This window comes from Dermacentor albipictus, chromosome 6, assembly GCF_038994185.2.
Source record: "Dermacentor albipictus isolate Rhodes 1998 colony chromosome 6, USDA_Dalb.pri_finalv2, whole genome shotgun sequence".
Taxonomy (NCBI): domain Eukaryota; kingdom Metazoa; phylum Arthropoda; class Arachnida; order Ixodida; family Ixodidae; genus Dermacentor; species Dermacentor albipictus.
Genome location: NC_091826.1, coordinates 71,020,065 through 71,092,153, shown reverse-complemented (window position 1 = coordinate 71,092,153; position 72,089 = coordinate 71,020,065).

The window sequence follows — 72,089 nt, the reverse complement described above, 5'->3', positions numbered from 1 at the left end:
TGGTGGTAGCAGCCGTCTGGGCGCTCTCAACTAGGGTCTTTTGTGCCCGTAGCTCTGAGCAGCCAAGCGGGGCAGCCCCCGAGTCCTCCCAAGAAGGTATTTGGGTCAGAGCGGGGAAAGTATGGACAGCTGGGCCAGTCGGTTGTGATTGGAACTATGAAACATCATAATGAAACAGAAGGTTGGCGACAGGTGCGGGGTGAGTGTTGTGTTTTCAGCACCGGAAAAGCTGGGACAAATGCGTCGCCTAGTAAACGAATCCAAGACGAAGCCAGCCTGCAAAATAAAACACAACAAAGCCCTTGTGGAATGTGACGTTGGTGTCGTGTATAGTATTCCCATCGCCTCTGGGAAATGATAGTATACTGGCCAAACCGGGCGCTGTGTGAGTGACCGCCTGTTAGTGCATCGCAGGAATGCTCATTCACCAAGTGGCGCTGGTCATTTAGCCGACCACATTCGCCTTCGCTCGCACAACTCAGCATGCGAGGCGTTTTACTAACGAACCCGTGTGTTGCGCAAATTCAGCAATCAGAGAAACCGGGAAATTTTTTCAAGCGTTTTGTACTGTAGTAAAACAACTACTGCGTCAGCACTCCTTCTGTTATGCACGGGAAAATAGAACTTGGTTATCTCAGGGCAAACGTGTGTGTAGATTCAGCTAGGTAAGGCGGGAGATGAACGAGATTGTACTTGAGTGACGGGTAAAAAGGTTTTGTCGCCTGTTTTCATCGTTTCACTTTTATTTTCATTCTTTTCACTTTTTCTTTTGGTTTCGACACCTGTGATGAGTGTCGCCTGTACCAAAGAAAAATTTTTGGGTGGTCCGGTGCACTAACCGGGCCCCCACTCTCCCCCCTACCCCTGTGTACATAAAACCCTGTTTTCTGTGAATAATATTTAGTTGGAGCCGGCATTTGTGCTGTCCGTCTCTTCTGTTCCGTGTTCAATTGTGCGCTGGAACGATGTTTAATAGAAGTGGAAAAGAGGGTTGGATGGGCAAGGCCCACACCATGTGGGAGGAAGTCCGAGGACTTCTCCACTCAATGCGGACAAGCTCCGGCAAAAGCCGGATAGAAATGCTTGACAGCTGCCGAGCACAGCATAGTGTTGGTAAAGAGGCGTCGCAGGAGGAAATCCTCCTCCTTTTTTGAGGCTTCAACACTGGCAGGGGTAGAATTCGTGGCCGGATTGATAATAGGCTGTAATTTCTGGTAACAAGTAGATTGGGTTGGGGGTCGAGTCCTGCTGATCAACGGGGTCAGAGAAGAAAGGAGCACGGTGGAAAAGCGCTGGGGCGGCAGCGTCCGCTGCCTCCTTTCCCTCTAATCCCACGTGGGCCCGAGCCCAAACGATGCATCCGTGCTGGGGTCTCCGGTTTGGCAGCTTGATTGAAGGATGCGATAGGCCAGCAATGGAATGTGACCCATTGCGTAGTCAGTCACCAAAAATTTAGTGGCATGGCATTCTCACTTGTGTCGCGTGAGAGCTACACGTGAAACTAGTTCCACTATTTTTTTTCTGTCAATATTACTTAAGAGGAAGCGTTAGTTCGGGTGCTCCTATCTAAATACATGTAAAAGGAGAATTCGCTTTTCTCGGCAACCACTGCACCGAATTTGACTAGGTTTGTTGTATTTAAACGAAAAACTTAAAATCTAGTCACTGTTGGTTTCAAATGTTTGAGCTAGGTTGTTAATGTTTTATTAAAATTGACAAAAATCAAAAATGTTCAAAAAACGAAACTATCACGTTTATAACTCTGTAACTCAACAACGAAAAGCGAAAATACAATTCTGTGAAGTGCATCGAATAGTACATCTAAAGCGGACAAAATTGATATGTCACACATGAATATAAAAAAACAATAATAGGGAAATACAACTTTTGCAAAACCCTTGTAACCAACGTAACAAAATAACGTAAGATATAAAATGACATATTGAATTTGCCCGCTTTGAGTGATCAAATGGATGCCGTTTACAGAACTGCGATATCTATTCTTGATGCAGAGCTATGAATTTGTAAACTTCGTTCTTCTATATTTTTTTTTCAAACGGTCAAATATTTGAAAATAGTTTTAAGATAACTGAAGCCCTAAATCGAAATTCCGCTTCCAACAGTCACTAGAATTTAACTGTCTTTTTCAACAAGGTTCATTAAAATCGGTCCAGGGGTTGTCTCATAAAAACGTTTTTTCGTAATAGGCTGCATCAGGGTTCGGCGCGCGCTAAAGCTTCCTTTTAACCTTGACGAACATAGTTGCGTTATTGCTTCGTTGGAGCCAAATTCTCCAATGCAGTTCTGCCTCAATGCCTTGACGCACAACCCCAGCAGTCGCTCGGGGTTGCCATGGGTAATCGGAGAACGTATTTGTTTGGGGCTACTACACTCAGCCGTAAAAAAGAGAAAGGAAAAAGTAATACGCTATGCAGAGCACGTGTTTTACCCAAGTATATATAACCAGTTAAACTAAACTGTGGTGTTTATCACAATTACAGATTTCTGAATTCATTACCCCATTGTTCGGAGAAAGAAAAGATCGAGAACGTGGAAAAGACTGTAAAGTGATGTAGGATTTCTTAAAATCGGTCCAATTTTCGGCCAATCACCGCGAGTCGGTGGACACCAGTGTCATTGCGATCATCATCATCGTGTACACTGAACCCTTGCCCAGGGGTTTCTGAGAGGGCTAAAAATAGAGATGAGAGACTGTGACAACATTATCAATAATTTGCGCGTAACATGGTGGCCGACATCGTGGCGACTGCGAGGCGACGACGATAGAGACGTTGACGACGCGGCGATGACGTCAGCAAGACCAAGGCGACATGACGACGAAGCGATGCCGAGCAAGTTGACGGTCGACGACGAACGCGCCCTGCGACTCGGTTTCGAGAGCGCACGCACCCTTTGCATCGACGGAGGGTGTTTATTTTTTCATAGTGGGAAAGAAGCCCGAGAAAGAATACGCGCAACGAAAGCGCCTCGTGTGGCCAGTGGCGCGGCAATGGGGCGTGCATCTGAGGTCTTCTTTGACGCTCGGAGAAACACCCTTACGTAGCACATATTGAGCAACTGAAAGCGGTGTTGGGCGTTTTTCATGTCGCTCTACAATTTTCTCACTGACCTTATCATCTACTTATAACATCTGAGTATTTGAATAATAATTAAAACTAATTGTCTAAAGATTATCATCTTCAGCTGCGACAGCCTGTTTTATGTTTACTGCAGGACGAAGGCCTCTCCCTGCGATTACCAGTTACCCTTTACCTGCGCCATCCGATTCCAACTAGCGCCCGCGAATTTCCTAGTTTCATCGCTCAACCTACTTTTATGCCATCCTCGATTGCGTTTCCCTTCACTCGGTACCCATTCTGTAACCCTAATGTTATAACGGTTTCCTAACCGGCGCATTACGTAACCTGCCCAGCTCCATTTCTTTCTCTTTATGTCGATTAGAATATTGTCTATACCCGTTTGCTGTCTGTTCTAAACCGCTTTCTTTCTGTCTCCTAATGTTATGCCTAGCAATCTTCGTTCCATCGTTCTTTGCGAGGTCCTTAACTTTTTCTCAAGCTTCTTTGTCAGCCTCCAAGTCTCTAACCCATATGTCAGCTCTGGTAATATGCACTGATTGTACACCTTGCTTTTCAATCCTAATGGTATACTTCTAGTCAGGAGCTGACAATGTCTGCCGTGTGCGATCGAACCCATTTTTATTCATCTCTCAATTTCCTTCTCATGACCAGGGTTCAGTATGATTAACTGGCCTAGGTAAACGCACTCATTCACAGACTGTAGAGACTGACTGGCATTCTTGAACTCTTGTTCCTTTGCCCGGCTATTCCTCATTATCTTTATCTTCTGCATGTTAACCTCCCACTCCACTCTTACACTCTCTCTGTTAAGGTACTCAATCATTAAGGTACCCAATCATAGAACAATATCATTGGCAAACCAAAGGTTGCTGAGATATTCGCCGTCGATCCTTACTCCTAAGCCTTCCGAGTTTAATACATTGAATACTTCTTTCAATGAAGCACGCAGTGAATGGCATTGGAGAGATTGTGTCTACCTGTATGACCCGTTTCTTTATAGGTACCGTCCTGCTTTTTTCTTGCGTAGAATTATGGTAACTGTAGAACCGCTGTAGATATTTTCCAACGTGTTTACGTAAGCGTTCTGTACTCCTTGATTACGTAATGCCTCTATGACTGCTGGTATCTCTACTGAGTCAAATGGCTTTCCTAATCTATGAAAACCATATAGAGGCTTATTCTACTATGCGTATTTCTCGATAACGTGATTAACGACGTGGATGTGATCCATTGTAGAGTATGCCTCCCTGAAGGCAGCCTGTGCGCTTGGTTGTCTAAAGTCCGGTGTTGCCCATATTCTAGTGGAGAATATTTTGGTAGATATTTTATAATAATACTGGGCGCAAGCTAATGCGCCTATTTTTTTTTAATTCTTTAACGTCTCCATTTTCGTGGATTAGTTTATTGCTCGCATTCTTCAAGTTTTCTGGGACCTTTGCAGTCAATAGACCCTTCGTATAGAGAGCCGCCAGTTTTCCAAGCACCTCCTCCATCTTTGATTAAATCGACTCTTAATCCATTTTCGCCTGACGCCCTTTCTCGTTTCATATCTTGCAACGCCCTTTCGAGCTCATCGCTAGTTATGGGAGTAGTTTCTGTATCCTGTTCATTAATCTTTCTAATGGAGGTAGCCTGGTTCCTCTGGGTATTCCACAGGCCACGCGGAATGAAAAACATAATTTGGGTATCTCCAAGCGAAAGAAAACAACATTACATTCGTTCTGTCAAGCTACGTAGCATTCGCATGTATATTAAGCTATGGCTAAAATTAGCTGGGACACCTTGTAAATATTTGTAATACCGGGGGTTACTGCGCCAAGACACACGGACAACAGAAGAAGAAAAGCACAGGAAGTCACAATGGAGATGTGACTCACAACTCGGACTCAGTTGTAAGTCTTCGAGTGTCCTGTCAGTTCCTTCTTCTGTTGTCCGTGTGTCTTGAAGCAGTAACCCCATTATTAGACAATGAACTTCCACCAACTAGCCCTACTTGCCGCTATACCACCTTGTATATAGGTCATTAGCTAGTATATACACGACTGGCACCCAATTTGTGTACGGGCGTCATTCATGCTTCCTTGCATGCGCTAGGAAACGCACTAGACTTTACGACACTGTTGACGATGCTAGGGAGATAAAGGGCAAGTATGCTTCCGTACGTTTGCGCAGTGCGGGAAGGATACCATCAGCGCCACAAGAAAGCTAAGGTTTGAGGCGCTTCGTGCACATAAACACAAGGTCCTTTATTGACTGAGAGCATATGCACCACAACAGACTGAGAAGGAAGGTTATGGGAGGTAGATGCGCCCTTTACACCAGAAAATGTACCGAAATGTCCTGCAATGGTATAAGCAGCGTTCGAAATAACATCACCATTTTCATCAACAAGGCATACATATTCGGCGCTGTTTTAAGCGGAGTGAATATTTTAAACACGTACAATGTGGTTGTAGTGATCATTCTTATAATAACATTTGCACAGACAATGACAGCGACTAAATTAAGTTTTCCACTTATCTAGCCTTGTTAATCTGCTTTTCTGTTTGCAGCATGTTTCCCTTTTATTGTAGTCTTCAGTTCTTCAGAAAACCAATGAGGACACTTTGACTTCTTGAGCGGTTTCGTAGGTATGAATATGAGTTTCGTAAAGAGATTAACCTGTTCATCAATATCAGCTGTCCCATTTGTTAATGTCCATTCACAGTTCTCAAGATAATGTTACAAGCCAACAAAATCTCCCAGCGAAAAGCTGAAGCTGCGCATGGTGTTCTTTACGGATGCTGCGTTTCTGTGCTACCAGAGTTAAGGAAACAAGGGAGGGTGGAACTTATATGGCACCAACAAATGAACGTTGCTACGCTACCACCTTGCTAGCACGGGCGCAGATGTTTACGTATTCTGCTACAGCCCACTCAAAATGAAGTCTCGAATGGCCAGCGTCGGGCAAAGCCTCTCAGCTTTCCGTTGTCGGGGAGGCCTGTGCAGCGGGGCTACAATGAGGAGTAAGTTAATAGTAGAAGCATCTTGAGCTGCATATGGCAAGTCTAGTATTGTGTGCATATTTCGCCGCTTGTGTCAAATGCATCTCTGTCCAAAAAATACTAACAGCGTTAAAATCTTGCAATGTAATGCAATAAAATGTAACCATGTAATGTCCCCCGCGCTAATAGCACCAGTAGTGGAGCAAGCATCATCGCCTCAGGTAAATCATGGTTGTTAAAAATGTTTCCATTAAAATATATCTCCCGGTACACATGCGTGTGTTCATATATATATATATATATATATATATATATATATATATATATATATATATGTGTGTGTGTGTGTGTGTGTGTGTGTGTGTGTGTGTGTGTGTGTGTGTGTGTGTGTGTGTGTGTGTGTGTGTGTCTACACATACGTCGGGGGCCATTGCGATAGTCATGCATCCAAGCCCCGTACTTTGTCAGCAATCGGCTAAATATCGTAAACTTTATAATTAGTGCACTGATGTTTATGCTATGGCATGTGAAGTGCCTCGCTTTCCTATGTCTCCTCCTTCAAGAGTAATCAAGCAACCCATGGTGGACATCCCGTTGAAAGAGCGCGCTGTAATTGAATTTCTGACTACGCCACATTATGTGCCCATCAATTTTAATCACCGTATGACTGCAGTTTATGGGGATGCCTGTGTTGCTGTCAGCACGCGGCGGAAGTGGGCAAGGACTGTGAAAGTCCACAGTCGAGCCGCATCAGATCTCCAGGATCAGGACCAATGTGGACGGCCTGGAAGAGCCTCAGGGTCATCAACATAAGGTGGACTAGGTGATTCGGAGAAATCTCAGGATCAGGCAACACGAGATCGAAACAACACTCGCCATCTGCATTGGTTCAGTGAAGCACATCAGAAAGGACCTCCTGCGTTACAATAAGATTTGCGCTCGGTGGGTACCACGACCACAGAGTGCTGACACGAAAGAGTCGAGGAAGCTAGAATCCGTCAGCAGCTGCTCCTGCGATACGATTGGGATGGTGACGACTTCGCAGAATTGTTTCTGGTGATGAGTCATGGACGCACCATCACGTGCTCCACTAAGTGCAGGTCCGGTGTTCTCGCCGCTTACTTAGCGTTGAGGGGAGACGCGTGGGTGCGTATCTCGAAAGCGATCAGTGAGAGTGGCAGAGTGAGACGTGTGTTGAGAGTTCGGTGAGCGCTGTGTTCGCGCCGCTTCGTTGGCGTTGAAGCGATAGGCAGCCCGAAGGCGAATTCGCTCGATGCTGCGGGCACTATCTCGAAAGCGGTAGTCGTACGGGATGGACGGAGCAACGGTTTTCTCGTTGGGTAAGCATGGAAATGCTTACGCATTTACGAGGTCGCCCGCGCGTCTTCTACTTTACTATGAAGAAAGTGCATAAGGGACACATCGTACTGCGGCGCTAAGGCGCGTGCCTGTATAAAATCCGGCCTGCAAGCCAAGTCTAGACATCCGTAGGTCAGGAATAACTTCCGGATGCGCTTTAATTTGCAGTGGACGGACGCATAAACCTGTCAGCAGTCCAGAGAAGTTAGAGGTCTAGGGTGTTGGCAACAAAAAACAACACAGAAGAAATTGATACCGCCGGATCCATTACAGGATTAGGTAGTGGTATTAATTAGATTGAGAAGTTTTGAGGAAGAGGAAAAATTTCGTTAAATGTAAGGAAATGCTAGAATTAAAATCATGCATACTATAACTAATTAACTCAAGCAGGTTAGATGACTCTTTGTCGCTGCCCCGTTTCAAAGGAGTGGGGAAGGGGGGGGGGGGCAATAAGTTATAATCGTCATCACAAGGTCAAGGACGTCGCGTCTTGTGATTTAGTGTGTCTTAAAGTAGACTAAACGCTCCACGTTTTTGTGCAAGCTATGTAATATTGTCGAAGGGGTGTATTTTCGGAGGAGCGTATTTTCCCTTCCCTGTAGCGAGAGAACATCGAATTGAAGTATTTATGTTGCACTTTCTTTTTTCAACTTCAGTTTTCAGTTTCCTTTTAGAAAGGTTTATAATTATTTTACGTCATGTGCTTAGCGTTTTCTGTAGACTGCTGTTCTGCGGGCTACTGTTCATTATATATTTTACAGTGGCACGCTATAACCGAGCAGTCGGTACAGATTTTTGAATATTTTATATGGTGTGCTTTGTGCCTTTTTTGTGACTTTTTACGTGACCATTTGAAATCTGGAAATATTTTTTTTTTCACCCAAATGTATTCTTCTGTCTCTTGTCTCTGCCAAGTAATTGGGCAAGCACCAAGTCAAGCTGCAGGTTAGCAGCTTTTTGTGCTTGTCCTAGCATTTTTCTGTTTCTGTAAGCTGACTTGAAAAAAAAGAAAGGTAGATGTGCACCGAGTTCCACTACTTTCCTTCGTTTCATACTAACGAAGTTGGCACATAGAGAAAGAGCCAGACTAAGAGCGGACACTCCGAGAACTCTGGCCTCAGGAACTACGTCACAGTACGTAACGAACTAGGGCTCTCACCAAGCGCCAGAGGACGCAGGCGCAAAAAAGAGAAAATGTAATGAATTCCGCTCAATCGTTTTACAAGATAATAATTATACGCCCAAATTTGGCGTGCTTCTTATACATAAAAACAGAATTTATCGAAGACACCTTCCATGCTTTTGTTCTTCATTCGTACTGTCATCAACACCAATGACCATTCGTCCATCGAGAATAAATCAACGATTCGTGTACAAGCGGAGTGCCAGTGGAAAGGTATCGTGAACGCCGGCTGTGGCGGTGTTTTCGTGTGTGAGACAGGTGAGTCACGTTTGTAAGCGAAGCTTGGAGTAACTGACTTGTCAGGGCGATAAGGTTCGCTAAAAAAAAAACAATTTGCGGCTCTACATGAGGCGGCTAGACGCGAACAATGCGAAAAGCATGCCGCCTCAAGAAACGCGTAGCGATGGGGCTGTACCATGTGCGTTCTTGCCACCCCCGCCGCAAACAGAATAATCTTTGTTGGTTGCGTTCCATGAAAATCGTCAAACAACGCGAAGCTGCCATTAATTTGCACCGGTTTACGGCTGTGCACTGCAGTGCGACTCACAGCTTGTCAGACGTCATCGAGACGCTGCGTCTCGGTTTGCGAGGGTAAACCGTTCTTGCCCAGCGCTGCTTGCAATAACCATGGTAACGGCGCTCCATCGAAATAGTTTGTGCTGGCGGACTAAAAACGATCTGCAGGATAACGCTTAAGGTCAATATGAGGAATTGCACATTTCAGGAAAATTCCGGTTTCCAAAAAATTTAATTCCTAACCCGCGTTTTCATGATCGCATGATGGTTGACGGTCCTTTCATAGAGAAAGAAAATCTATGGTCCTTTCGTTGGCCCGTTCTAAAGGCTGACGAACGCTGGAAAGAACATAAAAGACGCCACGACGATTCAGACCGAGAACGGCGTTCCGGGGACAGGCGCGACCTAAATAAAAATGGCTGTGGCTTAGGTAAGGTTAAGCACAGGATGCGAAGCATACTAGCCTTTATTTTAGTTGTTGAACCACTGTTTAGCCGGGTGAACTGCTGTTGCTTGGCGATATTTGGTTCGGCTAGACGAAGAAACAACTCATGCATTACTGCTTCGCCTTCAAGAGTGGAACGCGACAGCGTTCCCGTCGACCCGCCAAGGGGTGTAAGACAATGGGCTACAGGGCAGCGACTACGCGCCCCGCATTGGACGCGGTGAGCGTCGAGCAAAGCAGCGTTCGGCGCGGCAACGAAATGTGCGCCTGAGGAAGAGACGCACGCCTTAGAAACAGCTCGTTTCTAAGGCAACACCGCATTCACTAGAGGCGCTTTTGTACCGCTTTGAAGCATCGTACTCGTGGCTCAGTGGTAGCGTCTCCGTCCCACACTCCGGAGACCCTGGTTCGATTCCCACCCAGCCCGTCTTGCAAGAGTTGAGCCAAAGCCACTTCTCCTCTGTCGTGACGTCACGGTGTCACGTGGTTTCATGGCGACACCGCCGCGCCTGAGGAGCTGGGTTGAGCTCTCGTAATATGCTTCGCATAAAAGAAAAGCAGGACGTTAGGCACGCTGTAGCCAAGCTTTGCTTGCTCGTTTCCCCTATAGAGTAAGGGCTGTGAATATTTTAATAATATTGCTTGCAAACAGTGGCATGTGACATAAACAGCTAGCGTAGCTTATTACGTATATCTACGGCGCACGGACGGACGGTGGTGTATACGTCCGTGCGGTTTGTTTTTACAGAAAAGTAACGGTGGGGAAAAGTCCCCAATGGCTACTGCATGTACTTATTGCGGCGGCCGTGTTGGGAAGTACTGCGCATTTTAGTAACTTTCAGTTCCTTACAATTTTTTCGTGGCGGAATACACTGCACAACGTATTGTCGCGTAGGCTTGGCATGGCGTCGTATTTGGACGTTTCGAATTTACCTTTACGACGCTTATGTGAACTGCTATTTTGCCTACCAATGTTCTCCTTATACTGAGTACGCACAGGGGTGTCCAAAAGTTCACAGGCCGCGATGCCATTGGATTACATATGATGGCGACCTGGGAACTCTTGAACGCCCCTGTACGGGGTCCTAACATTTATCCTTGTAAGTCCGAGTTTTATGGGTCAGAGGTCAGAATGTGTCGGTGGTTTTGGATTGTGCATTGGTTCGCAATTCATTCAAAGCGGTTTCCGGGGTTTCCTGGTACAGTTGTGACGTGTACATATGTTGTTGGTAATTCACGAAGCGTGAACTTATTGACATTTCCAGACCGTGCTGAGGCCATGTCATCTGGCGGTCTAAGCTACGGCAGCTACTGCTGTGTGTCGTGGTGCTTTAACAACGGCAGAACCCAGACGAAGTCTATCTTGCCTTGGAATAAAAAAATTGCGGAAACTCTGTCTCTTTGATACATATGACCGCTTGTACCAAAACACAGAAGACAAGCGCGATGGATAAAGGCGTAGTGAATTATGATTACCTCTATCTCCATCTGTTATAATTTAATCGAAATAAAAATTGCGTGACGACCTCAAATTACACCAAATATTGAACTCGACAAAATATGGAATCGCTAAACCAAAACGACAAATAAAATTGTTGCCATTTGGGCGACGAAAGGTGGTCGGAAATGACAAGATTCCGCTACAGCCTAACGTCGGTTACGCGGGGTAATCCAAATTTCGCGCCAGCGAAACCGAAACAGGAAGTGCCGGCCAGTTGCTCTCACCAACCGCCAGGACCGCTAGGGTCGATTGGGCAGCTGGGGTGTATGGGAGTGTCCACTCTTCACTTTCTTTTTTTTCTTTCTCTATGGTTGGCATTCTTCAGCGCTTCCTTGCAGCCAACTTTTCTAGCGTCATTCTACCTCCGTGGTTTCAGGCACAACCGCAGCAGTCGCTCTGGCTAGCCTTCTATTATAAGAGATTGTACTTGTATAAGGCTACTGCAGTTGTTGCTAACAAGGCGAAAAGAAAAATCATACTTTTTTATAGAACACGTGTTTTATCCAAGCACACCTAAAGCAAGAAAAAAAATGAAAGTAAACTGTGGTACTTATCGCAATTACAAATTTTAATATTCCCACTCCATCGTTCGGGCAAACGAAAGAGAAGATACAATGGAATGAAGAATGATGTAGGAGATTTCTCAAATCCGTTCAGCTTTCGGCAAATTGCCGCGGGTCAGTAGACAAACACTGCCTTTAAGGTCACCATCTTCATCATCCTTAGGCACACCGACCCCTGCCCAGTGGTGTCTAGCACTCTACTGTAATTTTATATTTGATCGCCGTTGAGCAAAGCGCGGGTTCAGACATGGTTTTTGTGTACGCTTTTATAAGGGCGAAAAATGTGCAGGCTTAAGCGTTGCTTGTTTGTATTCTGCGCTTTTGCATGCCAAGGAAAAGGGCGATAGGGGCGTTGTGAAGCTGCTAACTCAGGAGCTTCTTGCTCCTATCTTAGCATTTTCCTTTTCCCTCCGATATTTCTATACAAAAGGGGGGGGGGGAAGGAGAAGGGAAATACACAACACAAAATCAAATTTGATCTGATTTGAATTGAAGTCGGACAAAAAATAGTAATTGTAGATAATGACCCTCCGCCTCAAAGCCACAAATCCATCAACAGTATCAAGAATGTGTGAGTAACATGGCGGCCAACCACGTGACGAGTGCGGCGCAACGACGACAGAGACGACGACTAGACGACGAGGATGGCAGCATGACGGAGACTGCACGACAACCTTGGGATCACGACGCCTTCACGTCGACGACAAAACGATAGCCGAACGATGGCACCACCACGGCGATTGCACGACAACGGCTGCGCACTGACGCATTGTTATGTGATCGCGTGCTTCACGAAGGCCACGTGCTAATCCTTGAAACTGATTTAAGGGCATAGCAACCCCAAGGGGGCACTGTGGTTGTCAGTGTAGAGGGGAAGCCATGGTGAGCGGACAAGAATAAGTGGCACCTCTGGAGAAAAGTGACGCTGCGGTACTCGACGACGAACGAGCCGCGCAGCCGTCAACCCATACCAACGCCATACCAGCGCCGTACCAGCGCCACAAATGATTCTAGCATCCAAGCCTTCTGACGTCACAAAGCTCGAGCGCGATAACACGTACGTCTTAAAGAGTCAGTTGACGGTGGACGACGAACGCGCCTTGCAACTCGGTTTCCCGCGGTTTCCCACCGACCACGACGAAAGCGGGTGATAAAGTCAAATAAGACTATTCGATTAAATAGATACACACGGGACCGAAGGCTCTTCAGACCATCCACGTGATCCCACGCCACACGAGAGGCAACGTGGTCGAGACAGAGGCGTTTCCGGCAGTAGTTCACAACTCGAACGACGGCTCAGCGGCGTTCGCCATTAGACGCCATTGTTTTCGCATTCAAAACTCATGAGGAGTGCTTAACTGTGGTTGAATTTTTATATGTCTTTATAGAAACACACCGTATAAGGAAATCACGCTTCGGGTGGTTGATCTGGAATTTGGCTGCCTCAGCACAGAAACCCAATGCTCTCACCCTTAGGACATGGACGCGTGAGTGAAGATGCGAAATAAATTTCCCTTACGAATTTCTGCCGTGCAGGGCAGCGGACGCCTGGCGTGTGACGATCGTCGCATATAAGCCATTTTACTATAAGAAAAAGGTAGCCCGTGCATTTCTTAGATTAGGATGAAAATAGTAGTTACAGCTCACATCGTACTGGGGCGCCGTGGCGCCTTCCTATAAGTCAAATGAAAACTTCCCTAGGGTGAAGTACACCTTCCAGATGCGCTTCAAATATAAGTGCACGGGTTCATCCACCGGTCATGTGTGAAGGTAGGTTAGAAATGTTTAGAGTATTGGTTGGATAAAATATAATGGGGGAAGGAATTGATACGACCGGATCCGTTACAGGCATAGGTACTGGTACACAAGGTAGATGGGGATGGGTTGAGGAAGAAGAATATATGAACATTTGTGTGAAAAAATTAGAATGAGAACTTGCAAAGGATAACTCATTAACTCGAGCAATCTAGGTCATTACGTGTTGCCGTCCCGTTAAAAAGACGGAGAGGGGGTATTAATAAGTTGTCATCATCATCACAACGTGACGCACTTCTAGCAGTCGTACAAAATAATTACAAGGAGCTACGCCCAAGAGCCCATTGCAAACACTAGGTCGAGTGCCTATATTTCGGGACCCCAGTGGTGGTAGCAGCCGTCTGGGCGCTCTGAACTAGAGCCTTCGTGCCCGTAGCTCTGACCAGCCAAGCGGGGCAGCCCTCGAATCCTCCCGGGAAGGTATTTGGGTCAGAGGGGGGAAAGTATGGACAGCTAGGCCAGTTGGTTGTGATTGGCATTATGCAACATCAAACTGAAACAGAAGGTTGGCAACAGTTGCGGGGTGCGTGTTGTGTTTTCAGCACCGGAAAAGCTGGGACGAATGTGTCGCCTAGTACACGAATCCACAGAAGAAGCCAGCCTGGAAAATAAAACACAACAAAGCCTTTGCGGTATGTGACGTTGGTGTTGTGTATGGTATTCCTATCGCCTCTAGGAAATGATAGTATATTGGACAAACCGGGCGCTGTCTGAGTGAATGCCTGCTAGTGCATCGCAGGAAAGCTAATTCACTTAGTGGCGCTGGTCATTTAGCCGGCCACATTCGCCGTTGCTAGCACAACTCAGCATGCGAGGCGTTTTTTGAACGAACACGTGTGTTGCGCAAATTCAGCAATCAGAGAAACCGGGAAATTTTTTGAAGCGTTTTGTATCTCTAGTAAAAACGATTACTGCGTCAGCGCTCCTTCTGTTGTGCTCGGGAAAATAGAACTTGATTATCTCAGGGCAAACGTGTGTGTAGATTCAGCTAGGTAAGGCGGGAGATGAGATAGATCGTACTTGAGTGACGGGTAAAAAGGTTTTGTCGGCTTTTTTGATCGTTTCACTTTTATTTTCATTCTTTTCACTTTTTCTTTTGGTTTCGACGCCTGTGATGATTGTCGCCTATACCAAGGAAATTTTTTTGGGTGGCCCAGTGCACTAACAACGCCCCCCTCTCTCCCCCATTCCCCCGTGCCCCTGTGTACGAAAGCCCTGTTTTCCGTGAATAAAATTTAGTTGAAGCCGGCATTTGTGCTGTCCTTCTCTTCTCTTCCGTGTTCAATTGTGCGCTGGAACGATGTTTAATTGAGGGGGAAAGGAGGATTGGATGGGCAAGGCCCACACCATGTGGTAGAAGTCCAAGGACTTCTCCACACAATGCGGGCAAGCTCCGGCAAAGGCCGGATAGAAATGCTTGACAGCCACCGAGCACAGCATAGTGCTGGTAAAGAGGCGGCGCAGGAGGAACTCCTCCTCCTTTTTTGGGGCTTCTACACTGGCAGGGGTAGAATTCGTGGCCGGATTGATAATAGGCTGTACTTTCTGGTAACAAGTAGGTCGGGTTGGGGATCGAGTCCTGCTGATCAACGGGGTCAGAGAAGAAAGGAGCCCGGTGCAAAAGCGCCGCGGTGGCAGCGTCCGCTGCCTCCTTTCCCTCTAATCCATCGTGGGCCCGAGCCCAATGGATGCATCCGTGGTGGGGTCTACGGTTTGGCAGCTTGATTGAAGGATGCGATAGGCCAGCAATGGAATGTGACCCAGTGCGTAGTCAGTCACGAAAAATTTAGGGATACGGCATTTTGACTTCTGTCGCGTGAGACCTGCACGTAATACCAGTTCCACAACTTTTTTCTGTCATTAGTAGTCACCCCATAGAGAAAGAAATTTCAACTTTTTTTTCTCTATGGTCACCCTGTGGGTTCGCGCCCTCCCAACCGCTTCGTTGGAGCCGATTTCTCCAATGCAGTTCTGCCTCCATGCTTTGACGCACAACTGCAGCAGTCGCTCGGGGTTGCCATGTGTAATCGGAGAACGTATTTATTTAGGGCTACTGCACTCGGCCGTAACAAAGAGAAAGGAAAAAATAATACGCTTTGCAGAGCACGTGTTTTATCCAAATATATATAATCGAATAAACTAAACTGCGGTGTTTATCACAGTTAGAGGTTTCTAAATTCATTACCCCATTGTTCGGAGAAAGAAAAGATCAAGAACGTGGAAAATGCTATAAAGTGATGTAGGATTTCTTAAAATCGGTCCAATTTTCGGCCAGTCACCGCGAGTCAGTGGACACCAGTGTCATTGAAATCATCATCATCATCATCATCAACAGCAGCAGCAGCAGCAGCAGCAGCAGCAGCAGCATCATCATGTGCACTGAACCGTTGCCCAGGGGTTTCTGAGAGGGATAAAATAGAGACGAGAGATTATGACATTATCAATAATTTGCGCGTAACATGGTAGCCGACAACGTGGCGACTGCGAGGCGACGATGACGGCAGCAAGAACAAGGCGACATGACGAAGAAGTGATCGTGACGAGTTTGCGAAAACAACAATACGATAACTGAACGACGGCACCGTAATGAAGACTGCATCAGAACGACAGTGCACCGGCGCTTTGTTCATTGCTTGTGCCATCACGAATGCCAATTACAAATCGTTAAGGGCACATGGCAACCTCGGGCGCTGTGGGCGTCAGTCCATAAAAGAAAGTGTGATGAGCAGGCAAGAAGGAATGGCGCCTCTCGACAAGGGTCACGCAGCGGCCTTGAACAACGAAGAAACCGCGCAAAGGTCAGCCCATACCGCAAAGGACGTGCAACAGAACTAACAATGACTGTCGGATACAAATCTTTTTGGCGTCACAAAGATCATGCGCGCGAGGAGGAGAAGGAGTAGGAGGAGGAGGGGGAGGAACTCTATTATTGCAGAAACCGTTGCGCGGTTTATTCCTGGGTGGTTCCCTCTGACAGGGCGCAGAGTCTCACCTCGCAAGACCACGTAGTTAGTGTGTGTGTGTTGTGACTCGTGGTGAAATTGCGTCGCCCGGACGGTCGGTACATTCGTGTGTTGTGTGCGCGAAAGCATGCACTACTCCGCCGTGAGTCGGTGGACACCAGTGTCCTTAAGATCATCATCATCGTCGTCATCATCATCATCATCATCATCACCATCATCATCATTATTATCATCATGTATACTGAATTCTTGCCTAGGGGTTTCTGAAAGGGTGAAAAATAGAGATGAGAGATTGTGACAACATTATCAATAATTTGCGCGCAACATGGTGGCCGGCATCGTGGCGACTGCGAGGCGACGACGATGGAGACGTTGACGTCGCGGCGATGACGGCAGCAAGACCAAGGCGACATGACGACGAAGCAATGCCGAGAAAGTTGGCGGTCGACGACGAACGCGCCCTGCAACTCGGTTTCGAGAGCGCACGCACCCCTTGCATCGACGGAGGGTGTGTTTTTTTTTCATAGTGGGAATGAAGCCCGAGAAAGAATACGCGCAATGAAAGCGCCTCGTGTGGCCAGTGGCGTGGCAATTGGGTGTGCATCTGAGGTCTTCTATGACGCTCGGAGAAAAGCCTTTATGTAGCACGTATTGAGCAACAGAAAGCAGTGTTGGGCATTTTTCATGTCGCTCTACAATTCTCTCACTGACCGTTTCAGCTACTTATAACATCTGAGTACTCAAATAATAATTAAAACTGATTGTCTAAAGATCATCATCATCAGCTGCGGCAGCCTGTTTAATGTGCACTGCAGGACGAAGGCCCTGTCCCTGCGATCTCCAGTTACCCTTTACCTGCACCAACCGATTCCAACTAGCGCCCGCGAATTTCCTAGATCCATCGCTCAAATTACTTTTATGCGGTCCTCGATTGCGTTTCCCTTCTATCGGTACCCATTCTGTAACGCTAATGGTACAACGCTTACCTAACCGACGCATTACGTGAGCTGCCCAGCTTCATTTTTTTCTCTCTATGTCAATTAGAATATCGGCCATACCCGTTTGCTCTCTGATCCGAACCGCTCTCTTTCTGTCTCTTAACGTTATGCCTAGCAATCTTCGTTCCATCGTTCTTTGCGTGGTCCTTAACTTTTTCTGAAGCTTCTTTGTCAGTCTCTAAGTCTCTGACCCACATGTCAGCTCTGGTAAGATGCACTGATTGTACACCTCGCTTTTCAATGATAATGGCATACTTCTATTCAGGAGCTGACAATGTCTGCCGTGTGCGATACAATCTATTTTTACTCTTTTATGAATTTTCCTCTCATGACAAAGGTTCAGAGTGATTAACTGACCTAGGTAAACGTATTCATTCACAGACTCTAGAAACTGACTGGCGTTCTTGAACTCTTGTTCCTTTGCCCCCCCCCCCCCCCCCCCCCCAGGCTATTCCTCATTATCTTCATCTTCTGCATGTTAACCTCCCACTCCACTCTTACGCTCTCTCTGTTAAGGTACTCAATCATTTGTTGTAACTCGTCTGTATTGTTGCTGAATAGAACAATATCATCGGTAAACCGAAGGTTGCTGAGATATTCGCTGTCGATCCTTACTCCTAAGCCTTCCCAGTTTAATACCTTGAATACTTATTTCAATGAAGCACGCAGTGAATAGCATTCGAGAGATTGTGTCTACCTGTCTGACCCGTTTCTTTATAGGTATCATCCTGCTTTCTTCTTGTGTAGAATTAGGGTAGCTGTAGAACCGTTGTAGATACTTTCCAACGTGTTTACGTAAGCGTTCTGTACTCCTTGATTACGTAATGCCTCAATGACCGCTGGTATCTCTACTGACTCAAATGCCTTTTCGTAATCTATGAAAGCCATATAGAGAGGCTTATTATAGTCTGCGTATTTCCCGATAACGTGATTAACGACCTGGATGTGATCCGTTGTAGAGCATCCCTGCCTGAAACCAGCCTGTTCGCTTGGTAGACTAAAGTCTGATGTTGCCCTTATTCTATTGGAGATTATTTTGGTAGATATTTTATAATAATACAGGGCGTAAGCTAATAGGCCGATAATTTTTGAATTCTTTAATGTCTCCCTTCTTGTGGATTAGCATAATGCTTGCATTCTTCAAGTTTTTCGTGACCTTTGCAGTCGATAGACACTTCGTATAGAAAGCCGCCAGTTTTCCAAGCAACTCCTCCATCTTTGAATAAATCGACTGTTATTCCATCTTCACCTGCCACCCTTCCTCGTTTCATATCTTGCAACGCTCCATTGAGCTCATCGCTAGTTATAGGAGTAATTTCTGTATCCTGTTCACTACTCTTCTAATGGAGGTATCCTGACTCCTCTGGGTACTGCACAGGCCATGCGGAATGAAAAAAAAAATTGGGTAACTCCAAGCGAAAGCAAACAACATTACATTCGTTCGTTCAAGCTGCGTAGCATTCGCGTGTTTTTTTAAGCTCTGACAAAAATTAGCTGGGACACCTTGTAAATATTTTAATACTGGGGTTACTGCACCAAGACACACGGACAACAGAAGAAGAAAAGCACAGGTCGCGCGCAGACTCACAACTCCGTTTTGACTCACAACTCTGACTCAGTTGTAAGTCTTCGAGTGTCCTGTCATTTTCTTCGTCTGTTGTCCGTGTTCCTTGGCGCAGTAAGCCCATTATTATAATATGAACTTCCACCAACTAGCCCTACTTGCCGCTCTACCTCCTTCTGTATAGGTCATTAGCTAGTAAATACACTACTGGCACCCAGTTTGTGTACGGGCGTCACTCGTGCTTCCTTGCACGCGCTAGGAAACGTATTAGACTTTAGGACACTCTTCATGATGCTCGGGGGATAAAGAACAAGTCTGCTTCTGTACGTTTTAAGCAGTGCAGCAAGGATACCATCAGCGCCACAAGAAAGGTAACGTTTGAGGCGCTTCGTGCACATAAAGACAAGGTCCTTTATTGACATACACACCGTAGCAGACTGAGAAGGAAGGTTACGCGAGGTAGAAGCATCTTTTAGATCAGAGAAAGAACCGAAATGTCCTAAAAAGTCATAAACAGCGTTCGAGACAACATCATTTTTCATCAAGAAGGCATACATTTTCGGCGCTGTTTTAAGTAGAGTGAGAGCGCCCGTACCTCCGGAAATATTTTCCACACGTACAATGTGGTTGTAGTGATCATTCTTATGACAACATTTGCACAGACAATGACAGCGACCAAATTAAGTTGTCCGCTTATCTAGCCTTGTTAATCTGCTTTTCTGTTTGCAGCATGTTTCCCTTTTATTGTAGTCTTTAGTTCTTTCGAAAACTACTGAGGAAACTTTCACGTCTTGAGCGGTTTCGTAGGTATGAATACGACTTTCGTAAAGAGATAAGCCAGTTCATCAATATCAGCTCTCCCATTTACGAATGATCATTCACAGTTCTCAAGATAATTGTACAAGCCAACGAAATCTCCCAGGAAAAAGACGAAGCTGCGCAAGGCGTTCTTTACGGATGCTGCGTTTCTGTGCTACCAGAGTTAAGGAAACAATTAAGGGAGGGTGGAACTTATCTGGCACCAACAAATGAACGTTGCTACGCTGCCAGCTGCCACGGGCGCAGATGTTGACGGATTCTGCGACAGGCCACTCAAAATAAAGGCTCGAGTGGCCAGCGTGGGGCAACCGCCTCTCAGCTTTCTTTAGTCTGGGAGGCCTGCAGTGGGGCTACCATAAGGAGTAAGTTAATAGCAGAAGCATCTTGAGCTGCATATGGCAAGTCAAGTATTGTGTGCAATTTTGGCCGCTTGTGTGAAATGTATTCTGTCAAAATAATACTAACCGCCTGAGAATTTTTTATCGCCCCCCTCCACCCACCCATCTGTGTCATCATACATTTTCGATTTCAAGCCCTCGCGTAATGGATTGCCTTGGCACGGACAGGTACGACACGAGTCACATGATAGCGGACTATCAGCTAACGTTTTCTTGCCGTTTCCGTATCTGCACGTTGAACTAAACGCATTCGAGGGACGCGGGCAGTGACGTCATGGAAGTTGCAGAGACCGAAAAGTGATAAGAGGAAATGCACGCATGCCGAACAGGATGATCCTTGTTCGATACTCTACCCTCGGGGAGAAGGAAATACGAAGAGATGAGAAATGCGAAAAGAAAATTTTGACTTGCTTGCACACACGCACCATCGCGTTCACCGTGGAATCAAAGGTTGCCGCAGAGCTCCCGTTTTATTATAGGGTTTTACGTGCCAAGCCGTAGTGGAGGACTGCGGAAATTTGAACCACTTGCGGATTTTTTACGTGCACCATAATCGAAGTACACGGGTGCTTTCGCATTTCGCCCCCATCGACCACCGTGGCTGGGATTCGACCACCGTGGCTGGGATTTGATCCCGTGAACTGGTGCTCAGCAGCCCAACACCATAGCAACTGAGCAACGACGGCGGCTAGCCCTGGTTCATTGCATCAAGTAGAGTGTTAGAACTATGGTACTGACTAGAGGTTTTGTGTAGGATATAAGATGATATATTTTCCTATTTGTGCCGGTGCACTCACGTCGATGCATCGCAGTGACAAAATGCAAAATTTCGCAAATCGATCTCTAATCTACGGACGCCCTTTCTAAAATGGCGTAAATAACATTAGCCTCCTACGGAACCCTAACATAGCGCTACCATAGAAACGTTCAAGTAAAAATCTTTCGTAAAGTATAATTAGCCAAATTTAGTTAATCATAACCGGATTATGAAGGCTATTCAACCACGTAATGTCCTCCGCGCTGAAATCACCAGCAGTGGAGAAAGCAGCAGCGCTTCAGGTAAATCATGGTTCTTAAAAATTATTCCATAAACACATATCACCAGCTACACATACGCGTTTGTGCGTATATATATATATATATATATATAGATATATCGGCAAGGTGTGTCTACACATACGTGATATACGGGAGCCATTAAGATAGGAATGCATCCAAGCCCATTACTTTGTCAACAATAGTGCAAATGTCGGAAACTCTAAATAAGTGCACTGATGTTTATGCAATAGAATGTGAGGTGCGTCGCTTTCCTATGTCTCCTCCCTCAAGAGTAATTGAGCAACCCATGGTGACGTCCCGTTGAAAGAGCGGGCTGTAATTGAATTGCTGACAAAATTATATGCCAATCAATTTTCATCGCCATATGACTGCAGTTTACGGGGATGCATGTGTTGCTGCCAGCGCTGGGTGGAGGTGGGCTAGGAGTGCGAAAGTCCACAATCGAGCCGCATCAGACCTCCAGGATCAGGACCGATGTGGACGGCCTGGAAGAGCCTCAGGGTCATCAACATCAGATGGACTATTTGATTCGGAGGAATCCCAGGATCAAGCAACACGTCGTCTCAGCAACACTCGCCATCTGCATTCGTTCAGTGAATCACATCATTAAGGACCTCCTGCGTTACAAGAAGATTTGCGCTCGGTGGGTACCACGGCCACTGACGGCTGACACGAAGATGTCGAGGAAGAGTCAGCAGCTGCTCCTGCGACATGAACAGGAAAGTGACTACTTTCTTCGCAGAATTGTTACTGGTGACGAGTCATGGACGCACCATTTCGTGCACCATTAAGCGCAGGGGTAGCGTTCTCGCCGCTCACTTAACGTATCTTGAAAGTCCGCAGTCTGTAAGCCTGTAGCAGCGAAACGGCAACTATAATCGCATCGCCATTGGCTGCGACGCCACGTCACGAACCCGCTTCAATGGAGTGCAGTGCGTCAAAGGGCTCATTTGTTACGGCGAAGGTTCGCCAGGTTTTCTTTGACGTTAGAGGGCTTCGCCGAAAGGACGCGCCACCCCAGCTCTCGGAAGCTTTTGTTATCCACACGGTCCTCGTTCGTGCAAGCTCTGGCCTGCGCTCCATCTGTGGCTCGGTAAGGCGAAACGAAAACGCGCGAAGAGTCTCAATGCACTCCCTTGCCCGCGACAAGTTCATAACTCGGAGAACCGCTCACCGGCGTTCGCTTGGCCATTTAATTTTTCTTTTTTCACACGCCGCTCATAAAAAGTGTTGGTGTGTCCTCGGATTTTCATGTAATACTATATATCTTCGTAGAAATACACTGTATAAGGTTACTGTAAAATGAAATCGCGCTTCGAGTGGTTGGCTCAGCATTTGGCTGTCTCAGCACCAGATCACCCATACTAACCCCTAGGACATGGACGCGTGCGCAAAATTGGTAATAAAACGGGCTTACAAATTTCTGTCATGCTCAGCAGCTGACGCCTGGCGTCTGACGTGCGTCGCAAACCAGCCATACTATTATTAAAAATAAAAAAAGCTCGCCTGAAAGCTCATCTGGGAGTTGTCTAAGTATCGGTAGGTATTGTGTCACTTGCGAATTAATCTCCACACAGTCCTCCGTCATTATTAGTGTTGGGAAACTTGATCAGGCAAGTGCAATAGCACTGTGGCAACACGAACGGGTGCGGATGGCACTGCCAGGTGCGCTGATGGCGTTCCGACCGTTATAATCGGTTATCTCTGTTTGGCGCTTTACCCGTCCGGGTCGAACCATTGACCAAACGTATGCGGGCGGCGGCTTCGTATGGCACCGTGGCGCTGGCCGCACCTAGAAATTGATCGGTGACGCCGACAAAGAGTGCCGACTGCTGATAGCTTCGCGCGCTGTGTATTCTTGTCGCTTACTCAGCGGTGAAGAGAGACGCGCGGATCCTTATCTTGAAAGCGATCTGCGAGAGTGGCAGAGTGAGATGTGTGCTGAGAGTTCGGTTGGCGCTGTACTCCTGCCGCTTCCCTGGCGTTGAGGCCAAGGACTGCACGAAGGTGAAACCGCTCGTTGCTGCGGGCCCATCTAGGAAGCGGTAGCCTTACGGTATGGACGACAGGACGGTTTCTCCGTTGGGGAAGCATAGAAGTGCTTACGCATTTAACAGGTCACCCGTGCATCTTCTAAATTACGATGAAAAAAGTGCATAAGGGGCACATCGTACTGTGGCGCTATGAGCGTCCCCGTAGAAAATCCTTCCGGCAAGCCAAATCAAGACATCTGTGGGTGACGTACAACTTCCGCATGCGCTTTAATTTAAAGTGCACGGATGCATCAACCTGTCAGCAGTCCAGACAAGTTAGAAACGTTTAGAGTATTGGTGAAAAAAAATTACACGGAAGAAATTGATACCCGCCGAATCCGTTAAAGGCGCAGGTAGCGGCATGAGGTTGATAGAGAAGTTTTCAGGAAGAGAAAAAAATTAGTTAGATGTACGCGAAAAATGCTAGAATGAAAATCATGCATATTATACTTAATTAACCCAAGCAGGCTAGAGGACAATTTGTCTCCGGCCTGTTTCAAAGGGGCAGTGAGGGAAGGGGGGCAATAAGTTAACATCGTCCTCACAAAATCAGGCACGTGGCGTCTTGTGATTCAGCGCGTCTTAAAGCAGACCAAAGGCTCCACTTTTTTTTTCAAGCTCAATGATGATGCCGGAGCGACGTGTTAGTCGCTGAAAATATAGCGCGTCTCCCGTAATGCGGCATTTTTCCCTCTCTCTAATGAGCTCTACACGTACGGAGAGTTCTACGACTTCTTTCTTATCAAACCATCCAAGGTTGAACCCAGTACACTTCGTTGGAGCCAAGTTTTCTAGTGCACTTTTACCTCCATGCTTTGAGGCACAACCATAGCAGTCGCTCTGGCTGGCCTTGTATAATCGGAGAACGTATTTTTCTAGGGCTACTGCGGTTTTCGTAATAAGGCGACACAAGAAATGATACTGTTTTATAGAGCGCGTGTTTTATCCAAGCATACCTAAAAGAACAAAAATTAAAAGTAAACTGCGGTACTTGTCGGAATTACGAATTTCAAGATTCCCAAGCCATCTTCCGGGCAGACGAAAGAGAAGGTACAATAGAATGAACAATGGTGTAGAACATTTCTCAAATCTGTTCAACTTGTAGCCAATTGTCGCGAGTCGGTTTACACCACTGTCTTTGAAGGCACCATAATCATCATCTTCTTAAGGCACACTGACCTCTCCGGAGTGGTGTCTAGCTCTCCACTGTGATTGTATATTTGTCGAGGTTTAGCAAAGCGCGAATTTATACATGTCTTTGTGTAAGCTTTTATAAGGGCGAAATATCTGCATGCCTAAGCGTTGGTTATTTGTATTCGGCGCTTTTCCATACCAAGGAAAAGGGTGTAGGGGCGTTGTCAAGCTGGTAACTAAGCTGCTCCTGGCTCCTATTCTAGCATTTTCCTTTTTCCCCTGATATTTCTATACAATAGGGAGAAGAGAATTACATTTCGGACACTCTTGGCTTACTTTCTTTTCTAAACCTTTCTTGGCTATTTATGGATGCAATGAAAGCCAAGTCGCTTTACAGAATTACGATGTTATTCGACGTTATTCCTATATTTTTCGTTAAAGTGTATTTGCCATGTCATTGCATTCTGTAAACTATTACAATCCTTCATTTGTTCTGCCATGTGTGTATGGCATAATTACTTTAAAAAAGTGTGCCAGATATAACCTTTATGTAACATGTTAATATATTGTTCTGTAGTGCAATGCGACCACCGTGAGCAGTGTTTCTTTTTGTGTATCTTCTTTTTATGTCCCTTTGTATGCTACTGCCAAAAAAGGGGGGCCATTGCTCTGTCAAGCTGTTGAAAGACAGCTTTTACTTCGGTCCCCCTGCATCACCATATATGACGCGATGTTAAAATAAACTTTATTCTTCTTCTTATTATTATTCTTATTATTATTATTATTATTAAATACTCAATAAAAATCTCATTTGATTTCATTTGAATTGAAGTGGTGCGAAATATAGAGATGATAGATAATCACTCAGGTCATAATCGGAGCTTCCGCCATAAAGCCACAAATTCATCAACGGTATCAAGAATGTGTGCATAACATGGCGGCCGACCACGTGACGACTGCGGCGCGATGACGACAGAGGCGACGACGACAACAGAGGCGATAGCCGAGCGGTGGCACCGTAACGACGATTGCACGACAACGGCCGGCCACTGGCGCATTGTCCTCTGGTCGCCTACTTCACAGAGGCCACGTGCTAATCCTTCCAATCGCTTTAAGGGCGTAGAAACCCCGAGCACTGTGAGTGTTGCCATAGAGGAGATGGTGTGGTGAGCCGACAAAAAGCAATCGCACCTCTGGACAAGAGTAACGCTGCGGTACTCGACGACGGACGACTCGCGCAACCGTCAACCCATAAGCGCAAAGCACGTGCAAACGCGCCAAAAACGACTGGTAGCATCCAAGCCTTCTGACGTCACAAAGCTCACGCGCGCCAACACGTGCGTCTGAAAGAGTCAGTTGACGGTGGTCGACGAACGCACCCTGCAACTCGGTTTCCCGAGTGCTCACGCCATCTGCATCGGCGAAGAAAGGCCGGCCGTCGACCACCACGAAAGCGGGTGATAAAGTCAAATAAGACTATTCGCTTCAATATATATACACGGGACTGAAGGCTCTTAAGAACATCCACATGAGCAGATGTTGGATCCCGGGCCACGCGAGAGGAAACATCCAGCACTTGCGGTCGGAACTGAAGCACTCCGACCGCAACTGCTGGGAGAACTGCATTCACATTACCTTAGCTGCGACATCCTTCCTTAACCCATATCCACCACTTGACTTCAAGGCACGCAGTTGTAGAGAAACTACGCAGCACAAGAGGCTCAAGGAGAGTATCACAACGTGCAAATAGATAGTAGGTTATTTTGGACGCGTACGATGAGGTCAGAAGTAGATTTGCACGTTCCGCCTCAAACTACAGAGGCATACTCTAGTAGTGGAAGACACACACTGGAATACAGCTTTAGAAAGGCAACAGGGGGGTGGACGTCCTGCTGTATACGACAAACAATACCAAGAGCGCGAAGGGCACGATTTTGCGAATATTTAGCATGTGAAGAGAATATTAGCAGTTTATCAAGATGCAAAACAAGATTTTTTTTCATTTTATCGACCCTGCGCTGTAGAGCATGCCCAAGGGTGTATGGCAATTGCACACGGCGTGTTTCGCGGGTAAAACCTAATACCGTAGTTTAGGAACCATTTAAAAGCAGCTTACTGTTCCTGCACCAATTTTCGTGTGAAAAAATATGCCTTTCTAGATGTCAGTGTATTGCTGAGCACTCTTGACAGCTTTAGATAGCTTTAGGACGGCGACAAATAAGATGGAATGAAGATTGCCGACTTGCTGACGAAATGTTGTTTATGAACTGTAGGAAGACGGCCAAGAACATATGCTTAAGGAAATCCGCTGTTGACCTGATCGCTAATACAACTCGATCTAATAAAGCCAACGAAGCACCATCTATTACTTAGGTGATTTGATACCAGATCAATCATGGAAATAGGTATGTCCATGTGCGAAAGCTCTGTAGTAATGAGCTCAGGGCAAACGACGCGATATGCTTTACTCAACTCAAAATAAAGAGCGTGTAATTGGCCTTTGTTATATAGCACACTGGAAGCATGGGTCATAAATGTGACCAAGATTGTTGTGGAGCCACCCGCTATAAAGCCAAGCTGCTTATCTACTTGAAGGTTCTTAGCACTAGCAGTAAACAGGGAATGCAATACAGATTCAAACAATTTTGGCGGAGCGCAGAGGATAGATATAGGATGTATTTATAGAGGAAATCCGCGGAACAGTTCGTTGGCGCCCTGTGGAGCAGTTCTTGAGGCGAGATTTTGCTGCGCCGGAAGGTAACTGGTCTTAATAATGTCGTGTTGGAATTGCAAAAAAAAAAACATACAGACAAAACCAAGTATTTGAGGCGTAAAGCGCCCGCGCGTTGAGAGTTTGTGTTGCTGAAACACGACGCACGCTCACGGTGGGCTCAAACACGCGCGTAATTACCTCAGTTTGAGCTTTTGACTGCGTGACAGTATGTGTCCGTGGTTTCGTAGGTCCATTTACGTACCTGCAGGATACTTTTGTTCGGCCGGCGCGTGAGAGATTCCAACTGCCTGGGGCCGACAACGCCTAGAAACAGGGCCGCTTCTGCTCCGCGCCTTTCACAGATGTGTGTAGCTCATGCAAGAGTTGTGGCAGCCACGAGCAACGTTTTCACACGTAGACACTACAGATAATTTTAACCACGTACCAGCACATGAAATAGTTTTTTTTTACTTATTACAGTGCAAGTGCCCGGAATTTTATAGCAAGTACGAACTTGATGGGACAACTGGACAGAGGTTCCGAAAATCATTATTCCGCCCCTTCTTATTAGCACCAGTAACACTTTTGTTGAAGTGCTAATTTTATATCTGTATACTACGTGCGTCTGTATTCTTTTGAGTTGTAAGCTTTCGCAGGGAAGCAGTGATGCTTTAACTGGAACACAAGGCACACAAGACAGAGAAGAAAAATTGATTCTTGGGTGTTACGTGCCAAAGCCACGATCTCATTATAAAGCACGCCGTAATGGTGGCTGCGGATTAGTTTTGACAAGCTGGCGTTCTTTAACGTGCCCCCAACGCATGGGACACGGGCGTTTTAGCATATCGGTGCCATCGAAATAAGGCTGACGCGGCCGCGATTCGAACTCCCGAACTACCGCGATCCAGGCACGTACCCAGGGGGGGGCCCGGGGGGGCCCGGGCCCCCCCCCCGAAATCATGTGGCATACCCCCCCCCCCCTCCCCACCCTCGCCACCACTTCTCACACATTCCTAAAGCGCCGCCAGATCAATGTTGAGACTGGGCAGCTGTTCATTGGTCAGCATTATGCTGCCTTGTTCACTCCTTTTAGATGGCGGTAGTTATCGGCCTCTCTTGTAATGTGAAGGACAGTTTTCTCATAGATTCCGCACCCGCGCAATTAACTCGAGTTTCGTTCAGTTGTCACCATCTATTCAACCGTCACGCCCATAGCTGTTGCTTTTGTTAGTTCAACCTTCTTTGTTTAGGCTGATCCTGGGACCAGGAGGGGGATGCGGCTGTTCCTCAGCTCGTCTATACTCTCATGGAACGAATTGCGGCCGGAGAAAATGCGAACTGCGTTTAACTTTTCCCTTTGCTTCATTATTTCCTTGAGTTACGCCTCGCCGCGACGCTGGCAGATGCCCGGAACCATCTACACGTGATATGTGTTAGATAAGGTGGGAAATAAAATAATGTGAAAGAGAGTCAGTCCATCATGAAACCCTGCAATAACCCTTAACCCATAAGCAAGATGACTGTCGCCCGTTACCTCGTCTGTTTTTCCCTAATTGTAGAGTACTTCTCGTGCAAAATTGGCAACTGGAAACAAAATTCGCAAGGAGTTGAGAAATTAAGCGATCTACTAAGGGAGAGAGCCAAGGCAACAACCAAACTGCAAGCAAAAGCGAATAATAAAACAGTTACCCATTGTTTATGAGAATATTCATGGATCAACATCTTTTTATTTAAAAAGGAAGTAGAGAAAACTCTGCCGGAAGTGGAGAACAATTACTTGTTTTCAATGACGCTGCTACAGTTATCGGTCGAACCACCTCACCTAGTCACTTCTCTGCTGTGCTTATGTGGGTGTTTTTCTAACCTTTCGCGGTGAGCGCAGTACGTCTAGAATCGCAGAGTCCTGCGCTCTATGCGGTTGTATCGGACTGGCGGCCGCACAGCGTTACGCAATTCGCGGAACTGCCAAAACTGATCAACAAGGCGAAAATAACTGATATTCGAAACTATAACATGAGAAAGACTGAAGAAGCCGTAAAAAATGAACGCAGCCTGAAATCAGTAAGAAAAGAAACCTGGCATAGGACAAACCATGATCTATGCACTAAAAGATAAGAAAGATAATATCATCAGCAATCTCTAAGATGTAGTAAAAGCAGCGGAAAAATTTTAAGCTGACCTGTATACGGTACACAGAGGAGTCATGATACCTCACTTAGAAACAGTAATGAACAGGATACAGAAACTCTTCTATAACTAGCGATGAGGTCAGAAGGACCCTGCAAGACATGAAACGATGAAGATCGGGAGGAGAAGGTGGAATAACAGTCGACCTAATCAAAGATGGAGGAGGAGACATAATGCTTGGAAAACTGGCGGCTCTTTATACGAAGTGTCTATCGACTGCAAGGGTCCCAGAAAACTGGAAGAATGCAGACATTATACTAATCCACAAAAAAGGAGACGTTAAAGAATTGAAAAATTATAGGACTATTAGCTTGCTCGCACCATTATATAAAATATTTACCAAAATAATCTCCAATAGATTAAGGGCAACACTGGATTCTGTCAACCAAGGGAACAGGCTGGCTTCAGGAAGAGATACATTACAATGGATCACATTCATGTCATCATTCAGGTTATCGCGAAATCTGCAGAGTACAATAAACCTCTCTATGTGGCTTATATAGATTACGCAAATGCATTTGATTCACTAGAGATACCAGCAATCATAGAGGCACTACGTAATCAAGGAGTACAGAACACTAACGTAAAAAGCTTGGAAAATATTGCTAAATGCGTGTGGTATTTGTTTGAACGAGGCGCGTGGGCGCCATCACTCCAGAAAAGAGGGCGAAGAACGAACTGGTCTCGCGCTGTGAATCGAACCGGTCAGTGCTGCAACCGTTGTTGTAAATATAATCTGTAAATAGCTTCTCGTCTTACTGACTCGTCCTTCGCGTAAGAATATCTACAGAGGTTCTACAGCTACCTTAATTCTACACAAGAAAAGAAGCAGGGAGATACCTATAGAGAAAGGGGTCAGACAGGGAGACACAATTTCTCCAAAGCTATTCACTGCGTGCTTAGAATTCAAGCTATTAAACTGGGAAGGCTTAGGAGTAAAGGTCGACGGCAAATATCACAGCAACCTTCGGTTTGCCGATGACATTGTTCTATTTAACAACAATGCAGACAAGTTACAACAAATGATTGGAGACCTTAACAGAGAGAGTGTAAGGGTGGGGTAGAATATTAATATGCAGAAGATGAAGATAATGATAAATAGCTGGGCAAAGGAACAAGAGACCAGGATCGCCAGTCGGCCACTAAAGACTGGGAAGGGCAACACTGGATTTTATCTACCGAGGGAACAGGCTGGCTTCAGGAAGAGATACTTTACAATGGATCACATCCATGTCATCAATCAGGTTATCGCGAAATCTGCAGAGTACTACTGCAATGTGTACGTTTACCTAGGTAAATTAATCACAGGGATTCCTGAGCATGAGAAGGAAATTCACAGAAGAATAAAAATAGGTCGGATCGCATACGGCAGACATTGCCAGCTCCTGACTGGAAGCTTACCATTATTACTGAAAAGTAAGGTGTGCAATCAGTGCATTTTGCCAGTGCTGACATACGGGGCAGAGACTTGAGAGCAAGTTAAGGACCGCGCAAAGAGCGATCGAACGAAGATTGCTAGGCATGACGTTAAGAGAGAGAAGGAGAGCGGTTTGGATCAGAAAGCGAACGGGTATAGTCGATATTCGAATTGACATCAAGAGGAAGAAATATAGCTGGGCAGGTCATGTAATGCGCCGGTTAGATAACCGTTGGACCATTAGGGTTACAGAATGGGTACCAAGAGAAGGAAAACGCAATCGAGGACGACAAAACACTAGGTGGAGCGATGAAATTAAGAAATTCGCGGGTGCTTGTTGGAATGGGTGGGCGCAGGACAGGGGTAATTGGAGATCGCCGAGAGAGGCCTTCGTCCTGCAGTGGACATGAAACAGGATGATGATGATGGTGGTGATGATGATGATGATTATGATGATGATGATGATGATGATGATGATGATGATGATGGAGGTGTTGGGCCCCCCCCGAAAAAAAATCCTGGGTACGTGCCTGCCGCGATCAATCCGTCTGCGCGTACTTTTGTCGCACTGGGCCGGCGATGGCGGTCGTAGCGCGCTGGAAAGAGAAAAAATACATGTATACAAAAGCACGCCGCGTGCTTCCACGTGACACACATTGGCCAATGGAGGAGCGGAGGAGGCTGGGGAGACAGGAGGCGTGGAGGAGGACACGCTTTTGAGAGCGGGGTAGCGGAAAGATCTAAGAATGGCGCTACTTTTGGAAAATTTAGGGGCTTTATGTGGCGCTCCCTCAGATTCCTCCAAAGCAGCTGAGGAATGTGAGGTAGCATCTCTTGTCAACCGGTTGACGTCTCAATGTAGGTGCCTTGTTTTTTGTGGAAGAGGCCTGGTCTACGAGAGGGGGGGGGGGGTGATTATATGACCTGTTGGAGGTCATTGAAGTCTCTTCTCTCGGAAAGGGATAATAAAAGTAGCGGCAGAAATTGGTGTTCATGAGAAAAAAATAAATGTACGAATAAAAAAACGAAAGAACGAAAAGGAAGATCTGAGACGCCCCATTAAAAATAAAGATAACTAGAGGTGCCGTTATCTATATTTTGAAATTTCACATACCGAATAGATTCTAAAGCTCCCTTTGAAACATTTATGCCTGTTGGCTGCAGTGTCTTGAACTTACGGATGGCTGATGATTCTCTGTATTTTCTGTCTCGCCTAGAATGCTAAATTGACTGTTGAGTGCGGAGTTTAAGTTCATCAAAGTTAATACCTCGTTGGTTGAAATGTTCGACGAAGGCTTTGGGAAGCTTTTTAGCTGTGTCCGCGTGATGTTGTTTTAACCTGACGCCCACTGAGTGTCCCGTTTCACCGTTATAATGTTTCTTACAGAGGGAACATTCAAGAATATAAGTTACATTGTAACTAGCGAAAGTTAGGCTAGTTTTCACTTCGTGTGCATAGCTATTTGCGGTCCTTTTAATTTTAAGATCACTTTGAAGCTGCCTGAAGATCTTGCACATGGGGCGACAACATGCTTTTATTACAGGGGAATGCTGTTGGCTGATTTTTGTGTGCACTAACGTGTATTTAATGTCCCTGTTGCGGAGACAGGTCACCCTTGGTACCACGGGGTACGCTTTTCCCAGACGCTCGTTACTTGATAATACTGGGTGGTATTTTCATATGAGGTTGTTTATGTTTGGCAGGGCATTACAATATTATCTTATGAAGGCTGGGGGTCTCTGTGACTCTGGTGTAGGCTGTTTCCTAGCTAATTCCGACTGCCTCTCTAATCTCGACGCCACGTCATAAGCCTTGTCGAGAGGAACTTGTGGATAGTCTCTTTCTGCTAGCCTTGCTTTAAGGTCATTTAGGGGGTGGATATAATCGGTATCTCCGTTGCAGAGTCTTATTTGTTTCGATTGTTCGACAAAAATTCATACCTTGCAGTGTCATGGGTAATGAGTGGTGTAGTCTGAACATTGCAGCGCACACTTTCAAAATCTTTTTAAAATTGCCTGTGGCAGATGGCTACAGGCAACACACACACGCACACACACACACATCCGTGTATATATATATATATATATATATATATATATATAGATATATATATATATATATATATATATATATATATATATATATATATATATATATATATATATATATATATATATGATCGGCATTTCGCGTGGTGAAAGGGAGAGAGAGAGAAGACATGAGTCTATGCCACGCTTTCACATGTACTAAGCATGTGTACAGTCGGGCACTCAAGTCTGTTGCCTTCAAGTAGTGAAGAAGCGCTCGAACTACTTCCTGGGCTAACGAACTGCGAGGTCAGGTAAATGGCCTGTCATCCTGTCTGTCAAATGGCCTGTCTGTAAATGGCCTGTCATCCAGTCAATTCAAGGCACACTGGAGAGTCTGACGTTGGTTATCAAAGTGATAACAGTGGCACAGAAGACGACTGATGGTCTCTTCTCACTTGCACTTAGCGCACATGGGCGAGTCCACCATTCCAATAAGTGTATTCGCGGGCTTCTTTCACGCTCGGAAAACCACTTTCATGTAGCACGCATTCAGCAACAGCAAGCTGTATGGGTGGTTTTTGCATGTTGCTCCACAATTTTCTCATTGACACTTTTCATCTAATTACAATATTAGAGAAACTGATGAATTACTTAGGACTAATCATGTAGTTAGTAGAATGAAAAAATAATGTTAGTATCTCCAAGCGACGGCAAACAACATTACCTTCGTTTTATCGAGTTACGTGGCATTCGCATATTTTTTGACTCTGGCTAAAGTTAGCTGGGACACCCTCTGTATGAGCGAGCAGAAAGGAAACCGAGGGGCCCGGTTTTTATTGGACATATCAAAGAAACCAACAAACGCAAACCAAGGACAGCATTGAGGAGTATAATTGTACTTATTAATTGAATTACAGATACGAAATCTGATTGAAATGAAAGTGGATGGGAAAACGACGCCGCGGTAGCTCAGTTGGTAAGAGCATCGCACGCATAATGCAAAGACGTTGGATCGCATCCCACCTGAGGCAAGTTGTTTTTTTCATCCAAATTACATTATTTTACGATTTCTTTAATTTAATTATTAAGCACAAGTAATATTTCTTCTAGGCTTGCCTTGGTGTCTGTGTTGGCTCCCGTGATATATATATATATATATATATATATATATATATATATATATATATGTGTGTGTGTGTGTGTGTGTGTGTGTGTGTGTGTGTGTGTGTGTGTGTGTGTGTGTGTGTGTGTCAATTGTCAGAGGGAGAAGCAAAGCCTCTTGACCCCTACGGCACCATGTTTACTTCTCCTTGCTCTTCTTTTCTCTTTATTTTTTTATTGTCATACTCTGAAGGCCCGGGTTCCGGTCCCCTTCAGTCCAGCTTCTTTCGTAACATTTTACACTCGACCATACGGCATGGTAGACGGGCGTGAATCCCAGCACACATCACTGTCCTTTCTCTGTGGCGCGTGACGGATGCTCTTCGTAAGCAGCGATGCATGACCACCAAAATGGTTACTGCGCCGTTTGTCGTGGTCTCCTTTCTCGTCTTGGTGGCCTAGAAGCCAAATGCTGCCGATGAGGTGTTCAGTAATGATGAAGGAGCGTTCAAATGTTTTCAGAACTTCTCAACCTGGTGTCTGTGTCCGTCTCTGTATCCAGACCTCGTCACCGACTTGATACCGAGGTGCCACCCCGATGCCGGTGATCGAAATGGCATTTTTGTTTCCTTTGTGCTTGCTTGATGTTCTTGCGTGGTTCTGCACTGATACTCTGGCAGTCCATTTTCATCGGCATCACCGCGTAGACTTTAAGGGACGTCTCCAAGCTGAAAGCCGCTGTCAGGTTAGGTAGCTGTCTATAAACACTCGGGTATTGTCTTGTGGGCATGAAACTCTGGAAGCAAGCGTATACTCCATAATCGGCCCCTCTTAGATGGTTGACTCCGTCCGCATCTCGCTGTGTATTTTTTCAGCGGTATGGAGCCAATGGAGTTTGAATTATCTGGTTTGTTCTTTCTATCAAGCCATTAGGGTGCGGGTGGTGGATGGATGCCTGGAGATGCTGTATCCCTGGGCGACAGAGGTACGTTCGGAGGTTCCGGCTGCGCAAAGTGGCTACCTCATCAGATATTGGCCTCGAGCTCCACCACTAGAAAAGCTGGCGCCACCATCGGCGTGACGTGCTAGGAGGGATCACGTGGACATAGCGGCCGCGTCGGCTGCTTCGGGAGCGCCGAAGCGAGCTGAAAACGAGAGTTTAAATTCCCTCGTACGCTGCGGTCCTCATTTAGTGGCGAGATTTTCCCGCTTCGAATGTCTCCTTTGAAACGCTTGAAAGCACTTCAATAGGTAGTGGCTGCCTTGAAGGCGCGCAACATGGTAGGCTACTGCTCGGTGCCGCAGTGCCGGACTTACGCAACGGAGCGCGGTGTCAGCCTTATTCACTCGTAGCCACAGGACAAGAAGCTGCGTGAAGTTTGGCTCGCGAAACATGAAACCGGCAAACGGTCATCGGCTACAACTCGGGTATGCAGCAAGCACAGACGCGAGAAAGATTTCTGCTACGCCGCCGGGTATGCGATGTTCGGAAAACGCGTACTGAGACGCTCGCCCGAGTCGGCTGCCCGACTAATGTCATGATGGTTTGGTCTATGAACTTGTCGATGCTATAGATACTGGCAAGTTCACTGGAGTGGAAAGGGAGTGGTAAGAAGCACATTAAAAAAAAAGCATGGCATATGGTCATGTTTGTGTTATGGATTAATGCACTGGATTACAAAAAAAGAAGCAGCGGGAAATCACACGCTGAGAACGCCGATAAACATACAGTCCGGCGCAAGTCGAGAAGTAATATTGAAGCGTCCAAGAATTTAGAAGAAAAAAACATTGAATCATCGCGACGGCACATCACAGTCCCCGTAGGCGTCGAAGCTTCTACAATGAAATTATTTTTGAATAGCTCTGATAGCGCCCACGCAACAATGGCTGCTTGTATACTGTCAAATGCTCATATTCTGCGGCCTAAAGCTCATGGCACGGCGCGAAAAGGCGCACGCGGAGAAAGCGAAACAGTACGCGGACAAGCATGCAGACGCGCAGTCGGTCCCTGCGAATATGTGCGATCGCTGCATTGAGGCTTCATTCTATTAGGCTCCATTTAGTTATACAAACACTATAAGGACAAATTTCACATACTCTGCGTTTGCCTCAGCGTTTGCCTACCTTTCACGCAAGAAGCCGGTTCGGGAGACCATCGCGGCGACCGCGCGCAGTGGCGTTCACTGTACGTATTCGGTAAAGAGACATAGCGTCTGTAAACGATTCTGTGCTTTCAGTTTGCCCAAGGTCATTATTTAGACAGTAAAAAACTTCTCTCATTTCGAAAGTACTTACAGAACTATCCGGGAGAGCTCGCGCGTGGTGTTTTCAGTGAGCGCTGACAGCAAAACCTATGAGAAGCGCGCCACATGATCCCTCATACTACGCCAGCGAGGCGCTTCCGATAGATGGCGACTCCGTAACTCCTCGCCGCCAATAGTGCTCTTGAAAGATCGTGCCACCATTCAAGTTTGTTCTGTAAGAATCTACTTACATGTCCGGCGGCACCACTCGGTACGGCAGCAACCTTTACTTATTTTGACAACTTGTCAACGGTGGGCAAGATGTAGCGGTTTCCAGCTCCCGTATCTGGTAGAGGACCGTTGCGATCTACTCCGACCGCACGGAATATCGTCTCAGAAGGCGGAATAGGCGTGACCAGTCCAGGCCCTCGCCCTGAAAGCTTCTTGTGCTGCTGGTAGATTTCGTAGCTCGCCACATCCGAGCGGACCCTACTCTGAATTATCGGCCACGATAAGCATTCTTTGACCTTTCGTAACGTGGCTTGCTGACCGATGTGTCCTCGCTCTGGTGCGTCGTGTACAGCGTGCAAAATTTACGAACACAGTGAGAGGGGAGTGCCTATTATATGCTGCTCACTTTGATGATGTTAATTATATTAACCGCGGTATGATGCGCCTCTCACATGAAAAATTTACAATTCTGGCCTACGCCCGCAAGTGAAGCAATGATAGTTGTCAAATCGCTGTCCTCCTGTTGCGCCTTGGATAGTTCGTGCTTATAGAGCAGTATCCAGCCCTCGCTGCTTCTAGGCGTGTCATTACCTGTACAATTTGACGACAGAGCGTGCGCAACTTCATTCAGAGCTCCAGGGCGGTGTCGCACGCTGTACTTATATTCTTTTAAATTTATAATCCACCGCGCGAACTTGTGCTTTAGGTGCTGCTTACCAAACATCCAAGTGAGAGCTGCGTTGTCTGTCACGGCCGTAAACTTTCGTTCCAAGAGGCAGGTCCTGAACGTTCCACACTCCAGCCAAGCATTATAGCTCATTCGAGTGGTAGCGCCAAGCTGTATCCAACTGCTTTCGGCTGGCATGCGTGACGACAGGTTCCTCTCCATTAGGGACACGCTACACCAATACAGCTCCCAAGTGAACCTTTCTAGTATCAGTACGCAGCTCGGTGAACCATTCTTCATGGAAGTATTTGAGCATTAGAGAACGAGTCAGCTAATGTTAGAGGAGCTAAAAAGCGTTCTTTTTTTGTGATGGGCTACGCTCAAACTTTGCTCCTGTTTTTTTTTTTTTCCTGAATAGATCCGTGAGCGGAGCCGAAGTATATGAAAGTTCTTCTAAAAATTTTCTGATATATAAAGCGATGCCTAAAAATTACTGAATCTGTTTTGAAGAAGTTGGCGTGGGGTGTTTGGCTACTGCTGATATCCTCTTAGTATATCAGTGCGCTTCCATATCAATCTTGATGTGATTGTGTCCTTGCGTTTAAGACGGGTATATAAGTGTGTGGTGTGTCTCCGAATAAAAGCAGTTGTAAGTGGCGCTTTGTCCCGTCTCCTTCCTTGTGCCGTGTGTGTTTTCGCGCCTAGTAGACAAGATGAATTGGGACCAACTCGCCCAACAAGACGGCCTTTTAAACTCTTAGGAAGTGACTGTGTGCCGCGCGCGGAGATAGCGTAACCGGGGCAGGAAACCGAGTACAGGGAGAACTGACACTTTGCTCGGTTAACCTGAACCCCGCTGCGTACAACTTTTCTAAAGTAATCCAAATTCCGAAGATGTGCTTCGTCGTTCAATTGTACCGACGGCTGAGATATCACCCAAGTAAAAGAAACAGGCTTAATCTTTAAGCAAGCGCAATACGGTGTTCATAGCCCACTAGAAGGTGCTCGGAGCAGTACATAATCTGAAAGGCACGAGGCTTAGCACGCAAGATTCTGAAGGAGTCCAGAACGCAATGTTAAACTTGTCTTTTTCTGCAACCTTTATTTCCCAGTAGCCCCCACCTAACCCAGGTGAAGAAAATATCTTTGACTTTCACACCATATCGATGGCATCATCAGTGCGGGCCAGTGGATGCGAATCTGGTATACTATAAGCTAATTGATTTCTCTCTCTCTCTCTCCAGGCAACGCTAAGCAGCATGGTTCCATTATTTTTGTGAACGAGGGCTGCAGGTGCGGTCCACGGATTGGCAGATAATCGGATGACTCCAGCGCCTAGCATTTCTTGCACTTGTCCGTCAACATCATTGCGCCGCAACGGAGCACATACTGGTGTATGGATGTCAGTAGGAATATGGTTGAACTGCAAGTGGGTTCCGCGAAGCTGGGCTGTGCTCCCGGCAAAAGGAGGAGTGTGATGTCCAAGAACAGAAGGTAGCGTTTGACTGCGAGAAAGCTCCCTTGATCGAGGTTTCAGTCCATGAGGATAGCGTCGCCATCGAACAGAGCCTGCTTTCATGTCTGTCGTCGGGAGGGGTTCACATCTACAGATGGTAAGCGGTGTGATGTCCTGAGTCTGAGGACGCCCGGTAGTAGGCAGATGGAGCTTTCCAGATGGACACCTCTTTACATCGCCTCCTCCAATTATGATAGCTCAACGTCGTCTCATAGCAAGAAATCAGCTCCTAAAATCATGCCGCCATGAAGGTTCTCCAAGACGACAACTTCCTGCAGCTTACTTCCCTCCGCATCGGTACAGACCTGCAGGTCCACAACACCTGCAGGCAGAGTGCTTCCCCCTAGCCCTCGTTGAGGAGCCTCCGTCCAGAGATTCACTCCAAATGGGGAGTGCCTTCGAAGGAACGCTGTGCCCTCCGTCAAGGCATCGAGAAGGGCCATCAAATCTCCGATGCCTTCTTCCTGAATGCTGGCGAAAGGAAGCCCGGAAGCCTGGCAGTGGACACGCTATCGTGGATCTTGGGGAGAATTCTTGTAGCCATGGGTCAGATTTCCGTGGGAAGGATGTCACCGCATAGCAGCGTCGGTTGCAAAAGGCATCGGCTTCGGGGAGGTTACACGCCGATTTTTGATCTCTTGCAGCCCCACCGCCTTTCGTACGAAGGCTTGAGCCGTAATATCCGCTGGCAGCACAAATACAATCACACTATCAGTGGGATCGCAGAGGCCATCCAATACATATTGCCGCGCAGACTGAGATACCCAGGACAGGCAACAAGCTTCGAGAAGCCGTAGCTTATCATAAACGTACGCTTCTATATCCTCGCGGTGGTCTAGCTGGCGAAGTCTCATCTCTATGAAAAACCTGTGTTACACGAGAAGAAAGCTACGAAGGCCTGGATCGAGCTTGTCCAGGTTAAGTGGCTGTGCCCTTCGTACAGGTAACACACCTCAGCGGTCCCACGCAGGTGTTCTTTCGCGAAAGCTTTGTTTGATGCCCGCTGGCCAATCGAGGCTGGCGGTGGCAGAATCCAAAGCGTGAATCATAATCATATCATAAGAAGCCATGTGAACCAGCTGCCTTGACCAAAAAAAACGCTCACGTATTCGTGACTCCAGCGGCAGAAAGGATGTTCCATATCCGCCGCCAAGGTTTGTGAGTGGTGGCGCTGGCTAACACTCCTAAGGTTTGCTCTAGTCTAGCCAGTTTGCTGTGAGGGGGGGCGGATAATTCCTCCTACGCAGGTGCTACAAACACCTGGATATACAATATCGGCTCATAGGTAACTGGAAATTGCATTGACAAATTTATGCAAACGCGCCTTACATCGAAAGGATTATTTGCACTCTTGTTGATTTTCTTTGATTTACCCATTTGACATGTGCCACTGAGGGTGTGGCAATTCTTGGCAAATCAGCCGCCTTGTGTATATGTTCCAGTGATAGGGGAGCCGTAAATGTGGTTATACTATGTCTAAGAAACTAAGAAACTACTAAGAAACTTGGTAGACGTATACAGTTGTGATGTGGTATAAAGTCCGTGGTTTACCAACTTGTAGGAATAGAAGGCCCACGAAGAACTGTCATTTATTAAAGAGATAATTTCGTTGATGTCGCCGCTACCATGTCGAGCCTATATGCCTGATGGCGCCAGCACAGTCTCTTCGTCCAACGCTGGTCTCCATGAGTACAGTCCACTACAAGGGTGACTTTCACCGAGCCAATATGTGTATAGTTTACTATCTTAGGCTTCGAACTCGATTCCCACCCCCAAGGGGGGCGGGAGGGAGGCCCGGTGCTTTAACTCTCAGGCCACGGATGCATGCCCGAGAAGTCGGATAAAGTACACTTTAAGACTTCCTCTCGTGCAAGCCAGCGCATAGAGACGCTCGGTGCGTTAGGCACTTCGCATAGCAAAATGACTGCACTCATATTTTAGTGGACGAGGAAGACAGTAGTTACGTAACCCATTCGTCACCGACAACTGCAGTGCGTCTCTTCTGGTTCTCCATTTTGGTTTTTGGGCTCATGACAGCTTCCTGAGGTGCGCGTGGTGAGTGGAATGCGCGTTATATTTTTGCCCCAAATTTTCCTCTAGCGCAAACGGCACTTACTCATTTAGGAAAAGTTTATTTCAACAAAAGCCGATACGAACACTCAGTCACAATGAGCGCACAATTCCACCAGGACAATAACATCTACATAGTCAGAAGCATCGTATACATGGCACGTTTTGAAAGTGTGAGTTCACACTCACTAACATTTATCCACATAGACCCACGGGAAAGCACACTTACGCATGGACTAATTGTCACATTACTCAGAAGGATGTTCAATATATACAGTGTACACAATGGTTATGTACAATGATGATGTGACTTTATGTAGTTCTGTAGCAATGATGTAAAATGTGTATACACAAAGATTATCACGCATACGAGAGTACAAAGAAATCCCAGGCACCTACATACATGTATTTTCAGTGACTAGTTTTGATGGCCTGGCTTTAAGAACCACGCAAGTCGAATACAGTCTAGTCTAGTTATAACGAAGTCGGTGGGAATCCGAAATCACTTCGCTATATCCGCTATTTCATAATATGTGGACTATGAAAAAAAAACGAAACATGGGCATACCGATTTATTGCCGCTGAAAGAAGTGGTCCAGCGTGCCCTGAACACGTAGCCGGACTTCAGGATTGCTGCTTTCATACCCTACAACTGCGAACCAAAGATCTGGTCGAACTCCGGACTCCCGAGGTACATCCGTAGCGTGTCAATAGCTGCGATGGCCGCTGTTCAAGGACGGCGCCACACGAGACCGGCGTGCCATGCGATGCAGTGAAGCAACCTTTCACTCCGCGGGAGAGCAGATGACGCCACGAAAGGACGCCGTCAGCCGAATTTTGCTCTTATTTTCGCGATAAAAATCGCCTCAAGGACGCAAAAATGTGTTGATTGACAGATTAGTTTTCGGTTAGTAATAAATTTCTTCGTTATATCCGCTGACGCGCTCTTATTTACTTTGTTAAAACCGGGCCCAAAATGTATTTAAAATGCAAAAATGGGAACGGGAAATTAGAATTCCTTCGTTATAACCGCTATTTCACTAAAAGTGGCTTCGTTATAACGAGGCTAGACTGTATTATGCCATACGTGTCCTTCAGTCACTGACAGCAAACGGCACCACCATTGTTGAAGGAACTCCTGTTCCCTAAGAAAGAACGACTCTTCTGACAGAAACGACAGCAGCTCAATGTAGCGGCTCTCCAGAAGGGGAAACAGCGCGGTGACGATGCCCCGCGGTAACTGCCTCGCACCAGTTACGCCACAGACAAAAGTACCCAGCAACAATTAGAAATCGCGCAAAGCGGCCACGTTTGCAGCGACCAGATGTATTAGAGTGGTTAACACCAAGGCCAGAGAAACCAGTATGCACGGCCCTCCACAACACCCGGGTGACGACGCGTTGCGGAAGCACATGTTTATTGGATTTCTGAAGGGGGTAATTGGGACACGACGAAGGTGGGACTACACCCCACCACTCTAGCCTGTCATGAGTTGGGAGCACTTGCCACCCTAGACGCCACATGAAGTGGCGTAGGTGGCCAGGTAGAAATGACGCCGTTACTGCATCTCCCGACACATTATTGGAACGTCCTCGAGGCGCTGGGGCAAGTAGCGGAAGCAGCAGGGCTGATATATATCCACAGCATGGTTTTCAAGAACGTCTACGCCAGGACATACCTATTGTATGTGGCCATAATTTGCCACGGCCATAGCGTAAAATGCAGGTGCGTTTAACACTTCTGGTCCGCACACTCTTAAAACGGTTGCACCCTTTGGGGTGTATATTTGTCCCACAACAATAATCGTCATCTGCCTTGCTTGTGTTTCCTTTCCTGAAAACTCGGCGCTCGCTACTTTCCTGTCGAGAATGATGCGTCACACTGATAAGGCGCATGCCATTCGTGACTGCAAAGTACCGTGCTCGCAGCGTTAAAGAAAGGAAACGCGGGCAGCACGGATGACGGTTATTGTTGTGGGACAAGATACACCCCAAAGGGTGTAAATTTTTCAAGAGTGCAGTTTAAGTGCACACCCGGTAACATGTAACGAATTTTCCTGCCAAGGAAATAGCAGGCAAGTTCACGCGCAGGGCACTGATCACTCTGTAACAGACAGAGCAGAAATAGCAGAACAAGCAGCTGACAGCGGACAGACAGTGATGGGAACGCGAATCCACCGTGATAGCATGGTTGCCCAAGCGCCGCGGAAAGACCAGTTCTGTACTGCCCGACCAGAAGAAGGAACCGAGAAGAGACTGCAAGGGTCTAGTAACCCGTAATGGTGGCTGTACAACGGGACAAACGTACCACACTCGGCCGAAAAATACAGACTGCGCTCAGTAATTTCTTTCTATAAGGAAAAATCATACCCTTGAACATCTTGAATATTTCGCCTGACATCTTCGAGAATTCAGAGCCATACACAGTCTGATATGCCATCATAGGTGCCATCATCATCATCATAATCACCATCATCAGCCTGGTTACGCCCACTGCCGGGCAAAGGCCTCTCCCATACTTCTCCAACTACGCCGGTTATGTACTAATTGTGGCCATGTTGTCCCTGCAAACTTCTTAATCTCATCTGCTCACCTAACTTTCTGCCGCCCTCTGCTACGCTTCCCTTCCCTTGGAATCCATTCCGTAACTCTTAATGGCCATCGGTTAGCTTCCCTCCTCATTACGTGGTCCTTCCCATGCCCCCCCCCCCCCCATTTCTTATTCTTGATTTCAACTAAGATATCGCTAACTCGCGTTTGTTCCCTCACCCAATCTGCTCTTTTCTTATCCCTTAACGTTACACCTATCATTCATCTTGCCATAGCTTGTTGCGTCGTCCTCTATTTAAGTAGAACCCTTTTCGTAAGCCTCCAGGTTTCTGCCCCTTACGTGAGTACTGGTAAGACACAGCTGTTACAAACTTTTCTCTTGAGGGATAATGGCAACCTGCTGTTCATGATCTGAGAATGCCTGCCAAAGGCATCCCAGCCCATTCTTATTCTTCTGTTTATTTCAGTCTCATGATCCGTATCCGCAATCATAGGTGTAATCAAGGCCTTATATAGGAATACAGTCGCTCTTTTGAAGACGAAAAACGGGACTTAGGCGTGTGTTTGGTAAAGCAATAAACAAATAACGAAATATTTGAAAAAATTAGTGCAGTGCCTGAAATATTTCCGTACTCAGTGAAAATTCGAAGCCTACGGGATAAGCCATCTTCATTCCTGAGGTACGATGTGATGTCATGGGCGAAGCCTGTCACCTTCACAACACCGCTACCAGGCAGTGGGAGACCGCAAACGTAGGCGCAGAAATGGCTGAAGGCTGAGGACAAAGAGTACTGGGCATAAAGGCACCCTTGACGAACACCACGAGTCACGGGAAATGGTGCACTAGGAGAACAGTGAGCGGCGAGGAGTCTGATGTAAAAGGCGAAAGCTGAACGCACAGGTAAAGATCTCAGTACTGAGCACAATACTTAACAGTAACTCGACAGCGGTCTGCACATTACCTGTATGGAGCCAGTCCCTCCGACGGAGTGTTACATCCATGCTACGAGGCAAAACTCCCAAAATTGCTCTGGGTTTCGACGTATAGCCGAACGAAGTATTCCTTTAACACTTCTGCATTTTTTTAAACGAAGGCCACCTTGGAAAGCATAGTTCGTGCAGAATACGTCCTTTAACCTCTATCTTCAATAGAAAAAAAGATGTAGTTGATAGAAGGGAAGTGACACGTTGACCCTTGCCTGTAGGCTCTAGGTTTCTACTGTGGCTAAGACGGGAAGAGGAGGAAGAGGAGGGCTGGTAGAGAACGCAATGTGTAGCGTTATCATAACCGCTGCGCGTCCTCATAATGCGCCATCGTCATTAGCACCATACACTCGTGCAGTTTTCTCGTGGCACGAGTAGAAACACCCGCTCTCGACCGGTTTGGTAGCCGCGACCGCCCCTTTGCTTCGCCACTCCTCATAAGCGTAAGGGCGACGGCACGGCTCCTCGGCCGTGGTCAAGTCATTCCTTACAAAGAGTATAAAGAAAGTGCGCGTAAGAAGAAGGCACGATGAACATGGCGGTGCGATGACAACTAAATGACAAGGATTGCCATGACCATTTGCTGCTGGTCACAAAGGTTCGGGTTAATCAGCATGGCCACCCACTGCTCGCGTGTGGGGCTGGGTATTTGCGTCGACGTTACAAAGGGGACATTTGTACGAGTATAGTGACTGGTGTATTGCGTGTAGTCTGCTTAAACGGGAGTGTGTGTTGGTTTGCATTTATCGCCATGCTACGGCATCTTCGCGTGAGAGGGCCTTGTGTGGTGATGGGTATTGTCGTCTGTTCAATCGGTGGTGTTGTAGCATGGCATTATATTGTAAAGGTACGGTCTCCACAGATGCGGTCGCATTCCTCTCTTGTAGCGCCCGGGAGGCATGAGCTAGGGGTACAGCATGCGCACGCTGATTTCCGCGGAAGGACTTGTGTGCTGGAGTCCATACTGCTTCAATTATCGGGAGTTGGGAGGCATCTTTGAAGAATCGGCGGCTGATGGAAGATGTTCTGCCTCTCGTGTAGCTAGTACAGGCTGCCTGCAAGTCAGTAGTAGTTGTGACATGCTCGTTGGCTGGACTAGAGGTGAAGGCCAAGGCGATAGCTGTCTCCTCCGCTTCGAGGGCGTTAGTAATGAAGACCGCCATTCATTCATTCATTCATTCATTCATTCATTCATTCATTCATTCATTCATTCATTCATTCATTCATTCATTCATTCATTCATTCATTATTTACAACATATTTTACAAAATACGTTCCTTAACCTCATTAAGGTTGCGGTCGACAATGATGGCCGTCATGGCTGCTTTTTGGGGTTACTGCGGGGCATCTGTGCACGGCGTGGTGGGGAGGCTGCCATATCTTGTCTGGAAGGTATTTGGGCGAGCTTGGCGACGACGCACATGATGCTTCTGGAGATAGGGGCTACCTTGATTGCGCTCCCAGGTGTTCGGGCCCAGGTGGATTCTTTGTTTGTGGCATTTTCCCTGTGTGGGGAAGCCTAGGTGCACTAGGGTCGCTCTCCCTGTTCGTGTCCGGGCTAGGCGTCCTCGTTGGCTTCTGAGGTGGGCGTCTATGGTTCCTCTTATTGTGTTATGGACTCATTGGGCTTCTAGATTGAGTGTGGCTGTTCCTTGTGGCATGCCGAGCACTTGCTTGTGTGGTTTCCGAAGAAGTATGTCTATTTTATCTTTCTCATTGAGAGTGAGGGGTAGGTACAGGGCAGCGTAGGCGATGCGGCTGATTATAGGGCCTGGACGAGCTGTATTAGGTCGTCTTTTGTCAGTCCGTATTGTCTGGTGGTGATGTGGCGGACCATTCGCATGATTTGGAAGGTGGTTTGTTTAAGACGTTGGATGGTGTACTCGCCACCTGCCCTGTTGTATGTGGAGGCCGAGGATGCGGACGCGGTTTACTGCGGGTATTACATAGCCGCCGACTGTGAGTGTGATGTGGGGTATTTCATTGAGGTTTCTTCGTGATTTCTGTCGAATGACTTATAGTTCCGACTTCTCGGGGGAACAACGGAGACCACTTGTTTTTGCATATTGCCAGACGACGTCGGTCGCTTGTTGGAGGGCGTCTTATTTCTCTCCTTCGGAACCAGTGGGGGTCCAGATAATGATATCGGCGTATATTCGCATGCCTGATGTCAGGTATTGTGTTGCGTTTGTCAAGTAATTTCATCATAGCAATGTTGAAAAGGGTGGATGATAGAACAACACCGTGTCCGGTTCCCTTGTTGCAGGTAGGTAACGTCAAAATTCTCTCTGAGCCAATGCCTATTGTGGCTGTGCGTTTGCATAAACAGCGCATATGTAGCTGTGAGCATACCGACCACAGTCGGTGAGACTTTGGTTTGTAAGGATGGTATGGTCAGACCCATTTTCGAAAGCGCCTTTGAGGTCGAGTGCTAGAATCGCTCCGGTGTTCTAGAGTGAGATATGTTCAAGGACTTGTTCTTTCAGCTGAAGATGGATGTCGTGGGTAGGAAGGTGGGGCCGGAATCCGAACATTGTTTCTTGAAAGTGGTCGCCGGATTCTAGGTAAGGTTGAAGGTTCAGAATGACATGTTTCAGGAGCTTGCCTAGGCATGAAGTCAGTGATATTGGTCTCAGCTTTTCTAAGGTGGAGGGTATGCCTGGCTAATGAAGGAGTATGATGTCCGCATGCTTCCAATCTGCTCGTAGCGCGTCCGCTTTCCAATGATGATTAAAGAGGTCAGTAAGAAATTGAATGTTGCCGTCATCCAGATTGCTTGTTGCACCTGATAGTTGTTGATCGGCTTTTCGAGGTCGTGGTAGTCCCCACCGCTGTACGTGAGTGGTCGCCATCATGCTGGTTCGAAATCGCTTATGTACTGCGTCCGCAACCTTCCAGGATGGGGTCATCAGAACCCGGATGGTTGTGGAGAAGACGTTTGCTGGCAAGCTGCCTTGCTTCACGTGGGATAAAGAAGATGGCGTAGCAGCGACCGTGTTTCTGCCGTGCTAAGAGTGCCCTGCAACGTACTGCGTATTTGTCGCCAGTTGTGATGGGTAAGCTCCGCAGCATAAAATTCCGTGGTTGCCGTGCGTTTCGCTATATGTAGTTTATATTTGCGGTTACGGTTTTGGTCTTTCCATTTACTGACAATGCCTCGACGTGCTTCGCACAGGGGAAGAAGGTGCGGGTCTACGGCCGCTAAACGTGTGGTTAGTGTGATCAGTTTTTAATGTCTGTCTACATCTTGCTGGAGTTCTCGTACCCACTGTTGGAAATTCGTAACACCCGTTGAAGAGTCATCCGCTCGCTGTTTGCGAAAGGCTGTCTGTGAGTGTTGCATCTCTTATCGGGCGGAATGCATACGTAAAGTTTAGTGCGCTGGCAAGTACGCAGTGGTCACTCCATAGGGTTTCCTCCGTGTTGTGCTAGGTGGCTTGTTGTATCCCTTTTTTGAGAGGAAGGTAAATGACAAAGATGGAGATAATGACGGTGCGACGATGACGGCAGCATGACTAAAATGTCATGGCGACTATAGAATCAAGACAGAGTGTTGACGACATCATGAAGATAACACAATGCGGACAGTGCAATGACCATGATATGACAGCAGCTGCGCGTCTGCGCTTTCTTCTGCTGTTGCTACACTTACGAAGCCCACGTATCATTGCCGATCACTCTCTTCATAGTCATGCACATCCGAGGCATTGTAAAAACTATGGGTTTCAGTCTAAGCGAAGCTTTCGCGAGCCGGCAAAACGAAACTACACACCTCGACAAGAAACGCGCAGTGGACTCTCTCTCGGCAGCCGTCAGCCTAAGCCACAGGGAAACCCAATAGAGCGCCATAAGCGGCACATAAGTTTCACGCGGCACGTGCGTCTGAATAAGTTACAGTTGATGTAAAATAAAAAATAGATGCAGTTTCACTCAACATGCAAGCTGTCGGAAGAGCGGAGCAGAGATTCGCCAGTTTCCGTTGCGTTATTGATGGGAGTACCTTGTGTTTATCTTCTGTTTATTTATGTTTTGCTTTAGTTTTCCTGTCTTTTTTTTAACCTTATATTTTTGTCGGCATTTGACCTCTCACCAAATTAGGGTTAGCTTGCCTTTTCTGCCCTTTCGCTTCAGCTTCGTGAGCTTTAACTGCAGGATTTGATTTACTTCGCTGTTATTGAGCATGGACTGCTACCTCACGAAGCTGGGGATTTTCCTCTCTACGTGGCCTTCTGCTTCACGTTGTCGCACAGCCGAATCGGCTCTGCGGCATCGCTCCCTTTCGTGACCAAGCGCCCGATGTCTCTCGATCCGTGCCAACTGTTCGGCGTCCGTGGCAGAAAAGAGCGGCTCTTTGTTCGCTAGGCCTATTCAGAGAGGCTGTGGAGCCCTCTCTTGACTAGTTTCAGTATCAGCCTGGGTACTGTGGCGCCTAACAGGCTGTGGCGCCCTCTTTTCACTAGTTTAGATATCAGCCTGGCTGTCTGATGCCCAAGAGGCTGTGGCGCCTTCTCTTGACTAGCTTCGGTATCAGCCTGCGCGCGTGACACCCAAGAGGATCTGGCGCCCTCTCTTTACTAGTTTCGGTATTAGCATGCGTGCGTGACGCCGAAGAGGCTGCAGAGCCTTCTCTTGACTAGTTTCGGTAAGAGCCTGCGTGCGTGACGCCCAAGAGGCTGTGGCGCCCTCTCGATTAGCTTCAGTGGCAGCCTAGGTGCACGACACCGAATACTCTATGGCGGCGCCCTCTCTTCACTGGTTTCGTTATTAGCCGGAGTGCTGTGGCGCCCTCTCTTGACTAGCTTTGGTGTAAGCTTGAGCGCTGTGGCGCCCTCTCTTGACTAGCTTCGGTGTCCGCCTGGGTGTGTGACGACCAAGAGGCTGCGGCACCCTCTCTTGACAAGTTTCGTTATGAGCCGGAGTGCTGTGGTGCTGTCTCTTGATTAGCTTTGGTGTAAGCCTGAGTGCTGTGGCGCCCTCTCTTGACTAGCTTCGGTGTCCGCCTGGGTGTGTGACGTCCAAGAGACAGCGGCGGCCTCTCTTGACTAGTTTCGTTATCAGCCAGAGTGCTGTGGCGCCCCCTCTTGACTAGCTTTGGTGTAAGCCTGAGTGTTGTGGCACCCTCTCTTAGCTAGCTTTGGTGTAAGCTTGAATGCTGTGCCGCCCTTTCTTGACTAGCTTCGGTGTCCGCCTGGGTGTGCGACGCCCTCTCTTGACAAGCTTGATTATGAGCCAAAAAAGTAGTGTGGCGCCCTCTCTTGACTAGCTTTGGTGTCCGCCTGGGCGTGTGACGCCCAAGAGCCTGCAGCGCCCTCTATTGACTACTTTCGTTATGAGCCGGAGTGCTGTGGCGCCCTCTTTTGTCTAGCTTTGGTGTAAGCCTGAGTGCTGTGGCGCCCTCTCTAGAGTAGCTTCGGTGTCTGCCTGGGTGTGTGACGTCCAAGAGGCTGTGGCGCCCTCTCTTGACTAGTTTTGGTGTAAGCCTGAGTGTTGTGGCGCCCTCTCTTGACTAGCTTCGGTGTCCGCCTGTGTGTGTGACGCCCAAGAGGCTGTGCCGCCCTCTCTTGACCAGTTTCGTTATCAGCTGGAGTGTTGTGGCGCCCTCTCTGGACTAGCTTTGGCGTAAGCTTGAGTGCTGTGGTGCCCTCTCTTGACTAACTTCCGTATCCGCCTGGGTGTGCGACGCCCAAGAGGCTGCGGCGCCCTCTCTTGACTAGTTTCGTTATGAGCCAAAAAAGTACTGTGGCGCCCTCTCTTGATTAGCTTTGGTGTAAGCCTGAGTGTTGTGGCGCCCTCTCTTGGCTAGCTTCGGTGTCCGCCTGGGTGTGTGACGCCCAAGAGGCTGCGGCACCCTCTTTTGACCAGTTTCGTTATTAGCTGGAGTGTTGTGGCGCCCTCTCTTGACTAGCTTTAGTGTAAGCTTGTGTGCTGTGGCGCCCTCTCTTGACTAGCTTCAGTATCCACCTGGGTGTGCGACGCCCTCTCTTGACAAGCTTGATTATGAGCCAAAAAAGTAGTGTGGCGCCCTCTCTTGACTAGCTTTGGTGTAAGCCTGAGTGTTGTGACGCCCTCTCTTGACTAGCTTCGGTGTCCGCCTGGGTGTGACGCCGAAGAGGCTGCAGCGCCCTTTCTTGACTAGTTTTCATTATGAGCCGGAGTGCTGTGGCGCCCTCTCTTGACAAGCTTGGTGTAAGGCTTAGTGCTGTGGCACGCTCTCTTGACTAGCTTCGGTATCCATCTGTGTCTGTGACGCCCAAGAGGCTGCGGCGCCCTCTCTTGACTAGTTTCGTTATGAGCCGGAGTGCTGTGGCGCCCTCTCTTGACTAGCTTTGGTGTAAGCCTGAGTGTTGTGGCGACCTCTCTCGACTGGCTTCGGTGTCCACCTGGATGTGTGACGCCCAAGAGGCTGCGGTGCCCTCTCTTCACCAGTTTCGTTATGAGCCAGAGTACTGTGGCGCCCTCTCTTGGCTAGCTTTGGTGTAAGCCTGAGTGTTGTGGTGCCCTCTCTTGACTTGTTTCGGTATCAGCCCGGCTGCTGTAGCGGCCTCTCTAGACTAGTTTCGGTATCAGCCTGGGTGCTGTGGCGCCCTCTCTAGACTAGTTTCGGCGTCAGCTTGAGTGTTGTGGCGCCCTCTCTTGACTTGTTTCGGTATCAGCTTGGGCGCTGTGGTGCCGTCTCTAGACTAGTGTCGGTATCAGCATGGGTGCTGTGGCGCCCTCTCTTGACTTCTTTCGCTATCAGCCTGGGTGCGTGATGCCCAACGACAGTTGACGGACGACATCCCGAACTCCTAAAGTGCTCCGCACTTAGAATAAATATTTATGTGCAGGCTGTCCAACCCGAACACTTTTTTCATAAATTACAATATATTATTCACCATTCGCCGTGGTTGCAGAAATAAGCACTCTTTCTCACTGATTCAGATTATTAAACATTTATTCTCTCTAGCTCCACAGTAGGCACGCGTACAACTGTGGATTGAACATTGAGTACGATATGCTAACCTATCGCCCATGGAATGCATCACGTTTGATGCACCAGCCAATTAGGCTCGCGTATTTAGTTAAGGTCAAGCGGGTTCGCGGCTTTAAAACAACTGTTTTCTCCCTACAGATCATGACTTTGTTTCTCTGGCTTCAGCATAAGATGTGAACGCCTAGGGCAAAGTTGATGGATGTTCTTGATATCACAAGTTACTTTTGGCTAACATTCTAGCTTGAAAAAAGGAATTTTATTTTCCAGTCAGCCTAACGTTTACATTAAGGCAAGCGAGTCATTAACCTGTAAGGGTTCAGGTTTGGCTCTCTTTCCGGGGTGAACTTCATATGAACTGCATTCTTGCGGTGAGAGCTTACTTATGAGTGTTAGGTCGTCACGGGCTCTAGCTCGCGTGTATAGTTCACGAATTCTCGCGAAGCTAGGTTGCGCGACAGCTTGTTCCCTTTACATTCGCGGAAAAAGTGCAGCCGTGGAACACCACGAAAACAGTGGAATAAGGCGAAAGAACTTTATAATAAAGCGAATGAAGACTGATAAAAATATTCAGGTGAACATATCTTGGACCCTGGGCCACAACAGAGGAAACATGGGCAAGAAAAAATGGCTGTGGCTTAGGTAAGGTTAAGCCCAGGATGCGAAGCATACTAGCCTTTATTTTAGTTGTTGAACCACTGTTTAGCCTGGTGAACTGCTGTTGCTTGGCTATATTTGGTTCGGCTAGACGAAGAAACAACTCATGCATTACTTCTTCGCCTTCAAGAGTGGAACGCGACAGCGTTCCCGTCGACCCGCCAAGGGGTGTAAGACAATGGGCTACAGGGCAGCGACTACGCGCCCCGCATTGGACGCGGTGAGCGTCGAGCAAAGCAGCGTTCGGCGCGGCAACGAAATGTGCGCCTGAGCAAGAGACGCACGCCTTAGAAACAGCGCGTTTCTAAGGCAACACCGCATTCACTAGAGGCGCTTTTGTACCGCTTTGAAGCGTTGTACTCGTGGCTCAGTGGTAGCGTCTCCGTCCCACACTCCGGAGACCCTGGTTCGATTCCCACCCAGCCCGTCTTGCAAGAGTTGAGCCAAAGCCACTTCTCCTCTGTCGTGACGTCACGGTGTCACGTGATTTCATGGTCACCGCCGCGCCTGAGGAGCTGGGTTGAGCCCTCGTAATATGCTTCGCATAAAAATTGGAGGACGCTTAAGCTTCGCCTTCAAGAGTGGAACGCGACAGCGTTCCCGTCGACCCGCCAAGGGGTGTAAGACAATGGGCTACGTACGGCGCAGCGACTACGCACCCCGCATTGGACGCGGTGAGCGTCGAGCAACGCAGCGTTCGGCGCGGCAACAAAATGTGCGCCTGAGCAAGCGACGCACACCTGAGCCTTAGAAACAGCTCGTTTCTAAGGCAACACCGCATTCACTAGAGGCGCTTTTGTACCGCTTTGAAGCATCGTACTCGTGGCTCAGTGGTGGCGTCTCCGTCTCACACTCCGGAGACCCTGGCTCGATTCCCACCCAGCCCGTCTTGCAAGAGTTGAGCCAAAGCCACTTCTCCTCTGTCGTGACGTCACGGTGTCACGTGATTTCATGGTCACCGCCGCGCCTGAGGAGCTGGGTTGAGCCCTCGTAATATGCTTCGCATAAAAATTGGAGGACGCTTAAGCTTCGCCTTCAAGAGTGGAACGCGACAGCGTTCCCGTCGACCCGCCAAGGGGTGTAAGACAATGGGCTACGTACGGCGCAGCGACTACGCGCCCCGCATTGGACGCGGTGAGCGTCGAGCAACGCAGCGTTCGGCGCGGCAACAAAATGTGCGCCTGAGCAAGCGACGCACGCCTGAGCCTTAGAAACAGCTCGTTTCTAAGGCAACACCGCATTCACTAGAGGCGCTTTTGTACCGCTTTGAAGCATCGTACTCGTGGCTCAGTGGTAGCGTCTCCGTCCCACACTCCGGAGACCCTGGTTCGATTCCCACCCAGCCCGTCTTGCAAGAGTTGAGCCAAAGCCACTTCTCCTCTGTCGTGACGTCACGGTGTCACGTGATTTCATGGTCACCGCCGCGCCTGAGGAGCTGGGTTGAGCCCTCGTAATATGCTTCGCATAAAAATTGGAGGACGCTTAAGCTTCGCCTTCAAGAGTGGAACGCGACAGCGTTCCCGTCGACCCGCCAAGGGGTGTAAGACAATGGGCTACGTACGGCGCAGCGACTACGCGCCCCGCATTGGACGCGGTGAGCGTCGAGCAACGCAGCGTTCGGCGCGGCAACAAAATGTGCGCCTGAGCAAGCGACGCACGCCTGAGCCTTAGAAACAGCTCGTTTCTAAGGCAACACCGCATTCACTAGAGGCGCTTTTGTACCGCTTTGAAGCATCGTACTCGTGGCTCAGTGGTAGCGTCTCCGTCCCACACTCCGGAGACCCTGGTTCGATTCCCACCCAGCCCGTCTTGCAAGAGTTGAGCCAAAGCCACTTCTCCTCTGTCGTGACGTCACGGTGTCACGTGATTTCATGGTCACCGCCGCGCCTGAGGAGCTGGGTTGAGCCCTCGTAATATGCTTCGCATAAAAGGTGACATGGTCCCCTGAGAGCTGACGGAATGCAGCCATCATAGCTTGGAGAACATATATCTTTCTCCCAGCTACGACCCCCTTCTAAGCTAATCTGCACTCTTGGACATTAAAAGGCAGATTTGGGGTGAAAGCGTCCACGACAAGAAGAGGCTCAAGAGCAGGATTACAACTCCTAAGCCTCCATTACCAGAAAACATTCCTAGATTCTGCGACGTTCTGATGCACAAAGCCAATTGTATCCTCTCGGATTCAAAACGTCGTAGAGCGATGGCGCTATTACACAAAAAACAGCACAACTGTCAACAATGAAGAAGACGAACGAGAAGAGCCTAGCATATACTGCCAAAAATGTTGTACCCAAGATTCAAAACCAAACTAAACACTTGCTTTCGGAGTGGCCCGCCAGAGAAAACACAAGACAAAAACTTTCCGGAGTATATCATGCCGCCAACTCTTACAAGTTAACTTCCTTTCTGTCTAATCTACCTCTGGAAGCACACATACATTCTTGCATTCAATACGAGAATTCCTTACAGAGACGAGCAACATCAAATACACTAGACTAGACTAGACTAGACCTCGCCACCTGTAGAGCCACACGCGACGACAATCCCACCTACAACTGCTACCATTACACATATATGCACAATTACAACAGACTTGATAAGTGAGAAAAAATAATTGGAACCATGTCTTTAGTCAATGTATTTAAATACCTTCAAATTTATGAAGAAGTGTACAGCTCGGTAAGGTAGATAAAAGAATTTCAGATTGTAATGTTTTAAAGGTATACAAAAATGTTTTTATATGTTTAAACGTTAACAAATCTATAAAGAATTATAAAACCACAGCATGGGAGCAGGAAAGAAATCACACATCTTAATTGGGTGCTAAAATATTACAAAATTAGACAAAAAGGAAAAGAAATAAAGCCGGAAATTGATGCATTCAAATATACATGTATGAATACAGAAAACACACAAAAAAGATATCATGTGGATCCAGAAAAGAAATAATATGTATTTCAAAGCAAAAGTATTGTTCATTTAATTAACCTATTCATGCAATTTCAAAGTATATGTATTCTCTATTTCATCATTCCCTTATTTCTTCTCTAAACGTCCTTAAAGAAGTATTTCAGGATACACATTCACTGTATCTGTTCATTAATTTCGTGGGCTGATAGAGATATGTATGTTTCCCGAAGTGGTCCTTGTTTTTGGTGTGTTGAGTGCTATGCCGCAAGATATGTCCGCAAAGGTTAGGTTCAACACATTGTGCACTTGGGTTTCTCCTTTGAATTTCTAAAAGGAGTTACATGCAATATACTTACTCTCCATGTACTATACTGTACATTGAACACGGAGCATGTCATATTTTTCGAAAGCAGCCATAGTAAATTGTATGTAGACGACTAACTATTTTTGTAAGCTTATCAATTTCGCGTAATTTGTTATGGTGACTGTACCCCATACCAATATTCCGTAGCACAATTTCGAATGAGTAAGTGCGTTATACAGTTGTTTCAGCAATACACCGACTGAAAAGTCTATATGCCCCATAACTCCCATATCCAATAAAACAGAACGAGATATATTATTTCAATGAAGACAGAGAGGTCGGCTTGAGCTAACGCGGTCTAACCTGCCCCATATCCAATAATTCGATATGAAACACATAGGATCCCATATAAAACACAGTTATCCCAATATGTAATATGATGTTATTGGATATAGGAGTTATGGGGAATACGGAATTTTATCAGTAGGGATAGAGGGATCAGGTGTGAAATTCCGTAAGAAATACCTATAATTTATTGGTAATTCAGTGGAACTGAAATTTACATGCGTATTCTACAACAATGCTTTACTCAAATGTATTCCCAAAAATTTTTGTTCTTTGACCTGTTTGACGAGGAAGTTGTTAAATTTTACTTGTATTTCACCCTCAGATCTTTTGTTCTGTGCCCTAGATATATTATAGGGTCTTTTGGTTGTGTTCAGCTGGAGTTCGTTAGACATCAACCAGTCAGATACCAAATATTTTACGCTGTTTACAAACTGCTGCAATTGCGTTGTGTTATAGGATGTAACGAACACACTTTTATTATCTGCATACATCGCCATCTTTTCGGAACCTGGTAAACCTGTAACATCAATCACGTAAATTAGAAATAATAACAGACGTAACCTTGAACCTTGTGGGATAGCTCTCTCCAGTGTAAACTTGTCAGATGTAGGAGTTACCAGCTGAACAAACTGTTTTCTATTACATATATATCTTTCTGGCAAATTAATAGCAACTCCTCGCACTCCGTCCCTTTCCAATTTTTCAGTTAGAACATAGTGGCCAACTGAATCAAATGCCTTTCTCAAGTCCAAAAACAGGCCAACGTTAACTTTCGCTTTTCGATGTTTGTAATTATTTCATCTTTAATATCCAGTAAAGCTTGCTTAGTTGACTTTTTTTAAAGTCATATTGGCATTCCGCAATGCAATTGTGTTTCGTGAAAAAGTTTGACAGTCTTGCATAGACAACACCCTTAAAAGTTTTGCAAATACAATGAGCACTGAAATCAAGCTGTAATTTTAGAATTGGTCTACGCTTCCCCTTTTGAAAACTGGCGTAACGTGTGCTATTTCGAGCTCGTCTGGAAAAATGCCTTTCGTAGTAGACATGTTCATATTATGCACGAACACTGGCCCGATTTCGTGCGACACATACTTGACCGAAATTGAATTGATACGATCTATGCCAGCTGAAACGTCATACTTTAATGCCTTGATATTAACATATACTTCGCCTAGGCAAGTTGGTTTCAAGAAAAGTGAACTCGACACATGTGGTGTTGAAAACTCATTGCGGTTTCCAATTGCTACGTGTGTAGGGTTGACGTCAGCGTTAATAAAGTGCTTCTTCATGCAGCTAACAAATTCCGCACGTTCTATTTCTCGCCCACTTAAGTATGTCATTTGCAGATGTACGTTTGAATTTCTTCCTGTCACTTCAGTAACCGCATCTCATATATTACAGAAAAGGCGCTCATAGTGACCACACTTCGCTTTCTTTAAATCGTTTTGTAGTTCATATCTAAATTTTTTGCACATCACGAATAGGTCTGGCTACCGCGTGTGCGTGAAGGTCTGATACACAGCGTCTTTCTTTTTAATGTGTTCGTACAAATATCCATCGACCGAAGGTTTCCGTGCTTTTTTATGCTTTTTTTTCCACAAGCCACAGGCTGAGGTGGAAAAGCCAAATCATAGTGCGCAAGTATACTTTGCTGAAACAGAGCAAACGCTTTTTGCATCTGTTCCATTATATATTTCTTGCCGGTCTACAGACTGGAGAAGACATACGAATTGCTCTAGAGTATTCTGTCTGAAAATTCGACGAAGTCAGCGTTCAGAGTCTTTGTTTTGTTTGTCGCGGTCTTGAGGCATTAAACAAACACAGGTAGATCACTCGCATCTGCTATTAGTACTCGCGACTTCCCATCGCATTCATCTAAATTCGAAACGCATTTATCTAATGATGTAGCGCTATTGACGGTTACCCTTGTTGGTACAGCCATGTAGTTACTGCAGCCATAACAATAAAACAAAGTTTTGAGTTTTGCCGACCATGTTTCATCAGTAATCACGTTGACATTCACATTCCCCATAATTGGGGAATGTGAATGTGCCCTCTCTCTCATTCCTTCTTGGGCGCACATCACTGAGTGAACTTGAAAACGGCGCTCCTTAAGGAATCATTCTCCTCGGCTCACTATTGTATGATTTTCATAGCACTTACAGTACAGGGTGCGGTGGGTTGTGATAAGCCCTTAGTGCCCTCAGACTTTATATGCAACCTCATGGCGATGGCGAGGTGTAAATTCGTTTAGAGTGTCCCTCTGATTGCTGTCGCAACGAAATGTTGCTTGTAACGTTTACAGACAGGAAGTCAGCGACGTGAATTAGCGAGCAAACGGGGATAGCCGATATTCTAAGGAAGAAAACATGGAGCTTGCAGGTCATGTAATGGATAGGGCAGATAACCACTGGTCTAATCGGGTTATAGGAGGGGTGCCAAGGGAAGGCGAGTGCAGTTGAGGACCGTATAAAATAAAGGGAGGTCATTAAAAGCGCCGATCTGCAGGCATAACTTCGAATGAGCTAGCAAAGACATGGATAATTGAAAATCGCCGGGGGAATTAAACCTTTGTCCTGCAGTGAATACGAAAATAGGATGACGATGATAGTGATGATGTTAATGATGATGGTGGTAGTGGTGGTGGTGGTGATGACGATGATTATGATGATGCTACTATCCCATATGAAACAGTTACCATTTCTCGGTCTGGGTATGTAGACACAAGCAAAATTAAGATGCTCATTTTGCATGACCATCATCAACGGCATGTAACGCTCAAACTTGAACTTTAGCTTTAACCTAAATTTGCATTCTTTATGTTTTATACGACAATATTTGCCCCAAGGGATGAAAAATAAAAAAGAAGTCTGTATTTAGCTTCTAACTCTGCATAGTGCATGAACTGCAGCCGTGTCCTTGCAAACTAATTCTTTATCACCCAGTGGCGGTCCCTCGACCTGCCGGCAGATGACCGGTTTTTTGCCGACAGAGTAAACAAACAGCAAGAGCCTATACATTTGCACGTCAACATTTCTTTATGCACGCTGTTCCATGAGCACTTCTCCCCTTCAGCCCATTCTCTTCAGCAGCCCATCCAGCTGCCCCGGGCGCAGACACTTACCGCCTTATGCTTCAGGCCACGGAGAACACAAAATCTCGAGTGCGACCTCAGAGCAGCCGCCTCTCAGCAGGCTGCACCGCGTGAGTGTGCTGAACCTGGGGTGGTCCATAGTGAGGCCTTAATGAGGAATTAACTAATGCGCCGGAGTATAATAAGATGCATGTGCCAAGTTTAGTACCATGCAGATACACTCTTTTCGCTTGTATCTGCGTCACAAATACTTATCACCTCTGGATCTTGTATCGCATCTGTATCGTGGCACATTTTCAAAGTAGCTTTGCCCAGCTCTGAATTGGCTTCGTTTGGACAGGTTTGACAAGAGGCACCTGATGGTCGGCTAACGTTTTCTTGCCGTTTGCGTATCTGTACGATGAACTAAAGGTCTTCGAGGGACGCGCACCATGACGTCATTCAAGTGATAGACAGAGAGAAGGAGTGAGAAGCAATATGAGGAAATGCATGCGGATTAACCAGGTCGCACTTTGTTTGCTACTCTACACTCGAGGAGGGAGAATGGCGAAGAGATAAGAAAAGTGAAAAGAAAATATTTAGTTGATTCGAGCGCTCGCGCCGCAGCGTTCACCACGGAATCCAAGGCGGTCGCGGAGCCCTTGCTTCATTGCGACAAGTGGAGTATTAGAATTACAGCGCTGAATCTAGTTTCAGTTTAGGCCGCAGAGATGGCACAGTTTCTTACTTATGTCGGTGCATCGCAGCAACAAAAGGCAAATTTATGGCCATGAATGTCTCGACAATGGATGCTGTTCCTGAAACAAGAGGAACTGGTTTTGCCTCCCATGGCAACTCCCTGCAAAACTACAATTGCAACGTTCGCGCTAAATCCAGTAAATAAAAAAGTTAATTAGCCACTCTAAGCTGATTAGCGACCGCACTGCGAAGGCTACTCGAGGATTTAATGTCCGTCATGCTGAAAGAAGGAATATTCCCTGCAAGAGCAACCATGATGGCACAGGGTGTGCTAGTCAGTGAGATCTGCAGCGCGTCTCTCTCTCTTGTCGTGGTGGTGGGGATAAACTTTATTGAAAGGGGGGAGATGGGAGGGGGGAAGTGGCTAAGGGATCGGGCTCAAGTAAGGCCCGGAGCCTGCTTGGCCATCTCCACCCAGTCTACCAGTACAAGCTGTCGGTCTATGTCCTCGGCCCTGAGCCAGGCGGTCCAGTCAGTCTCGCTGCTCACCGAGGGATGAGGAAACGGGAGCGAAGTGCATTCCCACATTATGTGTGTTGGTGTTCCTTTTTTGTGAACAGAGCCTACATAGGTCGTTCTTGTCGTAATGCGGCATTTTGGCCTCTGTCTCATGAGAGCTGCTCGTACGCCAAGTTTCCCTCCTTTTTTTCGCCAATATTTCGGAGACGGTCGCGACCAGTACGCTTCGTTTTTCTTTTTCTTTCTTTCATGGTATTTAGTACAGTAGCAACAGCCCGACATTCACCAGTTGTCCTTAGTCAGAGAATTGAAAACACAATAAAAGTCACACAGAGAAAGTCATCGCTCATAGTGTGGGTAGAAATGTTGGTTTAACTTTAGGAAGGGTGGTAAGGATAGGCACCTCACCAAAACGGGGTACCAGTCAGGCTGCATATCAAGACCGTCATAAACCTGCTTTAGGTCTAGTTAGGTCTAGTGTCATTTGGATGAAATGTACCCTTGTAGGTACAACTGTTTCGGCCGTTCGGTCTATCATTCGCGTTTTCCACAAACTGTGCATGTTGATGAGAAAAAACATATCAAAAGGCACACTGTTATCAGACGTCGGCAGCAGGTATCGCACAGTATGAGCGTTAATCTCAAAGCCTTTTTTTAGTCTGTTGGAGGACATCCCAAAATAGTATGGCGTCGGTGCAGCTAATACAACAATGTTCAATCGTCTCGGGCACGTCACAAAGGTGACAGTTCACAGAAGAGACAAAGATACACTTTTGCTGTAGCCATGTTTTTACTGGTATGGTTTCACAATGAAGTTTATAAAAGAATGTTTTGCAGCAACGGGATATATACATTTCACGAACTCAAGTTAGTGCATCGCGACCTGGCCATTGAATGTATAGAGATCGGTAACATGCAGGCGGACAAGGCGCGTTCAATCCATCTTTGTTGGAGCCAAATTCGCCGATGCAGTCGTACTTCCATGCTGTGATGCACAACCGCCGTAGTCGCTAATGGTTGCCGTGTAAATGCGGAGGAGGTATTTGTTGAGTGCTACAGCACTTGCTCATAACAAAGCCAAAGGAAAAAATCATACTTTTTGCAGAGTATAAATTTTATCCTAGTATATCTAATCGAGAAAAAGTAATAGCTATTAAGAGTTAGAGCCAGGTAAAAACAATAAGAGGTTTCTAACTACACACATCATTGTTAGGAGTGGTGAAAGAGAAGGTACAATGACGCAGGACATTTCAGAAATCCATCCTATTTCGGCCAGGAGCTGCGAGTCAGTAGACATCACTGTCTTTGAAACCATCATTTTCTGCTTCTTCTTCTTCATCATCATCATCAGTATGCTGACCATTGCCCAGTGGTATCTGGCTCTCCACTGAGGCCAGGGAATGCAGGAAGTGGGACGAAGAGTAGGGTTGAGATATGATGACAACGGTATCGAGAAGGTGTGCGCAACATGGTGGCCGACCACGCGACGACGATGACGACTACGGGACGGCAACTGAAATGATGTCGACGCCAAGAGGACGGAAGCATGGGCCAAGGCGACATGAGGACCATGCAATCATGACAGCTTCACGACGACGGGATGACGGTAACTTCACGCGATAAGCACACTACGTCACCTCAGTCCTCGTGACATCGCTGTGTACACCGCCGACATTGTGCACCCGCCTGATATTGTGCTTGAATTTCGACATATCTTGTGATAGTTGAAGCGTTTAAGCATAAAAAATTTCAAAGGATTATACCCATGATGTTTGCGGCGCAAGAACATAAACCTCGTATGAGCTCGCATGTTAAATCGGATCCAAACAAACACAATAATGCGCATCGCCGCTAGTTGCATAGCAGTTAATAAATAATCTTCACTGAGGCTTCACTTTGCATACGTTCGAACACGCCCGTTGTATAGACATATTTTAAAGCGACGGCTTTCTTTAAGTCCTGCCCCATTTTGTGGTTCGTATGATTTTTTTTTTCCTGGCCGCTTGTGTGTCCGTGAGGGTGACCATGAGACGAGCCGATATATGTGTATAAGAGGAGATTTGTGATGGTTGGCTTGGAACCCGGTTCTCCCAGCAAGGAAACCCGATGCCTCGAGTATTAGGCCACAGACGCATGCCTGAAAGGGCGGGATTAGACAACTTTACGCATTTCACTCATGCGCGCCTACGCTTCGGAGTGTTTGGCGCGCGAGACACAACGAATAACATCAATTTACGCATAAAAAGTCAGCGCGCGCATCATCTGGCTCACGATGAAAACGAAGGATCGGGACGCGTTGCTCATTTAAATCTGCAGCACATCTCTTGTAATATGCGCCCCGTTGCCTTGCTGGCTTATAACAGCATCACGTACACCAATTCCCACAGTGCGTGGCAGAGGCATAGCTTTAACTGCGTAAGCATATCTATGTCTACCCAACGAGAAACGTATGCGTCACGTTAAGACGATGAATGACTCACACCTCTTTAAGCAATGGCTCATACCCCCGTAAGCAGTGACAGTGACAAGAACTTTATTAAGAGTGCCCTGAGGAACTCGATTGGGGGACCGAAAGCTCCCCAATCAAGTTGGTGGCTCCGCCCACGACGGGACAGAGAGGTGGTGACTCTCCGCGACGTCGCGGGCCCTCTGGACGGCCTGTAGTTGGTTTGTGAAATCCGAGCTCTTCCCGTAAGCAAGTTAAAAAATGCAGTGGCTCGTACCAACATAAGGCAGAGCTTACAAGCGCACAATAAAGTGAAGCAAGCAGTGGCTAATACATTCATTAAAATTACCCATACGGCACACAGAACAGCATACATTTCAGTCAAAGAACAGGTACTAAACAAGCATCCGAACCATTTATTAAGTGTTGCACACCCCCTCCGCAAAAGTAGTTGTGGGTTTGCAATAACTTCGCTAAATCAACCTTAATTCACCTTATTAACACCACAGGTAGTGGCTTCGACTCCCACTAAAGGTCGGGTGTTCGAGTACGTTAACTCTTAGCGAACTGTGGCTAATTAAGTTCACCTTAATTAACACCAATGGTTAAGGGTTCGAGCGCCGTAATGAACGCTATCTTAATAAAACCTCCGTTATTATGTTCGCTATAAGGGTCTGTACTGATCGAATCAAGTTCCATAACATTCATAATGACACCAGGTCATGTGGAGATGAGCAAGTGGCACATTGCTTACGCATAATTATACCCAGTTCCATGCATAGCAGTCAACACTGTGGGGGCTAGAGAGACTTCTTGCAGTGGCTTCGTTGGCACATTAATATAGTTCGATGTTTTTTTGCCACAAATGTGTGGAACTCTTTTTCATATAGGCTCAGTATTGAATGAAACAAGTTTTAGTCCCTATAAACAAACACACAGTGGTACGCGGCTTCTAATGCGTTTTCTAGATCATTTTTCTTTTTGTTGTTATTTTCGTATTTTTTAAAATTTGCAACCCGTCGCGAGGAGCCTCTCGCGCATGGTCGCGCGAGCGAACGCTGTTGGCGAGCAACGAAGCATGGACGGAACGCGCTGAGTAAACACGTTTCTGGGCGGAACTTCTGGCTAGCATCCACAAAGTTTACTGCTATGTATGGAGCGGAGTATACACAACTACAACAGGAGTGTCTGCGTGAATATTTTTGTCGCCACATTACTAAAGTTGACAAGGAACATTATTCGCCCGTAGGCATGCTTACAACTGTGGTATGAACGTAATGTACAAGTACAGCACATGTAATACATCATACTTGATGTAAACAAAACAGATTAGCAAATTAAATAATAAGTGGTGTCTGCTTGACACTGGATTTGCCACACACAACAACAACAACAAAACATCATTACAGCGTCCTTGCTTGTTATGCTTGTTTTGAGCTCGCTCTTTATTGAATAATATGCCGTTTTGTATCCTGTATGCGTGACTCGAAAGAATATCTGCACTTTTCGCTTCACTTTGCTGAGTGCTTGTAGCTTGTACGAACCATTGCATTTGGGGGCATGATCCATATATGGTAGATAGATTTATGTCGACGTTACGTCACGAAGAAATTCCGAGACTTTAAGCAGTGCCGAATCCGCCTTTACTTTTTGTCTTTTAATTTTGCTCTTCCCTTTTTAATTGTAATATCTCTTTTCTATTATGTTTTATTCCCTTCAACCCCTTTCTCAGCACAGGGTTGCCAGCCATTCTGAGAACTGGCTAACCTCCCTGTGCTTCCGTCTATTTCTCCTCCTCCTTCTCCCTCCTCCTCCGATATTCTAGCCATAGACGGCTTCATTGTAATAAGGCGGGACGGATACATGATGTAATAGTGTTAAGAAGGTGTCCGTAACAAGGCTACATGACAGCCTGACGACGGCAGAGTGACGAAGACGGAATGGCGGTGATAGAGATGATGATGGCGCGACGGCGACGACAGTAGGACCGATATGACACGACGACCGTGGAATTACGGCAGCGTGATAATAATAATAATACTATTAATAATAATAATAATAATAATAATATTATATTTGGGTTTTACGTTCTAAAACCACCTTCTGATTATGAGGCACACCGTAGTGGAAGACTCCGGAAATTTTGACCACCTGGGGTTCTTTAACGTGCACCTAAATCTAAGCACACGGGTGTTTTGGCATTTCGCCCCCATCGATATGCGGCCGCCGTGGCCGGTATTCGATCCCGCGACCTCGTGCTCAGCAGCCCAACACCATAGCCACTGAGCAACCACGCCGGGTGGGCAGCGTGATGACGAAGGCATGAATACAGCGGAATGATGAACGGCGTAATGACCACGCACGACGACGGCTGCAGATCTGTGCTTTCCTCGCAGGTCGTTTACCTCGCGGAGGCCGGATGTTCCCCCGACAACCAGCTCGACTAGCTTCACTAGTGTGCGCGAGACGAGAGAGAAGGTAAACTGTCAGCGTTCTTAACTTGTAGTATGCTTTCTGTTCAGTTCACAATACTGCGTGGAGTTCGTAATACTGCACGCAGTATTAAGTGTGGTCCTCGTAATACTGCATGGACCACGACGCACACATCTAGTGCCAGCAGCAGAACACAGAATGCTGCTCTGGCTCCACTGTGGGGCCAATAGAAAGGAGTGTGGGCCAACCATGCTGGTGTTTACTCCGGAAGGCCGAAAGCAGAATGTCTGCATTGTCATTCCTATCCGTTTCTTTAACTGTTTTATGTAGTCATCGTGCCCCACTCTCGTCCATTTTGCCGCTTCATACCCTCAACTCGTCGCTTTTAACTGGACACGCGCAGCCCGCGCATGCGCTGTCGATGCTGTGACAGCACGGCGCCACCGCTGACTGAGCGAACGCGCTTCGAGTGTCCATGTGATTGTCACCAAACTAAACGTGTTGCAGGTACGTGTTCGAGAGCAACGTAAATTGTTCTGTCTCTGCACTCTAAAAAACAAGAGGAAAAGGGGATATAAAAAAAAGCAGATTAAGCGGTGCTGCTCACATTGGCGGTATATAGTTGCCGCTATCTATGAATTCACCATGCAGACGTCACATATGAGAAGTACCGTGCTACGGAAGAAAAGGTGCCACTTCAATTTTTTACTTCATGTTCGCCTTTTTTTCGCTCACTAATGCTCTGTTGTCGTTACGAAGAACGAATCCCTAATTACATAACATATCGCATCGCACGAAAACCAACTTGTAGTCCATATTGAACGCTGCCGAAAAGGACCGATCATCAAAGCGCCGCAACTTGCCGTGCTTGGTTCGACAGACTGCTAAAGCGCCATGGTCGCCGGGCTTTGAAGAACGTCCCTAAAAGATACATTTGAAACGTCTTCAACATGGCAGCCGTTTTGTTGTAATTGAAGATGGTGATATCTACAATAACGCGTATTTTTCTCTCCAACAATAAAGAGCCGTTATCACTTAACGGGCCGCGCTCGTTAAAAAAAAAGAAATGGGCATGGGCAGGACATGTAATGAGGAGGGAAGATAACCGATGGTCATTAAGAGTTACGGACTGGATCCCAAGGGAAGGGAAGCGTAGCAGGGGAGGCAGAAAGTTAGGTGGGCGGATGAGATTAAGAAGTTTGCAGGGACGACAGGGCCACAATTAGTACATGACCGGGGTTGTTGGAGAAGTATGGGAGAGGCCTTTGCCCTGCAGTGGGCGTAACCAGGCTGATGATGATGACGATGATCACTTAACGTGGACGACGTAGTAAGCGACTTCTCATGACTAAACGAATTTCTGCTTTGATACTCTCAAGTCGCAGCATGCTTAATGAAATTATTTGGCTACTGAACTCCTGTATACCGAGGAACAATGTCAGTCAGGTAATCTTCGAAGTTCTGCAGTGTCTAATTGCGTACTGCTGCTCTGTGTAATGTTAAAGAGGCTGAGTAGGTGTTGTCTAAAACATGGCGACCACGACGTGTTTTCGGCTCCGCAATCCCTGCGGTGCACACCATTCGCAAAAACGACCTTCGAGATCTGTTTCGGTTGCTCAGAGATGTCGCTGAGCTGTGAATCTCAACACCACCTATTTCTCGCTCTGGTGGCTGCATTTGCTTGTCAAGAAAATTTGATAGCGCCAGTGCTTTGCGCTAGAGAAGCTTCTACAATCAAGAAAGCATGGATGCAACGTTCATTGCGTCATTGTGTGGCGCATTCACGAGAGGATACAACGCCAGAAGCCAAAAGTCCCGGCACGCCGAACGGCTCTGACCACAAGCGGACAGATTCGTAAATCCTTCCAAACGCACTTCAAGTGATCGCGGTGTCCCCGCCACCACATCCCCCATTGGGACGATCGGTTGACGGAAAATTTCCTAGACTGTTCTCACGCGCGAGCAACTCCGAATACTCCGCTGTGTTTCCTAATTTGAGCGAACAAGTTTAGTGAAAAAAATTTACCCTCTCATATTGATTAAGCTGAGTGGTGCCTGTTTATGTCTCTGTTGCATTACGCGCTATAGTATTTCAATACGTATGCGCGTGTTTCAACTATTGTTTCGTATTTTCTACGCTAACTGCGTAATGTTGTAAGTGCGTACGCTCGCGAAGGGCTTTAATTTGTTTTAATAAGCGTAATTGTACGTTTAGCAATAACTAATTACTTTCTTGACATTCCTATTTGATCGGCCATGTTAGAGAACTAGAGTTTGAACCTTTCTGTAGGCGCAACCTGGATTTACTCGTGGCACGCCATATTTTGCCTAGCTCTTTTCCTCGGACCAAAACAACAGACATAAATCTATATATAAACAGAACCCGCGTGCCCACCTGCTTGATTACCTCGGTTATGAGGCTGCTGAACATAGCGAACAAAGATAGAAGAATATAATAATACAAAATAAACGGTAGCATGCCGCAGATAATTCTGTGCTTGCATCGCATGTTCTGAAACGCAATGTGAATTCTTTGAACAGAAGCACACATCGGGTCAGCACTATATTAATTGTTGGCTGATTAACGATCATAACTCAGGAGATAAGTTCCGGAAATGAGAAAGATTTCGCCGGCTTCTTCAGATAGTTGCTAACATGTAGCTACTTACGGCCGCCCAAAGCTCTTCGTCTTTTTGCCTTTCTTTTTGTTAGCTCGATGAACGTCAGCAAGGATAGCGTGTACGAATGCATACGATGGGCAAAGGTAGCGGGGCTGTGAGATTCACGGGAATATTTTACTTTTAACTTCCTTCTCTCTTTTATTTATTTATTTATTTATTTATTCCTCAAATGCCCCTGTAGAAGGGTTTTACATGAGGGGTGGGCTGCTTCAAAGGAAAATGCGTTCGATGGCAGTCCTGAATGCAGTCACACTGGAGTGGTCCGCTGCTTCTTCAGGCAGATCATTCCAGTCTCTCGCTGTACGTGGAAAAAACGAATGAAGATGGGATGATGTGCGCGCATGCGGGGGGTACACTGACTTTGAATGATTAGTCCGGGATGAATGGCGGTGAGCTGGCGATATGACGCTGTTACCAATCGGGGCATAATACAACTTGTGATATAGAGTGAGTCTGGACACTTGACGTCTCGCTTGTAGTCTCGGAAGATTCGCATTAGATTTTAGTGCTGTGACACTTGTATATGAAGAATAATCATGGAAGATGAATCGGGCTGCGTGGTTTTGGACAGATTCAAGCATGTTAGAAAGATTAGTATGATGAGGGTCCCAAATTGAGCATGCGTATTCAAGTTTGGGCCTTACCACAGATTTGTAGGCAAGAGTTTTTACTGGAGGAGGGGCAAATTTCAGATGTCGCCGGAGGAAGCCTAAGGTGCGGTTAGCCTCGTTAGTTATTTTAGCGATGTGAGAGGACCATGAAAGATCATGAGTTAAGATAAGCCCCAAGTATTTATAACAGGTCACAGATGATATTATTGAATTACCTAAGAGATATGAAGGTGCTACATAAGAGTGCCGACGATTGAAAGAGATTAATGAGGTTTTATTTACATTAAATGACATTAACCATGTCTTACACCATTTTTCAACCATTTGTAAGTCATGCTGCAAGGCAGGGATATCTGAGCTATTGTTAATGGGTCGGTAAATAACACAGTCGTCTGCAAATAGGCGTATGTTAGAAGATATGTCATTAGGAAGGTCATTAATGTAGATTAAAAACTTTTGCTTTCTTTTGCTCTCGTTGTTACTATCGCATATTTTATTTTATATTTCCTTTTGCAATCCTGCATTAACCCCTCAACTAACAGCACCCCTGTTTTCATCTTTAGCTGTGGAATAGTTACACTTCACGCAATGCAGTGAGCCAGTAACGATATTCGCGATCACACTTCTTTCCGTTACGCCACTACCGTGTGCAAGTTTTTTTCTTCTTCTTTTTAGGAGGCGGCGTAATAAACCAATCGCTTACTCGAAGCACGGCTGTTTACAGTGGTGTCGAAATATTCGAAAGCTTTATTACAAGTTCAAACTTCTTTTTTTCTACATTAAGCTTGACTTTGAGAACGTGCGACGCGACCGTGTTTCCCTCTTTCTCGTCTACGTCCTTTCCGCGCAGTTTTCGTTAAGATGGAACCATGCCAACTCGTCCAGCTCTCAGTTTTGATCGATAACAATGTTCGGTTTCTTCAATAAACGAATATACGGTGTTACTCTGATTATAGAAGACGGCCTGTCTATAGAAAAGACTTGAACATACAATGAATTGACCGCTTAAACTGCACGCAATGCGCCAACCTAAACCTTTCACGCAATTTTGTGATTCACAAAGCGACCCGCTTGAACGGAATCGAAAATTGTGTAGTACTTGCAATGAAAGAAATTGTACATTTTTTGCATGTTTTATATTTTCTATATTTATAAAGCCAGAACGAATTAGTTATTAACCTGGACGATCTACGCCCATATACCTACCTCCCTTATTGGTATTCGATTCCAAAATTTGACTGACTCATGGCTCACATTTAAAATAGGTTGAGTTGGAGTTTGCGTTCCCAGGGTCAATGCGCAATGTTTGTTTGTTTGCGTTTGTGTGTGTTGCGCAAGGCTGCTACTCTCATCAGCTTCATTAGCGTCAGTTTCACCAGAAAGACCAGCTCACCCACACATCGAAGGGACCATCAGGAAACCTCTCACACCCAATGAAGCACACCCCTTGGTAGAAATCACATAGGGAAATGTTTAGAGCAGCTTCTCCTCCAGATCGCAAAATAGGTGTTAGTAAGCTTCTGCGACTAAACAGGACACCTTATAGAATTTATCTCGTTTAATGTCTCCCTCTAGTTTCATGTTAACGAAAGAACAAAGTATGCGCTACAATGCTAAACTATTTTGGGGATAGAATATGAGCACTTTCTCTGGGCACGTTGTCTCCTAAACTGATTTTGTCACTACACAGCATAACGCTAAGCTTACTTGCTACATATTTGTCGCAGCTTTCGTCTGAGCCACACACACGCCCAGAATTTGCTATGACGCGTAATTATCGAGAACTAGGGGATAAGGATTATCTTCCATACACCCCACTTGAATAGACTTCCTTGCATGTACATTTTCGCTAGTAATTCGCATTTCTTTTCTCCCATAGCGCTTAACCGGCGCAAATTGATAAACGTGTAGCCGGTATCACCCGTATCGCGCATCGGATTGAGAGATGAATCTTCTCATGATTTTCCGTGTTCTCTCAAGACCAAGGTGGGGCCTTTCTGTACGAAGTCTGCTCCGAGTGTACAAGGTGCTTCTCGTGGGCTACATGCTTTACAGCACACCTGCGCTCTCTAACTGGGGTCCAGCGTGCCTGCACACACTCGACAGCCTTCAGGCACAAGCACTGCCCAAATGCATTGGCTTGCCCCGGTGCATCTCAACCAAGGACACCATAGTGGAAGCGCTGGGATCGCCCGAGCGACGTATGCAAGTTCTGTGAATCTGCGCGAACCTATCTTTATCTGCTGACCAGACATTGATGCCATCCTTTGTCATTACATACAAAAACCAACGCAGACTGCGAGCTCACAGAAGCATTTACGTGTCATGTGATCAGTATAACCACGAACTTGTAGGCCACCGACATCCGCGAAACACGCCCTTGGACTATCATAACGAGACCATTAGTGAGGCTTCAACACGTAAAACCCCAAATTTTATTATTATTATTAGTGAGGCTTTAAATACCTGGACCTACGAAGAAGTCCCATGTTTCTTTCGTTGGACCGAAACAGCCAAACATGTAGCATATATTTACATTATGCAGTGGGACTGTACAAGTATTTACTAGTGGTTCGGTGGATCTCTAGTGGATCTCTAAACTTGGCGTGACCCGGCCAGCGATTTCAATTGGACCACAAATCTGCATATATCTCTGCGAGACTGGCTGCAATACGTGAGGATGTCCATTTTACTGCAGCTCAGACACTTCAGAAATGGATGATATTTTGTGATACCAAATCAACATTGCAAGCACTAGAATTATTTAAGGAGAAAGTGCCCTAATGCATCTTCGTGCAAGAAATAGCAGAACTTCATATCAATGCCAAGCGAAGTAGCCATATTATCAACTTTCATTGGGTGCCTGGTCAGTGGGTTGTGATTGGCAATGAACTTGCTGGCAGTGAGGCAAGATCGACATTCTCTGCTTCTGATGAAGTGTGGATTGCCTGCTCACTAGCTGATACTAGCTTACTAATCAAGGCACTCATCCAGTAGCCTAGAACAGTATATAGAGCTACTGCTGACGACATCTACATACGCCTGCATATAATCCAGGTAGTATGTGCATGTCCCCGAAGGCTACGCGGAGCCAATAGTCATTGCAACAGAAAATTCGGTTGGACGTTGCTTTCACCCGTCGCCATGTACACCTCATTGGGCGGTCGAATAGCCCCGATTGTGGACGCTCTCAAACGCCTGAAACTCTGGAATACATATGTGGTTGTCTAGCATATAGCGGACAAGTGCGCAGGACGCTTTTCTTTTACAAGCCTGGGCAAGACCCGAGCCCGGCCTGTTGATTTTAAACCTGGCCCATAGCCGGCCTGGGCCCGAGAGTGCCGGGCTCCGCCCGACCCGGTTAGTATTCACCTCTTAGCCCTTGAGGCTAAATTAATCATGATCGAGTTCTCGGTTACAGTGACGGTACTACCCGAACGCACGCACTAAATAATATTCGATTGTTGAATATAAAAGCACACTTACAAATTGAACAGAGAGGCACACACGAAGGGAGCAGGCTGGCAACCGGTGGCCACTGCACAACGCCTGCATACTCTGAGGAAAGAGGCAGTTTTTAATACGTCAGGTTTTCCGCTGAAGTTGCTGTTTAAACAGACAAGTAAAAAATACAAAAATACAACAAGCATTTCAAAAGAAAGAAAAACAAAAATTACATCCGCTGTTTAGCATGCTCATGCGTTAAAGTGTGATATGAACGACCGTACTACACTTTCCAAAATAGTTGTGCGGCAATATGCAACGAAGGCATGAACGAACGCTCCCGCAATCACCGACAGACATTTCGTCTCAATTTCGAATAAAAAAATAATTATTGCGAGTTGGAATGATGAAACTCAAGCAAAGCTACTTGCCGCCAATATAAATTTAGATACGCTGGTTTATTGACTTTCAGTAATAGCATACTACACTGTCTATAGAAGCTTTTTAGCTCCATTAATTAGAAAACGGTGACACGCCTTTGAAACCATATTATGAAACAGAACACGTCATTTTTATTCTTTCATTCCGCTTCGAATTATTGGCGTCAGTATTTCAGTTCACAATTTAGACATTCATGTTTCGTAATATGAACAAATATGTGCTTTCTGTACTTTAGTTTCGACACTACGGTGTTAAGCACAGTAGATGCACTGCGTAAGCAACGTAGTTTCTTTATTTCCTTCAAGGTGGGATAATATATGCTTGTTTGTTCAGGTGAACTTTCTTGGAACCCTGAGTAGTGCTAGAAAAACAAATATATGCTAGAGAACCCGAGGATTTAGCCACA